Source organism: Bidens hawaiensis, unplaced genomic scaffold (assembly GCF_021521415.1).
Source record: "Bidens hawaiensis isolate Kalapana, Puna unplaced genomic scaffold, B.hawaiensis_p1.1 tig00024816_1, whole genome shotgun sequence".
NCBI lineage: Eukaryota > Viridiplantae > Streptophyta > Magnoliopsida > Asterales > Asteraceae > Bidens > Bidens hawaiensis.
Window position 1 is genome coordinate 117,474 of NW_027493927.1, and position 60,948 is coordinate 178,421.

The 60,948-nt window shown below is 42.1% G+C and overlaps 3 protein-coding genes across 3 annotated transcripts; 1 reads left to right on the forward strand and 2 right to left on the reverse strand.

Annotated features, from left to right (window-relative positions):
* Positions 1 to 24,380: 24,380 nt before the first annotated feature.
* Positions 24,381 to 26,674, reverse strand: LOC143570013 (uncharacterized). The gene is made up of 5 exons (XM_077055781.1): positions 26,525 to 26,674; positions 25,356 to 25,416; positions 25,085 to 25,189; positions 24,668 to 24,974; positions 24,381 to 24,573 (listed from the first exon to the last, which is right to left on the reverse strand). Exons 1-5 carry the CDS (start codon positions 26,663 to 26,665, stop codon positions 24,552 to 24,554), a joined length of 636 nt encoding a protein of 211 aa, XP_076911896.1. The 5' UTR covers positions 26,666 to 26,674; the 3' UTR covers positions 24,381 to 24,551.
* A 4,316-nt stretch (positions 26,675 to 30,990) lies between these two features.
* LOC143570016 (uncharacterized) lies at positions 30,991 to 32,085 on the forward strand. Its single transcript, XM_077055782.1, has 2 exons — positions 30,991 to 31,195; positions 31,712 to 32,085. Exons 1-2 carry the CDS (start codon positions 30,991 to 30,993, stop codon positions 32,083 to 32,085), a joined length of 579 nt encoding a protein of 192 aa, XP_076911897.1.
* A 400-nt stretch (positions 32,086 to 32,485) lies between these two features.
* On the reverse strand, positions 32,486 to 53,656 carry LOC143570018 (leucine aminopeptidase 1-like). The gene is made up of 9 exons (XM_077055784.1): positions 53,590 to 53,656; positions 37,978 to 38,401; positions 37,701 to 37,895; positions 37,391 to 37,616; positions 37,148 to 37,274; positions 33,366 to 33,461; positions 33,189 to 33,266; positions 33,030 to 33,090; positions 32,486 to 32,933 (listed from the first exon to the last, which is right to left on the reverse strand). Exons 1-9 carry the CDS (start codon positions 53,653 to 53,655, stop codon positions 32,614 to 32,616), a joined length of 1,593 nt encoding a protein of 530 aa, XP_076911899.1. The 5' UTR covers position 53,656; the 3' UTR covers positions 32,486 to 32,613.
* Between the last annotated feature and the right edge of the window lie 7,292 nt (positions 53,657 to 60,948).

Here is a 60,948-nt window from a genome sequence, read left to right on the forward strand (position 1 = left end):
ATATGCTGATGTTGACAGCTGCCAATGAAAGGTGGACAACTCATCAAAACCCATGTGCTACCACGTGATTGCACATGGGTCAGGTGAAATACCTGGGTCAGAGAATAATCAATGAAAAAGCACCAGGTGTCCTAAGGACACGTGGCGCAAAGCGATAGGAGGAGGCCAAAAAGGCCCTAATGGGATCTGAGCCCAATCATTGGAAACCCTAGCACTATAAATACCACACCACCTCTACAAGGGGAGGTAAGCAAGAAAATACATTCCAATTCCTTACTCACTCTCAGATTATTATTATCTTCTCCTACAATCTCTTATTCTCACACCGGAGGGTTACCCCAAAGAGGACCCCTCTGTCCCTTTCTGAGGGGTAAGTTCACGGTGCTGCTCGTTTTGTAGGTGGAAGAATTCATACTCCGGAGAACCATCGGTGAAATAGCATACTCATACCGGAGGAAAGTTGATCGTCTACCAGTGAGTCGATCCACGTTTCTTCATTGGCGCCATCACCTGTTACAACGGCAACAAAATCTCATCAGTTCTCTCTGAAAAACTTCACCATGGTTTCTGGTGTTCGAAACAGCGATCAAGTTCTGGAGGATATTGAGCGTGAGGATGTTAATGAGGGACAGCAGTTTCTGAGGGTGCCGCGTGATTCTGCGCGCACCACCAGTAACCATCCCTTCATCACAACTCCTCATAGCCAGACTGAAACTCCTCCAGACGATCTCACGTTCCAAAATCTTACTGGAGCGAAACAAAAAGGACCAATGGGTCCAGAAGATGAAACCAATGACCCTAAAGAATGGCTCATAAACGAACAACGACGTTTAATGGACAAATACAATGAGCTGGTCAAACACAAAAAGTTAGCCGACTTAACACAAAGGCTCGCGTTTGATAAGCAAACCATTCAAGGAATAAAAAAAAAGGGCGCGCGCGCCGGAAGATGGTCACTCTGTTCACACTGAACACGCTGATTTTAGTGATGAAGAAGTGCACAGCATGAGGAAGACGCGAGATACTCATGCAGGAGGCTCACAGCTCCGCGCGCACATGAACATGGCGCCTGGAGCCAAAGCCGATCTGGATCTGTACACACCGTACAACCCACCAGCGAGAGGGCAAGTGGACGTAACCACACCGTACAGGCCAGCCATCTTGGTGAAGCATTCAAAATTCACTGAGCGCATCGCGAAGGCTCTCATTCAACACAAAACCAAGATGCCAAGTGGGTTGGGCAAGTACGATGGCACAACAGATCCAGACGATTTCTTACAAGGTTTTTATAACACTGGAAACCTAGAAAGCTGGACGATGCCAACATGGTGTCACATGTTTGCTCGCTGCCTCACGGGGGCGGCGCGTGTCTGGTTCGAAAGCTTGCCGACTGGGCAAATCGATGGGTTCGAAGAGCTATTGAAAAAGTTCCAAGCTCACTTCGTACAGCAGCGCAGACACACGCGCGACCCTGATGACATCATGCACTGCGTGCGCAGGAATGATGAAACGATTGAAGACTACATAACTCGTTTCAATCAGGAATCTCTTGCAATTGGAGGTATCACTGAGCAACTCTTGCGCGTGGCATTTATACAAGGTGCGCGCAGTGATCAACTCCGCAGAGCTCTCGTGAGCAGAGATGGTGTGGACACCCGGTAATTTTTCACACTCTAATGTATATATTTGATTTAAATTACGTATTATTTATATAATTTATATGAGGTATAAACCATAGTATACTTGAAATGTGAACGAGAACAGTCGTTATGCCTATAGGATCGTATAAAGAGCCGATGAGAACGGCTATATGATAAAGACAGCCCAGTAATAGTCAGAGGTGACAAACATATCAAGCTAAATATATACCTATGATCCAATATAATGGGTAATGGTGAGACTTTGCCCAATAATGTCCTAATTCCATAATTAGGACCGAAACGTCAAAAACGTTTAAATAATGGAATATAGTCGCCGAACCGGCCAAATTAATGACACATTATACAGTGAGACGATCAAGATATGAAACTATGAAGTGTTTAAAGGTATACTAGTCGGAATAATATGAAGATAATAATTTAAACAATCCATGAAAGATTACAATATGGAGCACTATTTAACCGAATATAACTCCGGGCTAAATTTAAATATACATCGTACCGGGAGCCGAAATAAATACCGGGTTCCATACCATCTATAATACTTTATAGGTGACCAAATAAATTATGAGAAGCTCATAATACCCAAGTCCAATATAATTCCCATAACTCGTTCATTCGATAAACTACTCGTCCTAACGACTATCCATTTAAGACCCGAACCAAGATTGAACTTAGCACTACATTTGGACAATCAATATATTTATTAAATGACCATAATACCCTTCCTTTGCAGCCCAAAGCCGAACCCCAACTTTTCCCATTCGGTTATAACACAAGACAAAACACCATTACATACATCCATGTATTAACATATTCATCATCATCCATAGCATCATCCATCTAACTATCATCATCACCAACATTATCATGACCTTAGAAATTTGCAAGCCACCAAAAAGTCTCCAAAAAGCCTTCCAAGAGCCGGCCTCCCATTCCCCTCCCAAATAAACAACAATTTACACCATGCCTTGACTACTATTGCACTTGAATGAGTGATTTGCCACCCTTAATTCATGGGATTGTGATTCCCCAATTTAAGGGATTATGTTTCCATCCTCCACTCTATATATACTCTAGCTTTCTTGATCAAAAATCACCACCCAAACTCAAGAAACTTAACTCCAAAAACAACCCCTTCCTCTCTCGGCCGAAGGCAGCAGCAGTGCACCACCACAGCCGCCTCTTTGCAACCTGTTTTCTCTATAATTCTACTATTAACATCTTGAACCCTATATATCGTTGGAAAGCTAGAAGAAATCCTTAAACCGTGGTAGAAAGCCTTGAACGGATCTCTGCCCGGAAAACTCGGTAAGAAGCTTTGAACCTTCGAAGGTCACTACTGGAAACTGCATCTTCCAGCAGTACCCCCCTCTCTTCTTTTGTTCATATCTTACAAACCACTTGGTATTTTTGGGTGATTCTTGTTTAGGAATCCAAGGAAACTCGCAAGGATCACGAACCACCTTTTGAACATCCATTTCCGGCTTCATTTCAGCATTAGGTAAGCCAAAAACTCGAGTTGTAACAGTTTATGGTGGCTGGAAAAACACAGATTCTGTCCAGCCACGGTTTCATCATTTTACTTGACCCTAGTTCACCTATTTCATGTTATTTAAACATAATGTAGACCTTCAACATCGTGATTAACGTCAAGGAACTTGGATCTCGCCTTAAACCCGCTCAAGAACGCCTCAAAAACCGACATTCCCAAGGTACTAATGCCATGTAATGTTTAGTAGAAAAACATGGACTAAGCCTAAGATACATATACATAATGTGGTGATGAATCATGAACATAAACTTGAAGTGTGTTAAAATGACATATAATGAGGAGTAAATCATGTTGGGTAAAAATTACAAGTGTTAAAAGGGTGTTTAAGGAAGGTTAAGGTTAATAGAACACTTAGTTAAGATCTTGAGTAATAAAACCCACTTATAAATAAACAAGATAATATAAATGTAAAGACGGAATCTTGGTTATGTTAAACTTTAAAAAGGGTATATAACTAACGTATTAAAAACCGTATCGGGTGTAGTATGAGAATAAATATTTTTACTATCATAAAAGTAAAAATAATAATAGTAATAATAATAATAATAATAATAATAATAATAATAATAAAAGTAACAAAAATAATAAGAGAAACGACTACGGGAAATCGAATACTAAAATATATATAAAAGTGCAATCCTTTGCACGGAGGATACATGGATATAATGGCTTTAAAACAAAGAGATATATATATAAATACACTCGTATAATCCTATGAATACACGGGGAATACGTGTAAGATATATATAAGTAAATGTAAATATACAATATTGTATGGGTCAAGGATAATGGTAAAAGCATGTAATATAATTATAAGATTTAAAAAGAATATTAATAATACTTATAATATATACATAACAAAATAAGTATACAAGTCATACACATATATTCCTATATATGTGCAACAAATATAAAAATACGGGTTTTTGTGATGGACATTGCGAGTAACTGGAAGGGTGGAGGTGCCGGTAGTCGGGACGTCCTGTCTAGGCTGGTAAACGAATATATCATAGATGGGCCCATTACCTACCTGGGGACTACGATGAGAGCACCAAAACCTATTAGGCTAAAGCATGTCACGAACGTCATGATTACCGACGAATAATTTGTATCGAGCATTCCCTAATGCTCGGAGGATATATATATAAGGAGGATATAACGGATATACTTAACAAGTATAAGACGTTGTCTAACGTCCGTATCGCTAATGTATAAAAAGTATACATATATACCGTCACCTCATAAGTATGTATCGGGCTAAGTATTAATAGTTATATATTATGTACTGAAGTGCATACGTATACGATATAATACAGGAAACTCGCCAAGTATAACGGAACATTATTCCTCATTTAAGGTGAGTCTCACAGCCCCTATTTTCACTATGTTTTAAACTGTTTTCGGGGCGAGGGACACGTGTTTAAATATGTTTTATCATGGTGTATATCTTGATTTACAATGTGCGTGTACATGAGATATTTGGCGCGCTCATGGTACATAAAGTCCCCGGTATATATTGTAACCATAAACTATAGGCAACTATAGCCGAGGAACTCTACGGGTAGTACTACTGGTCTGACCAACCCACTCGTAAGTGGTCGCGCCACTTTATAAGACGGGTGCTTAGTTTTCCGATTTATTTATTCCCTCGTGGACTCGTGGGATGTTATGTGGGGCTTTATGGTGTATATATATAGTCAAGGAATGGTTACGAACTCATGTATTCACGTTACACTGCAAGTCATGGATACTGCATTCATGACGTTATGAGAATTATATTATAAAGCATTTTATCGAGTCACAAAACTTGTGAACTCACTCAGTTTATACTGATTAAATTATTTTACGTGTCTTTCAGGTATTTAGCTACGTGGAGAGGTCACGGTGTCTCACTACGGTTTTATGTTTAACTATGGAAATTTCATGTATGAGGATTTTATATCTTGGAGTTTTCACGGTTATATCTCCCTTCGGCAGGACATAACTGTGAAATCTCAATATGTTATATGTAAACTTTTTTATGGATATTTTTGTAAAACTTATATTATGAATGAAATCCTCATGTATTTTATCATATAGTTGTTGCTTAACCGCGCTCTTGAAAACCTTTCATGAGTCGCACACCGGTTGTTTCCGCCTATGGACCGGGTATGACAGACTGGTATCAGAGCCAAGGTTATAGCGAACTAGGATTCAATCCTGAGTCTAGGCTATAACCCCTTAGATTCCCTCATGAAAACGTTTTTCATGCATGACATGTCTTCAAAACTTGCATTACACGAGAGTGCACGTGTCTTCACGACACCTTTATCGCAACTAATGGTCTAGTATAGGAATGACCAAAATAAGGGATAGAAAAAAAAAAAAAAAAAAAAAAAAAAAACCGATATTATCACTAATTAAACCTTAATCCTTTCAGCGATGGCCTTCCCGAACAATGATCCATATCATGGCCTAGCCATCACTGACTCCGACTCCGGCTCTGACTCTAACACTGATAGCAGCAGTGTCCATATGAGCGACGTTGTTCCAATGCCTGATGATCCTATAGAGATCTCCGATGACGAGCCTACCGAGGTAATCAGGCTCGATGAGGACGACAAGGTAACTTATGACGACGACGACCTTGAGGAGATGGAGGAACTGGCTGCAGTGCCCTCCGAGGAGATACGAGCCGCCGGGCTGAAAAGGTATGCCACGGACTCCGACGATGAGGTGCCCCGGACTATACATGAGGTAGGCGAGTCCTCACACCCCCAAGGGCGCGCTACCCTCCGATGATACAGAGGTCCCCGTACCACCGACCACAGCAGCCGCCGAGGCTGAGAGAAAGGCCCTTGAGGAATGGCTCATGGATTGGGAGAAGAGGGTCGAGGTGTTTATGGAGAGCGTGAAAGGCAAGGCCTGTGAGACCAGTCTCCGCCTTGAAAATCACTATGACTTGATCTCGGACGCAAGGATGAGAGTGCTAAAGTTGGAGCATATGGTAAGAGATGCATTGCACTTAGCTGATGTGGGAACGAGTCGGGCCGCTGCCGCCGAACGAAGGGTGATGAAATTGGAGAATGAGGTTAAGACAATTCAAGCCTTTTTGGGAGACGTGTTTCCACCACCGCCACCACCGATGCCATGAAGCGACTATAGACTAGTATTAGCGGGTAGTAATCATATGTATGGGAAGTAATATATTACGGACTACGACCCGATCTTTTGGCAAAACGCTTGTATGTTGTAAGAGTTTGTAGTAGACTTAAACATAAACTTATGTAATCAAATCTTTTGATGTAATAAAGTTCTGTTTATGATATATGAGTATGAGTATACGATGTGGTATAATGAGATGTAATAATAAAATCTATGTATGCGAGTATATGATTAATAAGTATGACTATAAGCAAATATATGGGTGTGAATGTAATAAGTATCGAACCCTACAACTACTTACATACAAGCGTGATGCCAATACTAACCGATCCTTCTTATTCTCAACTTGAAGGAAAATGCAAAGGAGAAGGAACGACAGTTTACCTAATACACCTGCGCAATTACAAGAAGTCATAGCGCAAGCGATAGCCGCCTACGAAGCCAGTAGGGGCGACTCAAGTCAAGAACGAAGGAATTCCACAAACACTGAAAATGTAGCTCCAGAGACTGGCGGTGAGGAACGAGGATGTTCCTACAAAACTTTCATGACATGCAAACCGTGGTCCTTTAAGGGAACGGAAGGAGCCATAGGAGTTATCCATTGGATCGAGAAGACAGAATCTGTGATAGCAATCAGTGGATGCACAGAAAAACAGAAAGTGTTGTACGTGACATGTATGTTTCAAGATGAAGCCCTATCGTGGTGGAATTTACAAGTACAAACCCTAGGCCGAGACGTGGCCTATGGTAAGACCTGGAAAGAGTTAAAGGAGATGATGGAAAAGAAATATTGCCCAAGGACTGAGATGCAGAAGTTGGAAAATGAGTTCTGGACGCTCACCATGAAAGGAGCCGACATCACAGCATATAACACGCGATTTCACGGGCAATGCCGAATAGTTCCTCATATGGCCACCACTGAAGAAAAGAGAGTTGAAAGGTACATCTGGGGATTAGCAACAGTTATCAGGGGACCAATCACGGCCACTAGGCCTGCGACCATGGCCGAGGCTGTTGAACTAGGTCAGAGTCTGACAGAAGATGCAGTACGAGCTGGCACCCTAGGAAAGCCAACTCAGAAGGAAGCAAGCCAACCATTCTCCCAACGCGGCAACAGCCGCCATAACAATCACAAGAGGAGCTGGGCCTCTCGTAATCAAGGGTCAAGTTCCAAAGAACCCCCTGTCAAGAAACAAGAAACTGTGAAAGTGTATGCCGCCCAGACCACGGATCAACCACGGAAGACGTATAGCGGGTCAAACCCGTGGTGTGACAAATGCAAGTATTATCATGTTGGTGACTGCTCAAGTATTGTGTGTAAGCATTGTCACAAGAGAGGGCATGTGGAAGCTAAGTGTAGAATTAAGAATGGTGCAGTAGTTGTGAAGCAAGAACCGGGGAAAACGACACCACGAGCTTGTAATGGGTGCGGAAATACGGGTCATTTTATCAAGAACTGTCCGCAGATGAAGAATACAGCTCAAGCTAGGGCTTTTGTTATCGGGGCGGGTGAAGCTAAGGAAGACCCAAATGTCGTCAATGGTACGTTCCTACTTAACAACCACTATGCGTCTGTGTTATTTGATACTGGTGCGGATTTAAGTTTTATATCCACTGAATTTAAAGACCTACTTGGTTTAGCACCTAGTAAATTAGCAACGCCCTATACTATAGAATTAGCTAATGGCAAACAGTTACGATCAGACGATATAGTGGAAAGTTGCGTACTAGTGATGGGAGAACATGAATTTAACGTAGATCTGTTGCCGATAGATTTAGGAAGTTTTGATGTCGTTTTAGGCATGGATTGGTTAGCAAAGAACCATGCTGAAGTTAATTGTTATGACAAGCAAATCCGCATACCCTTGGCAAGTGGTGAAACGCTGACTATTCAAGGAGAAAGACGTGGCACTGTGATGAAGTTAATTTCGTGTATGAAAGCACGAAAGTGCTTGCGAAAGAAGTGTCAAGCTTTCTTAGCCCACGTGGTGGAGAAGAAGGATGAAGAAAGGAAGATAGAAAGTATACCTATAGTAAGAGATTTCCCCGATGTCTTTCCAGAAGATCTACCAGGGATACCACCTCAAAGACAAGTGGAGTTTCGAATCGATCTAGTACCAGGAGCTGCACCAGTAGCGCGAGCACCTTATCGATTAGCTCCCTCGGAAATGCGAGAACTATCGAATCAATTACAAGAGCTACTAGACAAGGGTTTCATACGCCCGAGCTACTCACCTTGGGGAGCCCCGGTACTATTTGGCAAGAAGAAAGACGGTTCGTTCCGTATGTGTATTGATTACAGGGAACTTAACAAACTGACCATCAAAAATCGGTACCCTTTACCGAGGATTGATGATTTGTTTGACCAATTACAGGGATCTAGTTTCTATTCCAAGATAGATCTACGATCCGGGTACCATCAGCTGAAGATACACGAGGACGATGTACCAAAGACTGCGTTCCGAACGAGGTATGGTCATTATGAATTTCTAGTCATGCCTTTTGGGCGTGTTCATGGACTTAATGAATCGAGTGTGCAAACCTTACCTTGACAAGTTCGTGATAGTGTTTATAGATGACATATTAATTTATTCCCGAACCGAAGAAGAGCACGAGCAACACCTTCGATTGATTTTAGAATTGTTGAGAAAGGAGAAGTTGTATGCAAAGTTTTCAAAGTGTGATTTTTGGCTAAGAGAAGTACACTTTTTAGGCCATGTCGTCAACGAGAAGGGAATTCATGTTGACCCTTCAAAAGTAGAGGCCATTAAAAACTGGGAAGTGTCGAAGACGCCAACGGAAATACGACAATTTTTAGGTCTGGCAGGCTACTATCGACGGTTTATTGAAAATTTCTCGAAGATAGCACAACCCCTTACTGCGCTCACACAGAAAGATAAGTCGTTTAATTGGGGATATAAACAAGAAAAGGCGTTCCAGTTGCTAAAACAGAAACTTTGCAGTGCACCTATTCTAGCCTTACCAGAAGGGATGGATGACTTCGTAGTTTATTGCGATGCTTCGCATCAAGGATTTGGTTGTGTCCTTATGCAAAGAAATCAAGTCATCGCGTATGCGTCACGACAACTCAAAGTGCACGAGAAAAATTACCCCACTCACGATTTGGAATTGGGAGCAGTGGTGTTTGCACTTAAGATATGGCGTCATTACTTATACGGCACCCATTGCACAATCTACACCGATCATAAAAGCCTATAACATATATTTTATCAAAAAGAATTAAACATGAGGCAACGACGGTGGGTTAAATTATTGAATGATTATGATTGTGTAATCAAGTACCACCCTGGAAAGGCGAACGTTGTAGCAGACGCTTTAAGCAGGAAAGAAAGGGTGAAGACATCACGTGTTAAAGTCTTAGGGCTAACTATAAGTACGAACCTCACCACCCTTATCCACGAAGCCCAACGAGAAGCTTTGAAACCTGATAATATCAAAGACGAGGGTCTCCGTGGTATGGTTGACAACTTAGAATCCAAAGAAGACGGTACCCTGTACTTTGTCAACCGAATATGGGTTCCTCTCAAGGGAGGATTACGTGAAAGAATACTTGATGAAGCCCACAAGACGAAGTATTCCGTGCACCCCGGTGCAGATAAAATGTATAAAGATGTAAAGGGATACTATTGGTGGCCTAATCTTAAGGGTGATATAGCAAATTATGTGGGAAAATGTTTAACTTGCGCAAAAGTCAAGGCGGAATATCAGAAACCATCCGGATTATTACAACAGCCCGAGATTCCCATGTGGAAATGGGAACAAATCTCGATGGATTTCATTACGAAGTTACCTAGGACTCTAGGTGGTTATGACACCATATGGGTGATAGTCGACCGGCTAACCAAATCCGCGCATTTCTTAGCTATCAAAGAAACGGATAAGATGGAGCGGTTAGCTAGATTATATATAAAAGAGATCGTGTCAAGACATGGAGTCCCAGTCTCGATTATTTCCGACCGCGACAGTCGATTTACGTCTCATTTTTGGAAGTCGTTACAAAAAGCTTTGGGCACGCGATTAGATATGAGTACCGCCTACCATCCCCAGACTGACGGCCAAAGCGAGCGAACTATACAAACATTGGAAGATATGCTAAGAGCGTGTGCAATTGATTTTGGTGGTAGCTGGGATGTTCACCTTCCTTTGGTGGAATTTTCATATAATAATAGCTACCACACGAGCATAAAGGCTGCACCGTTCGAAGCTTTGTATGGTCGTAAGTGTAGGTCGCCCTTGTGCTGGGCGGAAATAGGCGATAGACAAATGACGGGTCCCGAACTAATTCAAGAAACTACTGACAAGATATTTCAAATAAAAGAACGACTGAAAACGGCCCGCGATCGACAGAAAAGTTATGCGGATGTGAGACGCAAGCCTTTGGAATTCCAAGTGGGAGATAAAGTTCTTTTAAAGGTCTCGCCATGGAAAGGAGTTCCGAGGTTTGGAAAGCGGGGCAAGCTCAGCCCAAGATATACCGGACCATTTGAGATCCTGGAAAGGATAGGTCCCGTGGCCTATAAGTTGAAGCTACCTGAAGAACTTAACGGGGTACATGACACATTCCATGTGTCGAACCTTAAAAAGTGTCTATCCGATGAATCTTTAATCGTACCCCTAGACGAAGTACATATTGACGAACAATTACATTTTGTTGAAGAACCGATAGCCGTTACCGACTGGAAAGAACAAAAACTACGAAGAAGTCGGATTAAGTTAGTGAAGGTACAGTGGAAATCTAAAAGAGGACCCGAGTTTACCTGGGAAAGAGAAGATCAAATTCGAAAGAAGTACCCACACCTTTTCCCGGACCCAACTATAACGGATAACTAACAACAAATTTCGGGACGAAATTCTTCCAACAGGGGGAGAATGTGACACCCGGTAATTTTTCACACTCTAATGTATATATTTGATTTAAATTACGTATTATTTATATAATTTATATGAGGTATAAACCATAGTATACTTGAAATGTGAACGAGAACAGTCGTTATGCCTATAGGATCGTATAAAGAGCCGATGAGAACGGCTATATGATAAAGACAGCCCAGTAATAGTCAGAGGTGACAAACATATCAAGCTAAATATATACCTATGATCCAATATAATGGGTAATGGTAAGACTTTGCCCAATAATGTCCTAATTCCATAATTAGGACCGAAACGTCAAAAACGTTTAAATAATGGAATATAGTCGCCGAACCGGCCAAATTAATGACACATTATACAGTGAGACGATCAAGATATGAAACTATGAAGTGTTTAAAGGTATACTAGTCGGAATAATATGAAGATAATAATTTAAACAATCCATGAAAGATTACAATATGGAGCACTATTTAACCGAATATAACTCCGGGCTAAATTTAAATATACATCATACTGGGAACCGAAATAAATACCGGGTTCCATACCATCTATAATACTTTATAGGTGACCAAATAAATTAAGAGAAGCTCATAATACCCAAGTCCAATATAATTCCCATAACTCGTTCATTCGATAAACTACTCGTCCTAACAACTATCCATTTAAGACCCGAACCAAGATTGAACTTACCACTACATTTGGACAATCAATATATTTATTAAATGACCATAATACCCTCCCTTTGCAGCCCAAAGCCGAACCCCAACTTTTCCCATTCGGTTATAACACAAGACAAAACACCATTACATACATCCATGTATTAACATATTCATCATCATCCATAGCATCATCCATCTAACTATCATCATCACCAACATTATCATGACCTTGGAAATTTGCAAGCCACCAAAAAGTCTCCAAAAAGCCTTCCAAGAGCCGGCCTCCCATTCCCCTCCCAAATAAACAACAATTTACACCATGCCTTGACTACTATTGCACTTGAATGAGTGATTTGCCACCCTTAATTCATGGGATTGTGATTCCCCAATTTAAGGGATTATGTTTCCATTCTCCACTCTATAAATACTCTAGCTTTCTTGATCAAAAATCACCACCCAAACTCAAGAAACTTAACTCCAAAAACAACCACTTCCTCTCTCGGCCGAAGGCAGCAGCAGTGCACCACCACAGCCGCCTCTTTGCAACCTGTTTTCTCTATAATTATTCTATTAAAATCTTGAACCCTATATATCGTTGGAAAGCTAGAAGAAATCCTTAAACCGTGGTAGAAAGCCTTGAACGGATCTCTGCCCGGAAAACTCGGTAAGAAGCTTTGAACCTTCGAAGGTCACTACTAGAAACTGCATCTTCCAGCAGTACCCCCCTCTCTTCTTTTGTTCATATCTCACAAACCACTTGGTATTTTTGGGTGATTCTTGTTTAGGAATCCAAGGAAACTCGCAAGGATCACGAACCACCTTTTGAACATCCATTTCCGGCTTCATTTCAGCATTAGGTAAGCCGAAAACTCGAGTTGTAACAGTTTATGGTGGCTGGAAAAACACAGATTCTGCCCAGCCACGGTTTCATCATTTTACTTGACCCTAGTTCACCTATTTCATGTTATTTAAACATAATGTAGACCCTCAACATCGTGATTAACGTCAAGGAACTTGGATCTCGCCTTAAACCCGCTCAAGAACGCCTCAAAAACCGACATTCCCAAGGTACTAATGCCATGTAATGTTTAGTAGAAAAACATGGACTAAGCCTAAGATACATATACATAATGAGGTGATGAATCATGAACATAAACTTGAAGTGTGTTAAAATGACATATAATGAGGAGTAAATCATGTTGGGTAAAAATTACAAGTGTTAAAAGGGTGTTTAAGGAAGGTTAAGGTTAATAGAACACTTAGTTAAGATCTTGAGTAATAAAACCCACTTATAAATAAACAAGATAATATAAATGTAAAGACGGAATCTTGGTTATGTTAAACTTTAAAAAGGGTATATAACTAACGTATTAAAAACCGTATCGGGTGTAGTATGAGAATAAATATTTTTACTATCATAAAAGTAAAAATAATAATAGTAATAATAATAATAATAAAAGTAACAAAAATAATAAGAGAAACGACTACGGGAAATCGGATACTAAAATATATATAAAAGTGCAATCCTTTGCACGGAGGATACATGGATATAATGGCTTTAAAACAAAGAGATATATATATAAATACACTCGTATAATCCTATGAATACACGGGGAATACGTGTAAGATATATATAAGTAAATGTAAATATACAATATTGTATGGGTCAAGGATAATGGTAAAAGCATGTAATATAATTATAAGATTTAAAAAGAATATTAATAATACTTATAATATATACATAACAAAATAAGTATACAAGTCATACACATATATTCCTATATATGTGCAACAAATATAAAAATACGGGTTTTTGTGATGGACATTGCGAGTAACTGGAAGGGTGGAGGTGCCGGTAGTCGGGACGTCCTGTCTAGGCTGGTAAACGAATATATCATAGATGGGGCCCGTTACCTACCTGGGGACTACGATGAGAGCACCAAAACCTATTAGGCTAAAGCATGTCACGAACGTCATGATTACCGACGAATAATTTGTATCGAGCATTCCCTAATGCTCGAAGGATATATATATAAGGAGGATATAACGGATATACATAACAAGTATAACACGTTGTCTAACGTCCGTATCGCTAATGTATAAAAAGTATACATATATACCGTCACCTCATAAGTATGTATCGGGCTAAGTATTAATAGTTATATATTATGTACTGAAGTGCATACGTATACGATATAATACAGGAAACTCGCCAAGTATAACGGAACATTATTCCTCATTTAAGGTAAGTCTCACAGCCCCTATTTTCACTATTTTCACTATGTTTTAAACTGTTTTCGGGGCGAGGGACACGTGTTTAAATATGTTTTATCATGGTGTATATCTTGATTTACAATGTGCGTGTACATGAGATATTTGGCGCGCTCATGGTACATAAAGTCCCCGGTATATATTGTAACCATAAACTATAGGCAAACTATAGCTGAGGAACTCTACGGGTAGTACTACTGGTCTGACCAACCCACTCGTAAGTGGTCGCGCCACTTTATAAGACGGGTGCTTAGTTTTCCGATTTATTTATTCCCTCGTGGACTCGTGGGATGTTATGTGGGGCTTTATGGTGTATATATATAGTCAAGGAATGGTTACGAACTCATGTATTCACGTTACACTGCAAGTCATGGATACTGCATCATGACGTTATGAGAATTATATTATAAAGCATTTTATCGAGTCACAAAACTTGTGAACTCACTCAGTTTATACTGATTAAATTATTTTACGTGTCTTTCAGGTATTTAGCTACGTGGAGAGGTCACGGTGTCTCACTACGGTTTTATGTTTTAACTATGGAAATTTCATGTATGAGGATTTTATATCTTGGAGTTTTCACGGTTATATCTCCCTTCAGCAGGACATAACTGTGAAATCTCAATATGTTTATATGTAAACTTTTTTTTATGGATATTTTTGTAAAACTTATATTATGAATGAAATCCTCATGTATTTTATCATATAGTTGTTGCTTAACCGCGCTCTCGAAAAACCTTTCATGAGTCGCACACCGGTTGTTTCCGCCTATGGACCGGGTGTGACAGATGGCATGCCAACCACTTGGGCTAAGCTAATGGAAGCATCGCGAGTCTTCGCGCGAAATGAAAAACAAATTGCCCAAGATAGAGCAAGAGAAAGAGGGCATCAAGCAGAAGCACCGCGCAACAACGAAAGGAGGGGCAAACAAAACTCTGTATGGTCCAGGTTGCAACAAACCAGTTTTTTCTCCCGCAGAAAAGCAGGCGCAACCAAGCTCACCCCAGCCCCAAAAAGACATTCGTAATCGCGGAGAGGGTGACAAGAGGGAAGGCGGCAGAGAGCCTAACAGACCTCTACCAAGAATATGGACTCCCCTCACTAAAACGCCTTCACAAGTGTTAAGCACAGAGAATGTCCAGTTCAAAAGCCCCAAGCCACTACACTATAAGGGACCAACCAAACAGTGGCAAGTATTGTGAGTTTCACAAGTCCACAGGGCACAACACCGATGCATGCCACCATTAGAAGGATGCGATTGAAAGAGATGTGAAATCAGGCAAGTTAGCTCACCTGGTGAAAAACCCAAGACCAGAAAATGAACAACCAGATGGAGCCTCAGCCAGCAAAAAGTTCAAAAGAATCTGTGTAGCCGAGGGAGGAAGGCAAGGGCAAAGATCGAGAAAGAGAAGCGCGCAAGTCCAAGGAGATTGGCGCGAGCAACAAGTAATCTTCCCAAGAATCAGGGGAGGCCCTTCTATCAGCAGTCCTCTAGTCATCACTACACACATTGCTCATTATGAAGTGTCAAAAGTCCTGGTGGACACTGGCAGTGAATCAGACATCATGTATGAGCAATGTTTCAGGAAGTTGGATCCAGCAGACCAAGCAAGGCTCGAAATTGTGAATGCACCAATCTCTGGTGTTTCAAATGAAATCATTAACCCCTAGGTCAGATACAATTTGAACTAACTATGGGGGATGAGAAACACAAGCGAGCCGAATTGTCAACTTCTTGGTCTTGCCCACCACTTCATGCCACAATATGATATTGGGTAGAGGAACGATTGCCCAATTCAACGCCATAACCGTCGCCAGCGCACGGCGCGTTGGGGTTCCCAACACCAACAGGTGTAACATTTGTATACCGAGATCATTTGTGCGCAGTGACAAGTATACCGCGGGAAGGGAGAATGAAACTTCCAATGGCAGACAACGCGCCAGAGGAATGGATTCTCAACCCAAAATTCCAGAGCAAACAATCACAATTGGAGCTACGATATCAGACGACACGAGGTTGAGAATGAAAAGATTGCTCACAACATATATGTCGGTCTTCGCGTGGCAACATTCTGATATGACTGGGGTTCCGCGAGACCTGGCGCAACATTCTCTCAACACGTTCAAGTCTGTAGAGCCAATAATGAAGAAAATGTTTGGAGATTATTCACTGATGGAGCTTCAAACAACGAAGGGTCCGGCGCAGGCCTCAAACTGGTGGATCCAGAAAATCATGAGTATACTTATGCAATCAGGTTGGATTTCAAGAGCACCAACAACGAGGCTGAGTATGAAGCCCTGCTGGCTGGCCTGCGCATCGCGCACAAGTTCGGAGTTAAAAAGCTAGAGGCTCATGTTGATTCATACTTGGTAGCAGCACAAGTCAATGGCCTTTATGATGCCAAGGAGAACACCATGCCTCTGTATCTAGAGCAGGCGAAAAAGCTCATCGAGCAATTTGACTGCTTCAGAATCATACATATTCCGAGCAGTGAAAACAAATCTGCCGACGCGCTGAGCAAGATGGCATCAACCAGCTTCGATCACTTTGGCAAAGATGCCAGGGTAGAAGTAATGAGCAACCCGTCGGTGGGAGCGAAGTCTGTCCTTGTAATTCATACAACACCTTCATCATGGATAACTCCAATAATGGAATTCTTGAAGGAGGGAAAGGTACCGGACGATCGAGCACAGGCGAGGAAGATAAGACACAAGTCGCAGAACTATGAACTGCTTGATGGTACATTATATCGACGCTCTTATCTTGGACCACTCATGAAATGCCTAGATGCTGAGGAAGCAAGCTATGTGATCAGAGAGATACACGAAGGAATCTGTGGAATACATGCTGGCCCGCGCATGGTGGTTGCCAAGGCAATGAGCGCAGGTTACTATTGGCCAGGCATGTACTTGGACGCGTTTAAAGAGATCCAAAAATGCAAAGCGTGTCAGAGCTATGCGCCAAACACCATGCGGCCAAAGAACAACTTGATTCCGGTGACCTCCGCATGGCCTTTCCACAAATGGGCAATCGATATTGTGGGTCCCCTACCGCAAGCGCAAGGGCGAGTAAAATTTTTGGTAGTGGCAGTAGACTATTTCACAAAATGGGTTGAAGCCAAGCCACTAGCAAAAATCACAGCCGAGGCGATGAAGCAATTTATTTGGAGCCACATCATATGCCGTTTTGGCCTTCCCATGGAAATTGTGAGCGACAATGGCAAACAATTCACCGACAGGAAGATATCCAGTTGGCTCAAGGAATTGCGCATCAACCAAATCTTCACTTCAGTATACCACCCTCAGGGGAATGGCCAAGTGGAGCGCGCGAACCAAAGCTTGCTAAATGGGTTGAAGAAAAGGTTGGAGGGAGAATCCCATTCTTGGGTCGAAGAGCTACCTAATGTCCTGTGGGCGCACAGGACATTAAGCAAAACCAGCAATGGCGAATCCCCATTCAGCCTAACCTATGGAACGGAGGCTATGATTCCAGCAGAAATTGGATGCCCATCCCATAGAGTGCTCATGATGAGTAAGATTGATAACGAGCGCGAAAGGAGGTTGGATCTCAACTTACTTGAAGGGCGCAGAGAGGCGGCTATCATCAGTGAAGCCAAATACAAGAAAAAACTGGAAAAATATTACAATCAGCGCGTGAAAGAATGCCACTTCAAGAATAATGATTTTGTCCTTCGAAACAATGAAGCTAGCCGCGCGATACCCCCGGGAAAGATGTCCCCCAATTGGGAGGGACCTTATCAAGTCTCGGAAGAATTGGGAAAAGGCGCATACGCTTTAAAAGATTTGAATGGAAAGAAGATCCCGCGCGCATGGAACGCAGCACAGCTTAGAAAATGTTTCATGTAAAAATTGTCAAGTTTGTAATCAAGGCTTTTTAAGCCATTATGAATAATGATACGCGCTATCTTCTCTTAATGTGTGTTCTATTACCTTTTGCATACATGTTTCACACTTCCCTTTATTAATTTTGAGCAATATGACAACATTGTATTGACATCAAAACAAAAAATAAAACGAAGTAAAACATACATGCGCGAGCTTCAAGCTCAAACGCGTTAACGAGTTTTAACTCTAAAACGTCAGGGCCTTAGCCCAATAATATGAGCCTTAGCTCAGGGCCTTAGCCCAATAATATGAGCCTTAGCTCAAATCACTCACAACATCCATCCTACATGATGCGCAGCCTGACCATAAAAAATACCTAAGCACAACTAAGGCAAAGCACATGCCAAAACATAGTTGTTAAGGTCTCAGGTCGAGGTCGCGCATGGAATTGTAATGGATAGCAGAGTAACATACTGACACGTAAAGGCTAAAAACCTCATAATTCCCTATAATAAATGCGCGATAACGTCGCGCAAAAGAGGAATAATGAAACGCCAAGGCACGTGTCAACATAGTCAGGATATTGCAAAATCACTTAAAATATGACAAGGATTAAGTAAAATAATTTCCTTACAACCTTGTTCTTATTTCAACGTGCAAGCATATCTTATATTCAACAAGCAAACATGCAATATAAAGAGATGAATGGGGAATGCGCAAGATGCGAATAAGGGAAAAACAAAATTTCATTCCAAAACATAGAAGTTTACAAATTTACAATATGATGAGATACAAACTACAAATAAAAAAAAAACATGAAGGGCTTCTCAAGTTTCTATATCAACGTCAGCCTCTTCATCGCCCTCATCATTACCACCCTCAGCATCTGGCGCAGCCCGCTCCTCGTCATCTCCAAACTTCCCATAGTCAAGCTGTTCGGAGTCGTCTTCTATCACAATAGTGTCAGGAACGGGTCCTTTGGCCACGCTAGAGCCGCTAGCAGAGGCAGCATTGCCCGCGCCATCATCGCCGCCACCAGCCCCTTCACACTCGTCAAGTAATTTCTTTAGAGCGCCGAGATCGGGCTGATCAGCAAGCGAGGCTATCTGCAAAGCATAAGGAAAAGCGTGAGTACAAAAAGACTAGGAAAATAAGTCAAGGTAAACTCATTAAGGTTAAAATACCTGCTCAAGGATGGGAATGGGAGTATTCAAGTACTTCTCCCCCACCTCGGCCATGTCCGCGCAGACAACGTCGAGCTGATAAGGGTAGTCGGATGGGTTCTTCTTCAGCATGCTATATTCACAGCCATCCTTAAACCCTTCAGCTCGACCCACCAAGCGCGAGGCAGCGTTGCAATCCATCACAAGGGTCTGAAACTCGTCTGAGTATTTCATCGCATAAGCGCAACGAGTCATACCCTGTGAGACTAGCAATTGGAGATCATGCGCGAGGGAAGAAACAGACGTCTCAAGAGCAGGAATCTGAGAGTTTAACAACTCAACAGTTTCCTTGGTCTGTTTCAGTTCCTCTCTGTCGGACGCTGCTGCCAGCCAAGGCCTCTTTCCTTTCCACTCGCGCAGCATCGAGCGCTTCTTGGCTAGACGCTGCCGTCGCCAGGGCTTCATCCTTCTCTACCCGCGCGGCCTCAAGCTCTTTCTTCAGGCGCGCAACCTCACTCTATAATGAAGATTTATCAGTGATAGACTGCACAAGAGCTTGGTCACGCGCCTCTGCATCCAGCTCCAAGTCGCGCACTCGCCGCGCGTACTTGGCCGCGCCCGCCTCTGCTGCCTGCAGCTTCTCACGCAGCCTGCAGCTAATGCCCGCGCTTCACGAAGGCAGCGTTGGCACTTGCTCGGTTCTCGCTGAGTTCTGCTTGGAGTTTCTCAGCTCTCTCTCGAGTGTCAGAAAGATTCCAAGCAGATACCTTAGCCTCTTGCTTGGCCTCCGCAAGAGCATCACGCACCTTTACGTAATCATAGCGAAGCTCTTGGGAGGCAGCAAAGAACGCTGACCCAGCGAAAAGATGGTCATTGAGCAAGTCCACGCGAGCGCGGTCCTCCTGAAACCTCCTTTCAGCTGGAGGCACAGAATGAGCCCAGAAGTCTTCACACGCACCCATGGACTGAAATGAGCTATCCTCAGTAATATTCCATCTCGGGCGGTAAATGTGATCGTCTTCCTGCAAACACAAAGCAATGTTCTAGTCATCTAAACACAAATATGGAAGTCCGCGCAGCGGAGCAAAACGAACTTATACCTGCGGGGAGCAAGCAGAAAAGTCAGCGCCTGCCCCACGAGAAGGCTGCGCCACGAAATCTCGTGGCGCTACAGGGCTTGCGCGACCGCCATCGGAGTCTTCAAAATGCACCTCCTCATCTTCCTCTGTAACAGGCCTTTTCTCCTGCGACCTGGAAAAATCAAAACCAGTCTCGCGAGGAGGGCTGCGCGCAGGTGGAGGTGAGGGAGGTCTCGACGCCGCTAGATCAGCGCGTAAAACAGCCTCCTGCTCCTTAGTAATCCCAATGAGGGGAGATTCAGTGCTTGCAGGAGCAGGAGCAGAACCAACGGCGCTGGCGCCGGCGCCAGCAGTGCCGCCAGCAGCTTGTGTGCCAGCTATAATTCCTATGAAAAAACCAACAAAGAGATGATTCAGGACTTGATTTAAAAGAAAAAAGTCAGAAAATAAAAGCGCAATATATACCTTGGCGCACCGCCGTTCGCGAGTTAAACATCGCCATGAAGTCCATTTTCCCCCTTTTTGAGGATAAAACAGGGGAATTCGAAGCAACCTTCGGCGCAGCCTCGGTACCTTGTTGCGCCTGAGGTTGATCCACCAAGGTCGCCGGCTCTACAAACATTTGAGTGAGCAAAGATTCATTAATAACTCTATCGGAATCACGCTCATAAAACCATAAAGTAAAAACAAAGTATACCTGTTGAAGAGGAAACAGCAGGCGCAGCACCGCTTCCCTTTTCCGCCGCGCGAAGAGAGGAGGTGGCGGCACCATACCTCGTGTGGACAGGAGGACTGCCCACACCTAGAGGCAAAGAAGACAAGGAAAACTTGGAGGTAAACCCCTTGGTTTTCTCAAGTCCCTTCGCTTGAGCAGGAGGATCCTGAGCAACAAGGGCATCATTTTTCTTCTGTTTTTTACTGGCCCCTGCGCCAGTTTTCCCTTTAGCTTTACGCTTGAGTTGTGGCACCTCAGCTTCCTCCTCCACCTCTTCTTCCGCGAGTTCCAGCTCGTAGTTCTCGAGCGCATCTACAATACGTGCAACAGAAATGTTAACCAAATTTGGTATTTTAAAGGCATAAGCATAAGTACAAAGGCTTACCAGGCGCCTCGCTGTCAAAGCAAAATCCCAAATCAACAGGGATGAACATATCGTCAAAGCGATCGGGGAAAGCAACTTCCCCAGCGCCCAGCGCGACAGAGCCACCCTCCATATGCTCATCATAGGCGGCGTGGACGTACTCCTTGCTTACTGCATAAAACAAGACAAATGATATCAGCAAAACGAATTATATCCGCGCAGAAATAATGCAATGAGCTAGTAACTACATAAGCCATCAACTTGGATAACAGGCTCAGTCGCGCTGTCGGTCCACCTCCTGCTCATACCAACCCCCACCAGCGCCTCCTCGCAAATATTCTTGGCGGGGGATGGTTCAGCGGTCAACTTATTAACCCATGCGCCAATTGGGTTTTTAAGAACATTCTCATCCGCGGGCGCAGAAGTGATCGCGCGCATGGGCATGCGGATGTGAATCACACTAGCCTTAATATAAAAAAATTTCTCAGACCAGTCATGAAGGCTCTTGAAGGAAACAGTGCAGCACTTGACCTTCTGACTGCGAGGAACGAATGAGAACCAAGAATCTTGGATTTTTGGCTTATAGAAATATTGAAAGCGCCGAGGGGTGGGCTCCTCGCGCTGTGCTTTACACATGAACTCAAAATGAGTCATGCGCACAAGTCCAAAAGGATGGACTTGGGATATGTGAATCCCATGAAATTGAAGCAGCGCACCCACAAACCTTGTCATCGGGAGACGAAGGTTGCAGTGAGTGAAAAAATGGCAATATAAGGAGATATAGCCGGTGGGCGGGTCCGCCGCCGTTTGCCCGGCCGCCGGGAGCATACAGCCGTACTCAGGGAGAAAACCCTGAGAGGCGATGAGACTGTCAAAATCAGACTGTCTCAATTTACAGGGAATCTCATCCCACCTCTTCACTGTCTTGCCCTTCCCCACCTTCTCCGACGAGGCCTCGGCAGCCCGTTTCCCCTTGCCGGTCTTCTTCAAAGTGGACATGACTAATGATTTTACACGGCGTTTGCTGGGGGAGATTGTGGTGTCTGGGTTATCAGACATACAACTGTGAATCAAACTGAGGTTACTTCAAGAACGGAAATCTGGAAGCAAAAGACAGGCCCTTAATCGGAATAAAAATGGAAGGAAAGAAAAAGCTCTGAAATAACAATGAAGATGAAGAATAATAACTCAAAAGGCTTGCTTTTATAGGCCCAGGAGAGAGAGAAACAGGTACTGATCAAAGTTCACGAGCCCCCACTCGCAGGTGCTGGCCAACGCGAGCGCGACACGTGTTCCTGACACTGTGTGAGGGGACATGAAAGGGAACGAAACAGGTACTGATCAGAGTTCACGCGCCCCCACTCGCAGGTGCAGGCCAACACGAGCGCGACACGTGTTCCTGACACGGTGTGAGGGGACATGAAAGGCAACTGTAGCACCTCGAGCACGCGAAAAGTCTGACACATGTCTCCATCTCTGACGCATGTCAGCACCAACCAACCACGTACATGGACGATTCATTTCAACCAAAGGATAGAATTTCGCGCAACGATGAGAAATAAAAAAGGAAAAGACAAACCCTATTAAAAGAGAACTATTAAGTCTAATATCTATCTTACCTCGCTCGCGCGAGACAAGACACACATTAGACTGGGGGGGCTTGAAGAGGTATGTACCCGCCTTAACATCGAGCGGGGCGGGTCAACCCACAAGATATGGACAAGAGGCTTGAAATCAAGATATCATGAAGGCACAATGCCAAAACCTATGCGCATGGCGCATATCACATATGCTCACGCATATCACATATGCTCACGCATCACATATGCTCACGCATATCACATATGCTCACGCATCACATATGCCCACACGTATCACATGCTCACGCACCATATATGCTCACGCATATCACATCTGCGCGTGGCGCATCTGCGCGTGGCGCATATCACATGCTCACGCATCATACATGCTCACGCATATCACATCTGCGCGTGGCGCATATTACATATGCTTGCCCATATCACATCTGCGCATGAAACATCTGCGCGTGAGAATAAAGAGAAGACCTCGCGCATCCTCAGGATAGGCGCATATCACACATGCACATAATCAACCTCGTCCTTATCCAAATCAGGATAAGGACAACCTTGATTGTGCTCGTCAGACAACCTTCCAGAAGGTATCCTTTAAGGAATAAGAATATGCTGATGTTGACAGCTGCCAATGAAAGGTGGACAACTCATCAAAACCCATGTGCTACCACGTGATTGCACATGGGTCAGGTGAAATATCTGGGTCAGAGAATAATCAATGAAAAAGCACCAGGTGTCCTAAGGACACGTGGCGCAAAGCGATAGGAGGAGGCCAAAAAGGCCCTAATGGGATCTGAGCCCAATCATTGGAAACCCTAGCACTATAAATACCACACCACCTCTACAAGGGGAGGTAAGCAAGAAAATACATTCCAATTCCTTACTCACTCTCAGATTATTATTATCTTCTCCTACAATCTCTTATTCTCACACCGGAGGGTTACCCCAAAGAGGACCCCTCTGTCCCTTTCTGAGGGGTAAGTTCACGGTGCTGCTCGTTTTGTAGGTGGAAGAATTCATACTCCGGAGAACCATCGGTGAAATAGCATACTCATACCCGAGGAAAGTTGATCGTCTACCAGTGAGTCGATCCACGTTTCTTCAGTGGCCTTTAACCTCGAAACCCTTTTTAATATGTTGCTTGATTTTTTCAATAATACTGCATAGGAAATTCACTTGCCTTGTGTTATTATGTTGTTAGGGTGTAGATTTTCGACACGATAATAAAAACACGGTTAAAGATAACTACAAACACGTTTAGTATAAGATTCTTAAAATGTGACATCATCTGAAAACTAGTAACTGAACAATATAGTGCACATAATAGAAAATATAACAAGTTCTTCAAAGTTTGATAGCACCTAAACCTGAATAAGTATAAACATAAAGCACCTGCCAAAAGAGTGAGATATGTAAACTCTTTTCAGGAATTAATTTAAGAAACTAAAATTATAAAACCTTTTTAGGAACTGAATTCTATTCAAGAAATGGGAAATTTGAACTAGATACTGTAGCGAACAATGATATTGCAGCAAGCAAATTAATGCACTAGAGGCAATAAAGTCTAGAAACACTTTAACATCCATTATGTCTTTAACAAGATTGTAAGAACACGTCACAGGATACGGAAGTTACATCTGCAAACACAAGTATATGAATTAGTGAACTGGTCAAATGAATCAAAAGTAACCTAAAGTTTATTAAAATGCTCATATGGATAAAAAAAAATACCCGAGCAAGCCACGGCCTCGCCATGCTCTAGGCGTGACAGCAAGGTTAATCAAAGCCCCCTGCCTCATAACTACCATAGGAACAGGAAGCCCTTGATTCATTTGCGCTTCGGAAGCAAGCTTTGGTAGCAAATTATCACCATATTCAACTTTCCCAAATTTCACGATTTGATCTCCAAGTTGTAAACCATCTTCTGCTGCTGGTGACTCCTCACTTATTTCATCCACCATTGCAAATGGCCTGCTCACATTCACATCCATCACACTCATTGATGAGCTTATACCCACCATACCTTGGCTATTGGAACCTGAAACATCACCCTGTAACAATGAAACTGTAATCCAATTCAAGCTCGAGCGAGTGGCTCGGCTCGGCTCGGCTCGGCTCATTTACACTACTGTGTTTAAAGATGCTAACCTGAGTCCAAAGTGGTTGAAGATCTAGAAGGAAGCTTTTGTGAATGAAGAAGTTCAATATTGTGGCTTATTTTCTCTGTGATATCCTTGTGATCATTCCTCAGTGCTGTATTGAAGTTCAATGAAATTAAAAACGTCTCATTTAATGAAAATTAGGTATCAATGAAAAATGAAAATGTAAATTAACTTTTTGAAAATGGAACTAGATAAGAGAAACTCAAAAGCATGTGAAATAGGTTTAATGCAAGAGATAAGGATTATGTTTATTAAACCTGCAAGTCTGTGTCGGTCAGCTCGAACGACTGGAATGTCAATGTCAGACCTCGGAAACCCCTGCAAAAAAAAAAAAAAAAAAAAAAAAAAAAAAACTTTTCAGAAATGTACTTTGTCGTTGGGATCATGGAGAGATGTACCGGTCAGATTTAGTTTGATATTAAAAGGTTAGCATAAGATGGCATTTAACACGGTAAATTGAATTAAACTCAGAGTTTAGTTCCAAGCTATCTGCAATAGATAGAGAGAGGTACAAACAGATTAATGGACCTTAAAGTGATACTGATTCTATAATTTGGACTAAAACAAAAGAAACTGGTTGATACACACAGGCACAATCATGAGATGTATTAATGTAATATACTTTTAGACATACTATTTAGAATGCTTGGGTATAAGTTAGAAGATCCATAAAAATAGTCATAGCAACTCAAGCAGCCCCTGCAAGTCCATGAAAAAGTACGCCCAGTTTGAAGACTTAGTAGTGATAACTTACCTGAAGCTTTTCTAGTTGAATGCCATAGTATTAATTATCACTAAAATAGGTCAGGGTGTGTGGGATGACGGAATACTATTACCTTGCCGATCTCATAAGATGTATAAAACAACCTAAACATGCATCGTGATACGATACGTAGCTGGGCAATTTTCTATATTCCTAGTAACAGAAATCACCGCACTCTTGTTTTATTAGGTTTATAAATGCACACATGTAGCATAAATGGCACTGTGAGCATAAACTGATCATATAAGCAAGATTTGCCCAGGCAATGCAATAATCATGGATTCATGATGCGGCTGTTTAGTGTTTTCCACATTCCAGATTAAAACAAGCAAGATACAAAACAAAGAGTGAAGTAAAATACCAAAAGAATGGTTACAATTTCATGGCAGCAACCTATAACCTTGGTAAATTTCCTTAATTATCAACAAGTTATGTGCAAACTTCCAGTAGTCAGTCCTACACCTACTCACTCGTTTGTATCAGAAAGAACATATTCATTTCTACATCCATAAGATAAAAGGTAAAATAGATTCAATTTCAAACTGGATTGTATTAATAATAATTGTGATATAATTATTCTGTAAATCAAATATAATATCGCCAATAATCAAATAAAAAAGTATACTAGAGAAACATTGAATAATAAAATTAAGAAATTATTGCCTCGGAGTCGAGGAGATTGCCGGAGAGTCCAGGGCCTCCTGGTTGAGAAAGACGGTCGATGATAGCGTTCATCTCCACCTCCAAAGCCGTCCGTTTCTCCATCAATTTCTTCACCTCCGTCTTTAAATCTGTCGCCACCATTTTTATTTTATTTTATTTTAGTTTGATGTCCTCCGATTGCAATTGCAATTAGGGATTTAAGAGAACAACGATCAGCACACAACCAAACCAAGCACTCTCTCGTTCGTTTACCACTTACCTTATTTATTCATCATTCCTGCAGGCCCCATACGCAACGTATAGAATAATAACTTAAGTTAGTCAAATCAAGGAAGCCATACGAGTCATATGGAAAACCATACGAGTCATATGCTTCAGAAACTATACGAGTCATATGCTTTTGTATACAGTTCGTATTATATGGAAGGCGAGACGTATAAGATTTCATACGAAGCATGTAATCTAACATAAACATATGAACCGTATATGAAAGAATACAAATCGTATGCATGTAGGTGTTTGAAAACTCATGAGAAGTAATCTATACTAACTGTATAGGAAATAATACGAAACGTATGACGAAGAATCTTTAAAATTGTACAATTACTTTTGCAAGAAGCGTGAAACGTATTTAATCCATCAATCTCTCACATATATTTAGGCCTTATTGATTCTTTGACCATATTGTAAGACTGTAAGACGAATATTAGGAATAAAAGGAATCTCTCAACCATATAGATTGTGTGATCTCATAGGGTTTTTTACCCACTTAACGATATACATCTAACAATGAAGTGTGTGTATATTTTACTCACTTCTTTCTCCCCCTTCATCCCGTCTAATGATTTGCATTATAATAAAGCAGTTTGTTTTAGAATGAACAAGGTCCAGCAAGAGTTGTCATTAGCAGAATTTGGCATGCTTATGGGGTTATACACGGCGGAAGAGGTTGAGACAACAATGTTTACCGATGGGTTGAGAGACATAACTCGCCAACAAATGATAGAGTTTTGGCCTAATATAGGTTATCGTGAGTTTGTAGGAGTTGGAGGTATGAAGCAACGAGTAACGATGATCAGAATACCATTTCATAGGTACCTACAGAGGGTGATTGCATCTACGGTTTGTGCTCGTTACAGGGGTCAAGAGTGGTGCACTAAACGTGATTTATTCCATCTTTATTGTTTGCTGACCCCAGCTAACTGCAATCTGGCGTAAGCATGGCAATGTATTTCAATTCTTATAAAGTAAGGAAAGGCACCGGCAGCATCTGTGGCGGGCCATACATTACAAAGATTGCAAAATCTTTGGGTTATACAAAAGATATAATGTGGCTGTCCTCCATGACTGTGTTCCCTCCGAAGGAACTCGACAAGAACACAATTACACTCATGGGTATTGCCGATGTTTTTCCCAATATTGGTCTGCAGTGGTCCTTGCGGCTAGGACTTTTGTGGTTTCTGGGACAGATGCTAGAGGTGGAAGAGGGGGATATAATAGCTGCAGAGCTGTTGGCGGCTGAAAATCAGGGGTTGGGGAGCGGTCAGGTATATCGTGAGGCAGTATTTAATTATATTTTAATACTAACGGTTGAAAATAAACATTTTTTATGTACAGGTTCATGGGTCAAATGCCGGTTAGGAGTAGTCGCTTGTGCAGGGGCATATGCAGGGACATGGACAGGTATATGATCAAACATAAATTGTTAAAATTTAGATGCAAACCAAATAAAACCAAACCAAGTTACTATTTAAGGTTTACTTTAAATTTTATAAAGCTAATTTATAATATTGTTCAAATTGTTGTTCAAAACTTTCTTACATTTAAATAAAAAGATTATTTATCTGTTTTACATTTAAATATGTGTGTGATATAATATTGTTCAAAGGTTATTTGTCGGGTTCCGGGTTTTCCCATCCGGTTCGAGTTTCACTGCCATCCCTACTTACATTTCCATCCTAACGTTTATGTACTTGTTCAGGGGCCACGTGTCGATGAGGGTCAGTCGCATGGCAATGCCGGGACGGTGAATCAGGATATGCGATTAATTAATATGGAGCAGCGTATGATAAGGATGGAGAGGATGATAGAGTGGTTGGTTAGAGACAGGAACGGTCCCACTGATGATGTGCCACTACCAAAGGAGTCGCGGCCGCAGGAGGAGTCAGGCTTTCATGATGTTGGTGATGATGCTAGTGATGACGATTGTGATGATGCAGGTGATGATGATGCTAGTGGTGTTGGTGATGATGATGATAGAGGTGACGGTGATGATGATGATTTAGGTGATAGTAGTGACGAGGATCATGGTTTATGATGATGCCTAGTATGATAAATGCACAATTTAGCTATTATGGTTTTATCTTTTATTGTTGACGCACGTAAACGTTATCTTTTTTTGTTGTATGTGTGGATTCTAGTAATTTGGATGGATGTAGTAGTAATTTTTTTTTCAAACTATGTTGGGGTTTGATGAATGTTAATGCTTTTATTTTTATGTATTTGTTATACAACTATGTGAGTTTAGAATTTAGAAATGTTCATGGTTTCGTCTTTTTAGGTCAAACCCAAAACCGACCCAAAGTCTTCACAACTGAATGAACATGGCCTATGTTCGTGTTCATTCATTTAGTTAATGGAACGAAATTCCTTGCTCGTGTTCGTCATATATTAAAAGAGCAGACATCATCGAATGGCCCGCCAAACAGTTCTTCAAACATTTGGTTCATTTACAGCCCTAGTTAGGTTACACTTTGTTCTCCAGTAGAAGCAGGCTGCAAAATTCATTGACATGAAAGTAATTATTTAAAGGGATCATTGAATTAGTGTTCTACTGTTCTTCAATTCAAGCTAAATCATTATCAAATTCATTTAAACCATAATTATTGTCGGGTTTATTCATCTTTAGATGTTAGTTATGTCAATAATTGATCACTGGTTCATGATTTCTGATTTTACCAAATAAACCATATTTACTAACTGCAAATATTATTATTTGCAGTTGAACCAAAAAGGATGTCCTGGTGCAAGAAGCTCACATGCAATCACTATTGTTGGAGACAAAGCTTACGCCTTTGTTTTAGATGGTTACAAGTAAAACTTATTTTGTTCCACATTCAAATACGAACGGTATACATTTTAGATGATTCGTATTTAAGTTATACGAAATATATCCTTTTTATACGAAGCGTTTATTAATTTTACTTAAAAGTTGTTCATATGAATCGTATGTTTTTTCATATTATTCGTATTATTTATACAAAAGCCATATGAACCGGATAACATTACATACGAAGCGTTCATTAATTTTACTTAAAAGTTGTTCATATGAATCGTATGCTTTTCATATTATTCGTATTGTTTATACAAAAGCCATATGAACCGTATAACATTACATACGAATCGTATGATATCTGAAAAAGTATTACAGCATACGCAACGTATGCTGAATGGTGTGCAAATATGCCTACTTAATAGGTGTAGATGGTGTACCTTTAGAATTTGCCTTTAAGAAATGGCCCCACCTCCCCTCCAGACTTGATTGGTTGGCTGGGATAATAATTATTAAAATTTTCTATCGACCCAAGTTCAAATCCCGACATGTACATTTCATTTTGAATTTAATGAAAAAGTGGGTTTTAACGGTTCACCCGCCGAGTCAACCGGTCCAGGCCGACCATCACCCACAAAACCCGGTCGGGTTTTTAAAAACAGGTTTCAAAACACTGGTTTTGAGTACGGTTGGAAAGTAGTTATACATCAACCCCTTGTACTATTGCCATTAGCCACTTTTCACCTTCTACTTTTCTGGTACCAATATATATCACAGATTTATGTCTTGATAAATATATGTATGGGCCCATTCAATTTGGTTTATTTGTTAACAGAACTGAACTACTTAGGCTAAGGGTAATGGGGTGAACGGGGGGCGCGGCTGTTGATGTGACTCGCGAACACCGCTACACCCCTCAAGTGAGCCGGGGCGCGGTTGACCCCTGTGGCTGAGACCGCGGGGCTTATATAGCCGTTGGAGAAGGGTTGACTGGTCAACCTATCCGTTGGCCAGTCAATATATATATATATATATATATATATATATATATATATATATATATATATATATATATATATATATTACCTATAAATACAAATTCACACTTTCTATAAAAACTCAAACCACACTTTCCCTCCACCAAAACTTCTAGTTCTCTCCATATTTATAAATGGCATCGTCGTCGTCGTCTTCCTATTCTACCGAAGAAGAAGAACTCATTTGTCAAGCGGTTCAAACGACGGTAAGCTTTTTGAGAAATCAAAAACGCCCCCGACCCCATTATTCCGGCAACCACGTATTCGTGATCAAAAGACCGCTAACGAAACTTTGATACGTCACTATTTTTAGTCCCAATCCCACATACGGTGAGGATAGTTTTAGAACCCGTTTTCAAATGAGTAGACGATTATTCATGCGTTTAGCAAATGACTTGCCGGAGCACTTTAAGTATTTTCAACAAAGGGATGACACTAGAGGTAAGCCCGGGTTCACGGCTACTCAAAAAATTACTGCCGCTCTTCGGCAACTAGCGTATGGTGTTGGATCAGACATGTTGGACGAGTATCTACAAATGGCTAAAAAGACCGGACGCGATGCGCTTAACCACTTTTATAGTGGTATATAGTTTTAATATAATTTTATTATTTACGTTTGTTTATATATTTTTTAAATATTTACATAACTTATATAATTTTAATAATTATATTTAGGGGTCACATCGCTATACAAGCGGAGATACTTACGTAGACCAACAATGTATGATATCCAACGCATATACGAGGTGCACAGTGAAAAGCATGGTTTCCCCGGGATGCTCGGTAGCCTTGATTGTATGCATGTTGGTTGGGCTATGTGTCCTACTGCTTGGCGAGGTCAATTCCATCAAGGTGATCACCCCGGCCCTACTATTGTACTTGAGGCGGTGGCGTCACAGGATCTTTGGTTTTGGCATGCGTTCTTCGGGGTTGCCGGGTCTAATAATGACCTCAATGTTATCGATCAGTCACCGATAATCGATGACCTTATCAACGGGGTTGAACCTCCTCAGGCTTTTTTTGTAAATGGAGAACATTTCAAGTACGGGTACTACCTCGTTGATGGTATTTACAACGAATGGGGGATACTTGTTCAAGCTTACGCGTGTCCAGTTTACGACAAACGAAAGTACTTCACGAAGAAACAAGAATCGGCAAGGAAAGATATTGAAAGGGCGTTTGGAGTCCTAAAGAAAAGATGTGCAATGTTGGCGAATCCAATAAGATTTTGGACAAGGGAGAAGATAACGGAAGTCGTCATCACGTGTATAATCCTACATAACATGATACTAGAAGACGAGGGTCAAACTATTTGTCAAAACTACCAAGGTGATATTCCAAGACAAGGATCGACGATCACCAATGTACAACGACTCGACAACATATTATCATCAAGAGCCGTGAGTTACACGACAACGTTCGGCATGAGTTGGTCGAGCATTTGTGGGATAGGAGACCTAGTATCAATGTAATGTTTTATATTATTATTAATGTAATGTTTTATTTAATGTATTATTTAAAATAATTAAATAAATAAATAAATAAGTAGATCAAACCCCTGATCACCTGACCACTACACCCTCCGAGGCTTGGTTGAAAGGCTTGATCCATGACCATGTCATTGCCTACGTGTCATATTTTGATTGGATCACTTGGGGCTCAACCAAACCTCATTACCCTTAACCTTATGAGATGACCGACTTAAATTGTACTGTATTAGATTCAATATCATTATTACTAGTTACTAGTTTTAAATCCCTTGAGACCACTTGTTACCCCAAAGAACCATACGCAATAAAATCTATTTGGGTATTGCAACAATATTTAAACTTTCTTCAAATAGATTTAAGACATCAAAAAACTTATAAATATAGCATCCATCACAAACTACCTGCATATACCAAATCTTTCTCAAGTGAGAAAAACACAAATAAACGCGTTTTATTTCCTACACTGACACTTCTTATTTCCTAAACCTTGAAAATCCCATTTCACAAGCATCAACACGAAGAGTTGGCTACCACCCATTCGACCAAAGTAGGAACAGCAAACCCTGTAGCAGATTTCTTTTTATCGTTCCACACGGGACCCGCCATATCGATATGCAACCACTGTACTTTCTCATCAACAAACTGTTGTAAGAAAAGAGCTGCAAGAATAGAACCGCCCTGCCTACCACCACTATTCGCCATATCCGCCACGCCTGATTTCATCTTCTCCCAGTAACTCTCCTCCATTGGCATCCTCCAAAGCTTTTCTCCAGCAGATTCCGAGGCTGCAACCACCTCCTTTGCCAGCTCATCGCTCGGTGTGAACACCCCTGTTTTAGAGCGTTCATCATCAATATTACACTTTTACCATCAACAAATAATAATAATAATAACAATAACAATAATAATTTCTTTATGGTACATACCTGCAATTGACGGCCCAAGAGCAATTATGCATGCCCCAGTCAGCGTCGCCAAATCAACTATCTGCAAAAAAATGTCAACGTGACAAGTTAATGTAAATATCAAAAACATATACGAATAATGAATAAAATTAATTAAAAAAACAAAGTAAAAAATTATACCTTGTCCACACCTTGGTTACAAGCATATACTAATGCATCCGCAAGTGTAAGCCTTCCTTCAGCATCAGTGTTGTTTACCTAAAACAAATATTAACATTGATTATATAAAGTTCTTCATTTATAAATATTTAATGGAACAACCTGCCACAATAAAATGAATATTAGCAAGGGAAGTACCTCAATCGTCTTTCCATTTGAGGCTGTCACTATATCCCCAGGCCTCATTCCTGTTCCACTTATCATGTTTTCACAAGCTGCCACGATAAAATGAACCTGCAATCGAGTACATGTATGCTATAGGTATAAAATATAAATCACTCTTCAGCTTCAATAAATTTTCAAACTTTCATATATTAGTGTAAACCCTCAATGTTGAGGAGAAGAGGAGTAGAGACACACCCAAACTCACTTGGGATGAGTGGATTGGGCAAGATTTGAGAAACTTGCATATATCTTAGAATCTTGTTAGGATTAAACGCACACACGAAACCGAACACACACACGAAAGCAATAAACGAACACGAGGATTTAACGTGGTTCGGTCTAAACTGACCTACGTCCACGGGTGGCAACTAGGTATTTCTTTATTGAGTGACCAATATTACAAGTACATAATGTTGTTTATATAGAGACTGAACTAGGGTTAGTAAATTATTATGCAAGAAATCTAAACCGGGCCGGGCTTGGGCCCGACCGCCCACACCCGTCTCCTCTTTTGACTTCATATAATAAACCGGGCCAACAAGGCCTACGAACCCAACAATCTCCCACTCGGAGGCCTTGAGTACTCTCGTCTGCACTCCTGATTGTACTTCTGTAATCTGAACATTAAACTTCTTCTAGTTGCCACCGCCTTCTCATCAATTAACCTGAAGGCCCGTTGAAGCTCCCCGGAGCTCCAACACGTCAGTCACAGCTGAAACTGCCCCTGACCCATTCTCTGTCCCTACCGGCTCCCACTGTAACGAACTACCGGATCCTGAGATAACCTGAGAACAAACACTCTCCATATTCAGCAAGTAATTCATTGGAGAGACTTTTACAGCTGGAATACTGGTTTTCTTAATCCACTGTCGACCTGGGACTGTAACTGAAACACGACCTGTGCTCCCACTGTCACGATGTCCCCCAACTGATTTAACCTTCCTAGCTCGTTCATCCTGAATCTTCACTTTGGCTCTGGGTTTGTTACTTGCAAAACGAACCTTCTTCTGCCCACGAGATTCTGTGAACCGGATTTTGTCTTTCACCAAAACTGGATCCACTCCTTTCGATGACATATCGACCATATACAACGAACCCATTTTCTTGCCACGAGCAACAACGAGATTCCCTTTGACTACTTTCCACTGCCCATTCCCGAACCTAACATCGTGCCCTTGGTCATCCAACTGCCCAACTGATATCAAACGTTTCTTCAAACTTGGAATAACCCTCACGTCTTTCAAAGTCCAAGAAGTACCGGCTGAAGTTATCAAATCAACGTCTCCCATACCCGTAACCTCTAAAATATCATCATTCGCTAGTCGAACCTTTCCAAAATCCCCAAATTTAAGATTCTTCATCGTTTCACTACAGTGAGTGGCATGAAACGATGCACCAGAATCCATCACCCAAGCATCAACGCTACTCTCAACACTACAAACCAAAGCCTCATCACTACTGACCCCGTCATCTGTGTCGTCTTCTGTAACGTTCACCTCTTTCTTACCATTCGGACACTGATTCCTGAAGTGTCCTTTCTCTTTACAACCCCAACATTCAATATCCTTACGAGTCTTAGACTGACTCCTCTTCCTGCTCCCACTGCCTCGCTGTTTTCCCCTACCTCTACCTTCTGTGACTAGCATATTGCCTGATGATTCACCTGAACTTCTGCGTCTTGAATCTTCTCCCAGAATCAGATCTCGAATCCCATCGAAAGTAATATTTGTAGACGAACTACAAACTGCAGTCACTGTTTGCGACCAACTGTCGGGCAAAGAGGATAATAACAAGAGGCCTTGAACTTCATCATCAAACTTAATGTCAACTGACACTAAGCGGGACAAGATCGAATTAAGATTATTGATATGAGTTGTAACTGACCCACCCTCTTTCATTCTTGTTGTCACTAGCTCTCGGATAAGATAGACTTTATTCACTGCCGAAGGCTTCTCATACATGTTGGATAGCGCCTCCATCATACCACGTGCTGTGGTTTCTTTCATGACGTTAAACGCCACATCTTCCGACAACAACAATGTAATACAAGCCCTAGCTTTCTTGTCTAACTTCTTCCAATCTGCTTCTGACAACTTTTCTGGTTTTTCATCCTCAAACACTACATCCAAGTCTTTCTGACAAAGTAGTGCCTCAATCTGCATCTTCCACCAACCGAACTTCTGTCCGTCAAACTTCTGTATCGAAACCTTTCCGTCTTCTGCCATAACAATGACTAAAACGAAAAACTGGATAAAAACAGAGACAGACACAGCAACACGAGCCTGAACTTAACGACTGTTCTACTGAACTCTGTTAAAAAATCAACCTATTTTAAACGTGCAGCGGAATAACGAACTAAAAATCAGAAAACTGAAACTTTAAACTGAAACGATAAAACCTGACAAACGCGGTTGGTACTGGTTCTAAGTTTCTTTAACGCTTCTTCTGACTTAACAACTGTTCTTCAAAAATAGGATCTTGATTCAATTGCTCTTGACTGCCTTTTGTTTCCACGAGACCAAAAAAGTTGACAGGTCCAATTTTCTTTTAATATCAAGGCCCACAAATTTTAGTCAAAGGCACATGGACTATTGGTTACCCTCTCGGGAAAAAAAACAATCATCCACTAATTATTCACTTTTTTCAACAACCAATCACTGTTGTTTCAAGCGGGCTGTACACCGTGGTGATGCCAAAGTTAATTGCTTTTACACAGAACCAAAACAAACCTGATCGACAGGTGATGACGGCGAACGGCAACAACAAAACTAGGATGGCGGTGTCCGGCGGATCTCTAACCTGATCTGATGCAGCGACGACTATCGAAACGGAACCTCAACGCAGATCTGCGGCGACGGCGGCGGAACCCTAGCGCAGTAGGGTGGCGGCGGCGGAAGGTTCGGCGGCGACTCGGCTGGTTCCCGTGTTCTTCGTGTGATCCGAACCTAAGCTTTGATACCACTTGTTAGGATTAAACGCACACACGAAACCGAACACACACACGAAAGCAATAAACGAACACGAGGATTTAACGTGGTTCGGTCTAAACTGACCTACGTCCACGGGTGGCAACTAGGTATTTCTTTATTGAGTGACAAATATTACAAGTACATAATGTTGTTTATATAGAGACTGAACTAGGGTTAGTAAATTATTATGCAAGAAATCTAAACCGGGCCGGGCTTGGGCCCGACCGCCCACACCCGTCTCCTCTTTTGACTTCATATAATAAACCGGGCCAACAAGGCCTACGAACCCAACAATGGTCGAGAATAGGAGTTCGTGGAGGTGTAGGATTAAGGTTAACAACAAATGACGTTTAGGGGAGGATGCAGTTTGGACCAAGCTTTCTCTTAGGGGCTTAATTTTCCCTTCAAATTTTGGCGGCCCTTGCATTTTACCTTAGGTCTCTGATGTCTTTATCTGTTAGACCGTTGCTATTATATTGTTTCACCATTTTCCCCATTTTTTGTTATTAGTAGGCAATAGCTCACTATAACTGTTTTTTAGTACTCACTTTTTTCCTGCTTTATAGATACCTCCACTAGCCCTATATGTTTCTATTATAGTTTTATGACCGGATATGGTTTTCGAGTCGCGGATATCATAGGAAGCAACTTCTCTATCCGATGCGATATAGGTATGGTTTGCCTACATTTCACCCTCTGAAGACCCAGCCAATTGTTTAGTTGTACATTAGTAAATAACTAGAAAATCATGTGAAAACAGAAAAGTTATTTAAAAAAAATTCTTACCTCTACACCAGGCGGTTTAATTTGACCAAGAGCTTTTGCAGCACCCAAAACTGCAGCTGAGCCTCCCATATCAAATTTCATAAGCTCTATTGAGCAACCTGGTCCTGTTTTAATATTGTAGCCACCACTGCAAGCAAAGAAGATAAATAATTAAATATTGCACGCCAAAAACAATTTCTCTTACTAATTAATTCAACGATAACACCGAGGGTATTGGCTTACTAAAAAAAATAGAATTACTACCTGTCAAAAGTGAGTCCCTTCCCTACCAAAGCCAACTTCTTTTTAACGGTCCCACTTGTCGGTTTATAACATAAATGAATAAATTTAGGAGGATTTGCAGAAGCAGCAGCCACACCAAGATAAGAACCCATTTTCAATTCTTTACATTGTTCGGTGTCCAATATTTTCACACTGAAAACATCACAATAAGTCGAAGCAATCTTTTCCGCCTCTTGTGCTAGTGCCGCTGAAGTTTATTATGTTCAACCACAAATAAATTGTTTGCAAAATGCTTATAACAAATTATTTGTGAGAAGAAAGGATGACTAACCGGGGGTGAGAACATTGGCCGGTGAATTTACAAGCTCTTTTCCCAAAACTACCCCTGTGAAAACCTGCTCGGTGTACTTAAGTTTCTTTTCTAGCTCGGGTCCGCCTCCAAGTCCAAGAAAGTCAATGGATATCAAACTAGGCTTCTTGGATTCTGATCTAAATCTGTTATCTTCATAAATTCCATGTAATACCCCTAACACCATCACATAACACAACAATCAAATTCCAAAAGCACTGAACTTCATAAGGGCAAAACAGTAAAAAACCAAAAATACCAGTCGCTATTGCTGATGCAGCAGTGAGCTTCAATACCGAACTTAAGTCATCAGAATTAGCAACAACAATGGCGACATTGTTCGCTTGATAAGCCTTTGCTGACGTGGCAACAGACTCGCCAAGAGCCCGGTAAGCTGACATGGATGACCCGGTAGCGCATTTCCCAAGCCCAAATAAACCAACCCGTTTGGGGCCATTACCTGAAAGCCTAAGAACAACGGATTGCCCGGGTTTTCCTGTGAAATCTTCTTCGGTGGATACTTGGAATAGTAATCCACCGTGTTTTGAATCGATCTTATTCAAGATGGGATTTTGAAACTTTGAGGTTTTGTCTTTGGTTAAGTCTTTTTCGGTGACAGCAAGTGCAAGCATATCCCCCTTCCATTCAGTTGTTATATTGATCTCTTTTGCAGCAAATGAGATCTTCATATTTAAAAAAAAAAAAACAAGATGATAAATATAAAAGCTTAGTTTTTGAATGTATCAATGAACTTATACTAACACAATGTAATCTGATTTAGCATGCATCTTATATTAAACTAGTGTTTTCCCGGCGCAAGTCGGTAAAACACAGGTGGTGGTAAAACACAAGCATTGATACGGTAAGTCGATGCGAATTCGGTTGGTTTCACTTACGTGCGTTATTGTATCGGAACTAAGACAAAAATAAAACAAAAAAAAATTATAAAAATTTGGGTAGACCAATGGCGTGGCGTCGTCGGTAAAACTCGATCATTTGTAATACCCGTCCGTTAACGATCCCGGGCGTTGAGGCAATTGAGTCTACGTGAATTCAGTCGGTTTTCGTCATGTTCGTTACGGTACCAGAGCTAAAAAACGAAAATCAGCATTTGGTCGTTTTTCGTTACGGTACCGGAACTAACAAAACAAAAATCAGCATTTGGTCGGTTTCCGTTACGGTACTGGAACAAAAACAAGACGCGGTGAGTCTACGCAAATTCAGTCAGTTTCCGTCGCGTTCGGGACGGTACGTGACTAAAACAAAATTCACATTCGGTAGGTTTTCATTACGTTCATTACAGCCGAAACTAAACAAAGCAAAAACAAAAAAATACTACCAATATGGTGCCGCAAAGTGGCCCAATCGGGGCTTTGCGGCACCAAACTTGTTAATTATATTATATAATAATGTATTAATAATACATTATTATTATACATATAAAGGATTTGCATAACTAGAAATCCAAAAATAAGGTGATCTAGTTTCAGGGCAGGCCTAAGAGGTGTGTGAGCCGCACCCTCAGCGGGGCACCTTATTTCGGGGGCACGAAATTTTATATATGTATACATTTTTCTTAAAAAAAATGTAATATAATCAATTCTGATCATTTACAAATTATCGGGCTGAAAATGTTTTTTGATTTGTAGTCCATTTGGTAAATTTTAGGTTATTGGGCCCAAACCATTAAATCAAAATCAACAAGTAAGGAGTAAACAAAATGATGAGAGTTAAAGTAGTTAAGAAGCTTCATTTACTCCTCACCTGAAGATAACTTTAGATTTACTCCTCAAGAGAATTTTAGCGTAAATTATTTTTTATATATTATTGATCAAGCTACTGAGACAAGATTTGATCAATAAAAAATTATGAGAAATTATTTGGTTTTTTGTTTTCATATAATTTTAGGGGAATATGAAGATCTTAAGTTGTCTTGTAATTTTCTTGAAAATGGACAAGATCAGATATTGATGGTGAGGAACTTTATATGGAGTTGAGCTCATTACACTTATTGTATACCATGGAATTTATAAGCCCTATTGAAGTTTTGAAGCATTTGAACGAGACCCAAGAAAATTTTCTAAATGCAAGGATTGCGTATCGAATATTGTTAACTATTCGAGTCACCGTGGCATTTGCAGAAAAAAGTTTTCCGAATTTGAAGTTATTAATTACTTACGATCCACAATGTGACAAGAAAGACTTAATGGATTGGCGATGATAGCTATTGCGAGCGAAATCTTAGATAATATAACTGCGAAGAGTCAAATAATTTAACGTCAAGAATGCTAGGATGCGAAGAGGCGATCAAACAATTTACCGTCAAGAATACCTTCACGAATCAACGGTTAGCATTAGGGGTGTGCATGGGTCGGTTTGGGGCGGTTTTTTGCCAAACCCATAACCGTAACCTATATAGCGGTAATAGATAACTATAACCATAACCGATCCGTCATGGCGGTTGCGGTTAATCGGTTTAACAGTTATAGATAATCGGTTATGGGTCGGTTAACCGTGACCAAAATAAACAATCCTTCCATATGATTGCGAACACTGAATAGTCTAACTATATTATGGAGTTCAAATACATGTTCTTTTTTTACTGCAATTTATGGAATATACATATCTAATTGACATATTAAATATTTGAAATGACAATTTGGATGGAAATTCAGAACGACATTTATGAAACATTGGAATGTATACCAATATTATCAATATTATTGGCCTAAATCCTAGTTGGTGTGGAGAATTTTTAATATGTAACGGCAATAAATGTAAAAATATCCTATTCATGCACTAATTCTAATTTCCAAACCCTTATTTCTCTATTACTAGTTAGATAAACGGGGCGGTTCGGTTATGGCGGGGTTGGAATTAACATTAACCAAAACCGACCCACATATGGCGGTTTTCACAAATTCATTAAACCGACCCACTGGTTATATCGGTTATCGGTTAAAATCGGTTCGGTTATGTGGTTCGGTTTGCGGTTATGACGGTTAATTTTGCTCACCCCTAGTTAGCATATACTATCGTAATATGTTTTATTACTATATTTGTATTCTTTTATTGTTATAACTGAAGAAACACTAAGTGACCCGGTGCAGATTATAGATAATCTGGGGGTTAAGTAATGTTTCCCACGAGAATGAGGTCCAACAGAGACGGTTGTTCTTCAGGGGACCTGCAAAACAAACACCGTAAGCTCGTCACTGAGAAGGGGGGGGTTCCTCCTTGTGACCACCCTCCGGCGTGAGAATCAGACTAGATTGCTCTGAATATAAGTGTATATTAAGAGATTGCTAGATAACAGGATAGCAGATGATCTTACCATTCCAAGATGTTGGAGTATTTATAGCCGAAGGTAGGTTTCCTAGAAGGTACAGCCGGCTGAATAGTATTCCTGTTCTACCAACAGTGGACTGTGCACAGGCCATACTGGTTGGTGGATAGGTTACGGCCAACAGTAACAAAGTCGGCTGCACTATTCCACCAACTGTAGATTATGCACGTCCCACCTACTGTGGATTATACGCCGGCCATGCTGGTTGGTGAATAGGTTACGGCCAACAGTAATACTATTCCACCAACTGTAGGCTGCGCACGCCCCGAAGTAAGGGTTGGTGAGTAGGCAGCGGCTAATAGTGACAAACAGTACTAGAGGGTGCTCCTCCTCGTACTGTTGTCGGTGAGCTGTCACCCTGTGATAGGCTCATGGGCTGTTCTGGTCAGATTGTCTGTCCTATCCATACCTTGGTAGGTATAGTACAGAAGATCTTTCAGAATCATACGGACTGGCTCATTTTGGCGGGATTGTTCCCGCCTTGCTCATTCCTTCATGTGACTACTGAAGTATCTATTGTCTTGTGCGTGTAGCCCTGCTGTCTGCGGGTAGCCTTCCCTGATGGCTTGTATCCGCAACTGCGGGAACAGGCGGGGTTCTTCACCATTGGGAGGCTTTCCCTGCGTGTACAGCTTGCGTACTGCGCGTAAGGTTCTCTGAGCATGGTGGGTCCTGCGGGAGCAGATGGCCTTTGCGCAGACGTCCCTGTTCAAGGTGAGTCTTGCGGGACCAACTGGGCTCTGCTGGGACCTACCTCTTCAAGTCCCCCGAGTCCAATGTTCTTCTCATGAATGTTTAATAAAGTGAGGTGAACTTTTGGACTTTACGCAAGGGGTTTTGAAAAGGGTTTTTAGTTTTAAGGTTCTCCGTGGGGATTCTTCCCGCGGGTTTCCTAATGTCACTTTCAAAAATTCCCGATTTTTTTGCTTGGTCTTTGGGTATGATGCGGGTAGGTATGTAACCTTCTCGCAAGTCAGGAGCGTTGAGTCTTACTTGTATATAGTCTCCATGGGGTTCTGGTGGTTTTCAACATAGTGATCAATTATGCTAAGACCACCAATTCCATCACGGAGTTTCAAACAATATAATTCTCGACGTTCCCGTTATGCGGGGATGTTATTCCTCTATCCGCAAGCATTGCCCAGAAGATCCTTCTTGGTTTCAATTCTCTGCGGGGCGCTAGGTATGTGAAGGGTTTTGCCTTAACACTGTACCTGCGCTCGTCTTACGGTTACTTCCAAGGTACTGGGGTCCATTCCCTGCGGGTGCTAGGTATGTGAAGGGTTTTGCCTTAACACTCTACCCGCATCCGTCTTACGGTTACTTGGTTACCAAGGTATTCTTGGCTTCAATTCCCTGCGGGTGCTAGGTATGTGAAGGGTTTTGCCTTAACACTGTACCCGCATCCGTCTTACGGTTACTTGTTTGCCAAGGTAAGGGGTGTTTTCCCGCTTACTTTTGAATCTTTTTTGAATTTTGAATTTTGAATTTCGAAATTCGAAGAGTTGGTGGAAAGATAGGAACAGTCCAAACATCTGAAACGTCGTGCGACGGTTTCTTCTGACTGTGTCAGGACGTGCAGGAAGTTATGGTGACGTGACAGTACATGGTCATTCCAGACGCTTTTTCAGGCGCGTGGGCGCGATTTTTCGGGCGCGTGGCCGCGAAATTAATGGTACGCGTCCTGTCAACAGCTGTTGCCAGCCTGTTTTTTGCCACGTGTCATAGTTTCATTGCACCTTCGATTTCTCTCTCCTCCGCATTAAATTCATCGCATTAATTGCGATTAGTATATAAAGGGGGAGAGGGTCCTTTGTAATTCACATCTTCACTTCTTCTCTTCATCTCTAAGGCGATTTCTGGTGAATACTCTCTTATTTAATTGAGCATTCCTCCGAAATCGTTTCTTCTTCCTCTGCAATATGTCTTCTCATGATGCTGAAGCTGTAGCCGACGATAGGAGTACTGCTGGCGAGTGCCAGTGTGCTCTACCTATCGATCTGTACCAGTATGTTGTCAGGAAATTCATGCTTGAGTCTCTTGAGCCTGAGTTTCCTGAACCTCATCAGACTGTGTACGATGCCCCCAGTGGCAAGATCGGGGTATATGCTGCATTCTTTGTTTATGGGAACCTTAGGTTCCCATTGACAAAGTTTGTGTACCGTGTCCTGGAGAGGCACGGTGTACACCTGACCGAGGTGCATCCGATGGCGATTGCCAAGGTTCGGCACTTCGAGTGGGTGTGCCGAATTCTGGGCATTGAGCCCTATGTGGACCGCCTGATGACCTTCTATACTTGGAGGTGCATCCAGGGGTGGTACACCCTGACAACCCGGATCAAGGGTTTGAAGATTTGCGCGACCGAGCGCAGTCTCCGATCGTGGAAGCGGGAGTTCTTCTACATTTCTGCCCGCGCCATCCCCATTGCCATGAAGTTTAAGAAGGGGCAAGCGCTTCCGAGCCTTCACGCTTCCAGCTACCAGGAGGCGGAATGGTTCGCGAAGATATCTCTTGTCCAATCTCTGGTTTACCGGTTTCCGGAGTCCGGGATGGTAATGCTGGGGATGAGCCGGGTATGGAAGGAGGCGTCTCGGTTTCCCATCCTTCTCGAATACGGTTTGAATTCTATTCCTTATGGTATGTCTTGTCTTTTTTGCTGATTTGAGTTTGTCTTCTAACTGTTTCTTTTCTTCCAGAGGGGAACAATTTGGAGTCGCTCCTGTACCCGCGGGAAGCTGACGGTCCCGTGCGGGTGGGTACTCGTGCTCTAGACGAGAACGAGTTGCCCATCCTGGAACAAACAGCGGATCGGTTTGTGGAGGTCTATCCGCTGGGCCACGAGATCCTGAGCCACCGGCGGCCAGGTAAGGCGTTATTCTATCCTCCCCCTCTCAATGCTGTACCCGCTGCTGGAATTCCTGACATCCTGTCTTCTTCTGAGGAATCCGCAGATGGTCCTCCGTTGGTGCGGAAGAAGAGGGCTGCCGGCGGGAAAGGAAAGGAGAAGGTGGCCTCGACAGCCGATCCAGTGGTTCTATCTGACAGTGAGTCAGATAATGAAGAGGTGGCGGGGAACCCCGGTGGTGAGAAGACCACTGTTCCGGAGGCTACGACTGCTACCTCCGGAGTACCAATGGCGACGACGGTGGCCGGCGTCAAGAGACCGGCTCCACCGGATTCGTCCCCGCCCGTCCGTACGTTCAAGCTCAAGAAAACCCGTAAGTACAAACATCCTTATCTTTGTAGATTTCACTTCATAAATTTATTGACACTTATCTTCTTGTGCAGGCGTGGATGTTGACGCATTCCAGGGTGGAGCGCAGAGGAGTACCTCTCCGCCGATGACGGTAGGCTCGGTCAGCCTACCTGAGGCGACGACCCAGGCGCCTGCGCCTGCTTCCGCTGGATCAGTTGCTCACTCCTTTGAGCCGACTGTTCCAGCCGAGATGACGTCACCGCCGGTGGTAAGTGCGATTTTTACAGCATCTTTCACCGAGCCGGCGGTTACGATTGCTACAGATTCTACGGCGGCGACCCCGACGGCGACCACGGCGGCCGCTACTATGCCTCCGCCACCGGCAACGACGGCCGGCCCATCAGGTACGCGCAGGGCTTCTCGCCAATCTTTGCCACCTTCCCATCTGCCCGACCTTTTGGATGGATTTCCCTTAGGTTCAGGCGATGGGTTCGGTGGCTATCGGCCTGTGATCGACCCTACAGGTGCGTAGGGTTCTTTTGGCTTTTATATTTTTTTCTTCATCTTTTCCTAACTGCTTTGTTTCTTTTGCAGTGTCGGATTCCAATGAAGTGTATGTTCCGCGATGGAACATCAGCCGAGGAACAACCCTTCGTACCCCTGTGGAGTGCGTGGAATGGGCTCGCCACGCTGCTCCCCATGGTGCGTTGGGGGAAGCCATGGCTAGCTACCAGGAGGGTAGGCTAACCAATGAGCTTCGGGTTCTCCAGGCCCGGATGCAGCCGCTCGTCGAGCTGCTTTGTCGTGAAAACGACAAGTTGAAAGCAGCTCGCGCCAAGGAAGTATCTCAAGCGCGGGCTCTTCGGGAGGAGAACCAACAGTTAGCCGCAGCTGCTGCGGAGAAGGAGAAGGCCTTCAAGGCCCTCGAGGTTGAGGTTCAAGCGCGACTCGAGGCCCGCTCCAAGGCTGCCCAAGCTGTTAACGAACAGCTTCGGCTAGCTAAGGAGACTGCGAGGAACGCGACCGAGAGGGCCACCAAGGCTGAAGCCGTTGCTGAGCCTTTGCGCATGGAGAACGAGGAGCTCAAGGCCAAATTAGAGGCTCTCCAACGCGCTCGTGATGCCTTGGCGATGGAAGATGCCAAGAAGCTCCAGGAGATCTTGGACCAGAGGGGCGTGCTTGACCATACCGAGCGGAAGCTTAAGGGCGTCGAAGAGGCTGCCGCAAAGGAAGTGCTACTTGCCAACCTTAACAAAAGCGAAGCCGAACGCGCCTGCACCCAAGCTCAAGCCGCCCTTAAAGAAGCTCTGGTTGCCAAGGAATGGCTTCTTAGAGAAGCGTTGTCTCAGGTATGTTTATCTTTACGTCTTCACGCTTTCCTTTGTTCATAGAAAAGGTGTTTTGACACTTGTATCTTTTTATTGTAGGTTGTGCATCGGGTCTTCTCAGAGACTACCTACGATGATGCCATGAGCGCAGCCCTCAACGCTTCTCATGAGGATGGGGAAAAGGCCGGCTTCCTGCTTGGTCTAGGGTTCGTTGAGAGAGGCTTCCCGCCTTCCAACTTCCCTTTGTTCGATGTGGACACCGAAGCTGCGTATGACCAAGCGGTGAACCAATATGCCGCCTTTCCGCATCCGGTGGTGGAGAAGGTGAAGGAAGTCGCTGCTGCTGATGATGGACTTGCTATCCTCAAGGCTTTCCTTGAGCCGCCACGCTCTACTGATGGGGCGGGTCCAAGTGGAAGTGGTCCTGAAGCTTGATTCTGAAGATCCCTTCCCGCTGCTAGGATAGACTTTGTATAGATTTACTTTGTAGGCGGGTAGTTACCCGGCCATTCTTGTAACGAACAATTGTGAAATATAAATCTTTGTGCGGCTAAGACCGCTTCTTTCATTGGATTCCTTGTTTTATATGACTTGTATTCTTTAGTTTAAATTAGCAATTTTCCAAGTGTTTTAGAATAAGTTAACCTTTGAACGTGGTAGATGATAGGTTGAAGTTTTGCTTCCTTGTTCGTGATTGTGCGGGTAAGACCGTCACTTGCACTTACAAGGATGGCTAAACTTTTACTTACATCTGACCTGCGTGTAGGTTTTCCTCATCCTTTTTTAGTATAAGTTAACCTTTGGACGTGGTAGATAAGTTGAAGTTTTGCTTCCTTGTTCGTGATTGTGCGGGTAAGACCGTCACTTGCACTTACAAGGATGGCTAAACTTTACTTACATCTGACCTGCGTGTAGGTTTTCCTTACCCTTTTTTAGTATAAGTTAACCTTTGAACGTGGTAGATAAGTTGAAGTTTTGCTTCCTTGTTCGTGATTGTGCGGGTAAGACCGTCACTTGCACTTACAAGGATGGCTAAACTTTACTTACATCTGACCTGCGTGTAGGTTTTCCTTACCCTTTTTTAGTATAAGTTAACCTTTGAACGTGGTAGATAAGTTGAAGTTTTGCTTCCTTGTTCGTGATTGTGCGGGTAAGACCGTCACTTGCACTTACAAGGATGGCTAAACTTTACTTACATCTGACCTGCGTGTAGGTTTTCCTTATTTTTAGCGTTGTTTATGCGGGTTTTGCCGCCTTCCACGCGTAACGACTTACTTCTTCCCCCATTTATGCGGTGAATACCGGCACTAATGTGGGAAGTTCATAAGTATAAAGGTAAAGTTATCAACACATTGTGAAAGGAGAATCATTTCCATTAGAAGTGGCTCTAGGCCTTTTCTTTACAAGTTTGGAATTGATCTACATATAACTTTTGCGTAATTGAGCTCCATTCCATGTTCTTGGGATGGGAGTACCATCGAGCCTTTCGAGCCGGTATGCGCCCTTTCCCAGGACTTCTTTGATAATGTATGGCCCTTCCCAGACCGGGGCCAGCTTTCCTGGGCGCTCTTGGTTTGAAGCCTCGTTGTTACGCAGTATGTAGTCTCCTATACTGAAGTTGCAGAGTTTTACCCGCGTGTTGTAGTACTTTTGCATTTGTCGTTTGTAATTCTCTTCACGCACTGCGGCTAAGTCTCTGCGTTCCTCGGTTAGCATAAGGTCTAACCGTCTTTCCGCATCATTGTCTTCTGGCTGGATCAAGACCCTTGGTGAGGGTAAACCAATTTCGACCGGGACCATGGCTTCAGTGCCATAAGTGAGGCTGAACGGGGTTTCCCCCGTACTGGCCTTTTTCAGCGTTCTGTTTGCCCATAGGACGTGCGGAAGCTCGTCCACCCAGCCGGATCTGTGTTCCAAGAGTCTTTTCTTTATGCCATCGACGATGCTCTTGTTTGCTCTTTCCACCTCACCATTACCCTGCGGGTGTGCCACTGAGGTAAAGGTGTGGGTGATTTGAAGTTCCTTTAGCCACTGTTGTAGCTTCTTGTCAGCAAAGTTGGTGCCGTTATCGCTCACCAAATTCTGTGGAAGTCCAAAACGACAAATAATAAATTCCCAAATAAATTTTTTGATATGTTTCGCGGTTGTTTGGGCTAAAGGTTTTGCTTCTATCCACTTGGTGAAGTAGTCGATGGCTACCACTAGGAACTGAACATTTCCTGCTGCTGTAGGAAATGGGCCTGTCACATCGATGGCCCACTTCTGAAATGGCCATGAAGAAGTGACTGGAACAAGTTCATTCCTCGGGCGGTGCGTGTTGGGTGCGTAAAGCTGGCAAGACCTGCATTTTCTGATGTATGCCAGTGCATCCGTATGCATCCCCGGCCAAAAGTATCCCGCGTTGTTTAGCTTGGCTACAACAGCGCGGGGACCTGCGTGTACTCCACAGATGCCTTCGTGTACTTCCCTTAGGAGGTAGTCAGCGTCTTGGTTGTCCACGCATCTTAAGAGTGGGCCAAGAAAGTTACGTCTGTAAAGGATGTCATTGACGTGTTGATAATTCAGTGCTTTACAGCGTAGTTTTCTTGCCTGTGTTTTTGACTCTGGTAGTGTTCCTGCTGCAAGGTAATTTATTATTGGTGTCATCCACGTTTCTGTACCGGTTTGGATGACACAAATTTCCTTGTGCGGGACTGATGGTGCTTCGAGGAGTTCAATGCGGATGTCCTTTCCCAAGTGGGTGAAGGCTAGTGATGCAAGCTTGCTTAACGCATCCGCAGATTTGTTTTCGCTGCGCTTGACATGTATGACTTTACAATCGTTAAAATCACGCATAAGGGTTTTTGCCTGGGCGAGGTACAGGGCCATTGTGTCGTTCACAGCCGTGTACGTCCCATTTATTTGGTTGGCCACCAGCATGGAATCCACGTGGGCTTCCAAATTTTTCACTCCCATCTTACGCGCAATTCTCAATCCGGCCAAGAATGCTTCATATTCGGCTTCGTTATTCGTACTTGGAAAATCCAACCGAATAGCGTAAGTATATTCTTGGCCTGCTGGGTTGGTTAATTTTAACCCTGCGCCTGAACCCTCGTTATTGGCTGCTCCATCAGTGTAGAGTCGCCAGACATCATTGATGTCCTGTGCTGGGGAGGGTTGAGCCTCCTCCTGGCACTCTTTCTCCCGCGAAGCGGGGACTTCTGCAATAAAATCGGCCAGGACCTGGCCTTTTATGGCTGGTCTTGGCTTGTACTTAATTGCATATTCTCCCAATTCAATTGCCCATTTGGCTAGACGTCCCGATAATTCGGGTTTGCCTAGAACGTTTGAGAGTTTGAAGTTGGTGAGAATGGTGATTGGATGGCCCTGGAAATATCGTCTTAACCTGCGTGAAGAGTGTATAAGTGCTAAGACTAATTTTTCGAGGGTAGAGTACCGGGTTTCTACGTCTGTTAGTACACGGCTAACATAATAGATTGGCATCTGGATGCCTTTTCGTTCTATTAGCAGGACCGCCCCGGTTGCTCTATCTGTTGCGGAAAGGTATAGGATTAACTCCTCTCCCGCTTGTGGTGCTGTAAGTGTTGGGAGTTCGATCAGGCGTGACCGAATCTCCTGAAAAGCTGCTTCCGCTTCTGGTGTCCAGCGGAAGTGCGTTTTCTTTAAGCAGTTTCTCAATGTTGACACGAAAGGAAACGACTTATCCGCATGGTTTGCCAAAAAGCGATTAAGTGCGACTAGTCGTCCATTCAGTGTCTGAGCCTGTTTGATGGTGGTAGGTGATTCCATTTTAACAATGGCTTCGACCTTTTCAGGGTTCGCTCTGAAGCCATCTTTAGTAACAATGACTCCCAAGAACTTCCCTTCTTCCATCCCAAATGAACACTTGCTCGGGTTGAGCTTCATGTTTATCTTTCTGAGCGTGTTGAAAGTTTCTTCAATGTCTTTCAACATCGCTTCTGGCTCGGGGCTTTTGATGACCAAATCATCCATATAGACTTCCAAGTTTCTCCCGATTTGGGCATGAAACTCTTTGTCCATCAGTCGTTGGTACGTGGACCCTGCATTCTTAAGTCCGAATGGCATCATTTTATAACAAAATGTACCATCGGGCGTCCGAAATGCGGTTTTGTCCTGGTCATCTACGGCCATGTGGATTTGATGGTACCCCTTATACGCATCCAAGAAGCATTTAAGACGAAATGGTGCCAACGAATCCACCTTGAGATCAATTTCTGGTAACGGATAACAATCTTTGGGGCATGCTTTGTTCAAATCTTTGAAATCTATGCACATGCGCCATTGTTTGTCATTCTTCGGTACCATTACGGGATTTGCAACCCATGTTTGATATCTACTAACGCGTATGATGCCTGCGTCAAGGAGTTCCTTGACTTGGGTTCTACACGCGTTAGTTTGTTCAGGCCCCATTACTCTGCGCTTTTGTACGACCGGCGTAACAGCCGGATCGCACTTGAGCTTATGCTCCGCCTTACTTCGGGGTACACCAGTCATGTCAGCTGGTGCCCACGCAAAGATGTCAGCGTTTTTCTGCAGTAAGCGTTTGAGTAAGGTGCGGGTGGGATCAACGATTGTTGGTCCAATGGTAACGGCCTGGTCGGGGTATTTGCCATTGAAGGCCCATTTTTCCGGTTCGGTGATGGTTGGTTTAGCCATTTTTGGTTTGGGTTTAGATGAGACAGATGCGATGCATACCTGGGGAATGCCAGTGATCATCGCTACATCCTCAGCTGTTGGCCATCCCATCATGCCGTGGACTGAAGATACCACGGCGTTGAATCTTGCCATCCCGTCTCTTCCGAATAGGATGTCGTACGTGTGGTGTGGCTTTCTCATTACGACAAAATCCACGTCCTCTGTGCGTGAATGATTCCCATCGGTAAGAGTAACGGGGAAAGATAGGATACCCAGGGGGGTTTCTGTGCTGCCGTCAAACCCTTCCATTGAAGCGTAGACCGTTTCCAAGCGTTCTTTGTCTTCATCATCCAGCTTGTCAAAGAACTGCCTGTACATCACTGTCGACGAAGCGCCGTTGTCAACAAGAGTGCGGGAAGTGATGTAATGCCCCAGCTGGCTTTTGATGACGATGGGGCCTTCTTTGCTGGGGCCTCCTGGCACTCGCGGGAAGCGCACCTCAGCTTCCTTCCACGCGCATGGTTCTGTCACTCGTCTTTTTCTTCCTTCGACCTTGCCATGAACCATGTTGATGCTGATGTCGACGGGCTTTTGTCCGTTACCTCTGTACCGGTTGTCATTCCTTCCTCCCTTCCTGATTGATGCCACGAGATGTGCAAGTCTTCCATCCTTGACAAATGCTTCAACAATGTCTTTCAAGGATGTGCACTCTTCAGTACCATGACCCTTTGTCCCGTGGAAATCACAGGACTTGCATTGATCCGCATTAGGTTTCTGCCGGATCAATGGGGCTTTTGGCCATGGCAATTTTTCCGTGGCAAATATCTCCGTGACGCTCTTGGTGAGTGGCGTCCACCGGTGTTTTCGGTTTGAAGGGTGTGTGTTGTCCCTTCCGCCAACAAGAGGGCGAGAGCTGGATGAGGTGTCAAAGTTTACCCTTGACTGCCAAATACCTAGCCGCCTCTTTTTGTTCTGCCGGGCGGTCCTAACGTTGTTCTCCCTTGTCCTCTGCGTGTAGAGGTGTGTACTCTGGGGAAGATCTCTTCCCAGCTGCTTCTCCGTCTCGGCAAAGCGCTTGGCTGCCGTCATGATGGCATCCCATGTGGATGGCATGCCGTCCTTACCCGTCAATGTGCGGATAAGCTCTGGGTACTCGGCGCCCTGGATGAAAGCGGCGCGAACAAGATCTTCACTTACGTTGCCCAGACTCAGCTTCTTGGAGTTGAAGCGGGTGATGAAGTCTAGTAAAGATTCATCCTCCTCTCTAACGCAGTTGAGGATCGTCCACTGCTCTTCAGTATACTTCCTCTGCTGGCTGAAGTGCTGGCTGAACTTGTTCTGAAAGTCCGCCCAGTCATATATGTGGTGGACCGGTAAACGATCGAACCATGCCCTGGCTGCTCCGACCAGAGTCATCTGGAACATGTAACACCACGTGGGTTCCGTCCAGTTACTGACGGTAGCCCCTGCAATGAACCTGTTCAAATGGTCGTCTGGGTCGGATAGACCATCATAAGTGCCAATGTTGGACATTTGTTTGGCACTTCTCGGGGCAATTGCTTCCGCAATGTCCCTTGCAAATTTTGACTTTCCTGCATTCGTAGCAGTTGGTCTAAAGGTTTTGGAGAAGTCACGCGGGTTTCTCTCCGCATTTGTTGGTTTAAAGGCTTCCCCAAAATTCCTTTTTGGCTGGGAGTCCGTTTCCTTACGCTTCCCTTTCGCCTTATGGCGAGGGTTTGCGTCGGTATCGGACTCCTCCCTCTCGTCGTCCGAGTACTCGCCCTCGCTGTTCATAATGAGGTGTTGGCGAGTACTGCCTAATTCGTCAGCCTGTTGAACTGAACGCAAGCGTTCGTCCAATTCAGCTTGGAACTCTTTCTGACGTGCTTCGGCCCACGCCTTCACTTGATCTAGTGTTTGGCGAGGGACCCTCTTTCGTTTTTCCAGCTGGGTATCGGTGAACCCCAGTGGAATATTTACTGCACTTGCCCCGGCTTGGGTAGTCGGGGTAGTGTTCGTAAGGATTGTATAACCGCCGGTGTTCCCCCCAGTTGCTGGGGTTGTTACCGGGGTTTCTTGGTCGGTTACTGGCCTTTGGACCGGATTAACGTTAACCATTTCTTCAGAAAATTTGAAAAAACTAAATTAGTTCTAGCTTTTATGCACGGATGGCGCCAATGAAGAAACACTAAGTGACCCGGTGCAGATTATAGATAATCTGGGGGTTAAGTAATGTTTCCCACGAGAATGAGGTCCAACAGAGACGGTTGTTCTTCAGGGGACCTGCAAAACAAACACCGTAAGCTCGTCACTGAGAAGGGGGGGGGTTCCTCCTTGTGACCACCCTCCGGCGTGAGAATCAGACTAGATTGCTCTGAATATAAGTGTATATTAAGAGATTGCTAGATAACAGGATAGCAGATGATCTTACCATTCCAAGATGTTGGAGTATTTATAGCCGAAGGTAGGTTTCCTAGAAGGTACAGCCGGCTGAATAGTATTCCTGTTCTACCAACAGTTGACTGTGCACAGGCCATACTGGTTGGTGGATAGGTTACGGCCAACAGTAACAAAGTCGGCTGCACTATTCCACCAACTGTAGATTATGCACGTCCCACCTACTGTGGATTATACGCCGGCCATGCTGGTTGGTGAATAGGTTACGGCCAACAGTAATACTATTCCACCAACTGTAGGCTGCGCACGCCCCGAAGTAAGGGTTGGTGAGTAGGCAGCGGCTAATAGTGACAAACAGTACTAGAGGGTGCTCCTCCTCGTACTGTTGTCGGTGAGCTGTCACCCTGTGATAGGCTCATGGGCTGTTCTGGTCAGATTGTCTGTCCTATCCATACCTTGGTAGGTATAGTACAGAAGATCTTTCAGAATCATACGGACTGGCTCATTTTGGCGGGATTGTTCCCGCCTTGCTCATTCCTTCATGTGACTACTGAAGTATATATTATCTTGTGCGTGTAGCCCTGCTGTCTGCGGGTAGCCTTCCCTGATGGCTTGTATCCGCAACTGCGGGAACAGGCGGGGTTCTTCACCATTGGGAGGCTTTCCCTGCGTGTACAGCTTGCGTACTGCGCGTAAGGTTCTCTGAGCATGGTGGGTCCTGCGGGAGCAGATGGCCTTTGCACAGACGTCCCTGTTCAAGGTGAGTCTTGCGGGACCAACTGGGCTCTGCTGGGACCTACTTCTTCAATAACTCAATTCCGGGAGACCCCCTGTCTAGGTTTAATTAATAAAACAAATATCTGAATTCGGAATTGAGAAGGAGATGAGATTTATTTATGTGTTAAAGGATTTGAATTCAAAGTAACAACAGAAAGATGAGAGAGAGACCTTGGGTGGATCGATTTGAAGAGGAAGAGTGAGACCGAGGGTGGCCTTAGCAACATCAGGCGCCATGCGTTCAATCGAGTGAAGAATATGATCGATGGATGAGGTGGTTTTGAATAGGTGGGAAGAAACAGGGGCTTGTGATGGTGTCACTCAGTGTCAGTTTCAGTTCAGGGGTGCCCTCTGTTGTGTTGTGTGTTACAATATTTGTAGATGTCGATGTAACTTCTATTTTATTTATTACTGTTCAGCTGCCCACGCGATGCTGCGGTGTATGCGCAAACGCAACCGATGTTAGTACGTTTGTAACCTCGCAACGGTATGTGCGTAACCCGAAGGTGATATGCATTTAACGTGGCTTCGGACGTGTAACCAGTGCCAATAAGCACGCGACACAATGCCTATACGCGAGCAACCCGGTATGTATAAACAATGTCATCCACGTAACTGATGCTTGAACGCGTGTAACTGGTGGCGACAAACAAGAAGCAAAGATGAAATGCACAATAATTTCAAAACCCAATCCGCTTTGACGGACATGTTCCGACCCGAAAATGTTTTAACCCGAAGCCCGTTTTGACATGAACCCTTTCGATCTAAACTCATCCCGACATGAACTAAGTTAACCCTTTTTGCATTAACCTGTTCCAGCCCTAACCCTTTCCAACACCATTAGCCGAACCAGCCCGAACCGTTGTCGGTAATAACCCACGTAACATGTTAGTTTTTTTAAAAATTAACAAACTATAACAATACTATACTCAAATTAAAGAGAATAAAATGCTTGTTTTTATGATGAATTTTTTTAGAAAAAATATTAACGTGTCAAAAAGTTACGACTGTTAAAAAGTCGCGGGGCTGGTGGTTTATAGTTAGGGTGTAAATGTGTAACTATTTAATATATTTACAAAACTTGATTAAAGTTAAAGGACCATTATTGTATATTATTTTGAAATATGTAAAGACTATTATACCCCTACTTTCTTAAAATTATATGCATTGTGACTTGTACTATATGCAACAAGAGTGGTACCTCTTAAAATTTAAGAGGTCCCGCACTCCTATATTATATATAGTATAGATATAGATATATTCCTTCTACCGATCAAATTTATTGTTCATAATCCGATAAAATACAAATTAAATTAACGAACTAATTGTGAAAATCAAGTACTGTAACCATATTGAGATGGCAATCTTGACTCAAACAATTTTAAATGAGTCGATTTGGTTTGTTTTAAAAATCATATGGTTGGTTTGGGTCATAGATTCTAACTAAATTGGACAAAATATGTCACTTGAAATTTCATCATCTTATTTTTGGGTCAAAATGGGTCGACAAGTTTAAATAAATGGGTCGATGCGGGCTAGTGTTTTGAGGAAAAGTGGCAGGTTCGGGTTGAAACGGATTTTGGATTGTAACGAATTCGGTTTAGGTTTTGGCTCGGGTCAGGTTTCGATCCGACAAGATTTTTCGCACTGGACGGGTTGGGTTTCGGTTTCTTTTGTTTTGTTTTGATCGATTTTTCGGTTTCGATCAATTTGGTTCAGTTTTGGTTTTTTGTTTCGTTTTCGTCAACTTTCCGATTTTGGTTCATTTCTCGGGATTTTTTTTCTTAAACGAGGACAACGGATGAAATGTTTTAGTTTTCTAACCTTTTTTCGTTTTTTATTTATATTTTGAGTTATGATTTTTTATTAATAAAAACCCCTCAAAAAAATTAATAAAAAAATCATAACTCAAAATATAAATCAAAAACAGAAAAAGTAAAAAAAAAAAAAAACTAAAAAGTTTCATTCGTTGTCCTCGATAAAAAAACGACCCGAAACTCGTTCCGACCTTGACCCATTACGACTCGGACCCGTTCTGACACTAACGTGTTCCGACCCGAACCAAAACAACCATTTTTTTAACTAACCCATTCCGACCCTAATGTAAGGCCCCGTTCCCGGTGCCTCACCGTAACGTTGGATTTACTCATAAACACAGTTCTAAATATCATAGTTAATTAAAACTTTACGCGGAATATAAAACTTTCATAACATTACAGTAATAATTAATATCATGTCTTAACATTCATCTTGTCTTTCAGATACAAAACATTAATTATAAAACATAATAAGTCTTCAGATGCCAAACTCTTATTCTTCTGCCATGTGTCCCCACTCAAGCCAGCTGTCTCAATCTACTCACCTGCGTGCATACTAAAAGTCAGCTACGCTGAGTGAGTTCTAGTTAATCATTCATCATACAATACATATACTTACCTTCCATTATGCATCCGAAGATACATAATAATTACTTACTAATTTACTTTCATTACATAATTTCGTACATACATTCATACTTTATTACTTTCATACTATGTAATTACTGTCCATGCTATCTCAGATATTATTAGGGTCTGATCCTTTTTTTACTTCTCTATCTCATATATTATTAGGGTCTGATCCCTCTTTCCTTTGTTTATCTCAGATATTATTAAGGTCTGATTCCTTTCTTGTCTATCTCAGATATAATTAAGGTCTGATCCCTTTCTTCTCTATCTCAGATATTATTAAGGTCTGATCTCTTGCTTATTCATCTTCATACATACTGTCTTTACATACCCGTAATATACATATATTTTCTTTTATCATTCATACATACCCATATGTTGCACATATAACTACCATTCATTCTTTTTATCTTTCATATACATACCTCCCTTGTCAATACGTGCAATATCCGAAGATCGTTCACGTACCGACAAGCTTCATTCACATTCATAACACAATAACTATCACATAAATCATACATGGCATACACTTACCATTTAAGGTAAGTGTGCACACAGCCCCGAAAACATAACAATGAATGGGGCTAGAAACTCAACTGAACACGGTTGCGTTCACCGTTAATTGTTATTCCTTTCCTTAGCTGTGCACGACTAACTGTTTAACAACACAATATTAAATAATGCTCTAGCTCTTCTTATTGCTCACTTCATTAATCTAAAGCGTCTAAGCCGGTTTTACTTCATTGATTCGTTATTCGGTTAGTTACTCGTTACTCGTTAACCTTTAAAGGTGTCTTTCATAAATTATCAAAGTCCAAGGGCTATTATGTAATTATATCATTCCTTTCTAAGTCCAGGGACTGATTTGTCATTTTATTAAAATTCCAGTTCATTACCCATTTCTTAACGAATTGGGTATCATAACGAACTGGTTCTTGTAACGAATTGGACCTCATTCGTACGGTCTGGCTAACGAATTGAACCTTATAGCGAACTAAACCCTTATAACGAACTGGAACTTTAACAAACTGAACCCTTAACGAACCGGGGGTTCATTAGTCAGTTCTCCCTTAACGAACTACTTAACGAATTGGGGTTAGTTCGTCATTCATTCCCTAACGAATTAACATAACGAATTTTCTTAACGAATTAGTTAGCGAATGAAGCTAGTTCGTTATTCTTCCATAGCGAATTGGCTTAACGAATTAGGGGTTAATTCGTTAGGTTCCCGTAACGAATTAGGGTTAGGTCAGAGAATGTCATAAACATTCTCTGACAAGTTAACCTCGTACCCGCCACCACCTTTCTGGCGCCGTCGTCGCCGGAAAACCGCGGGTTCGCCGGAAAAACGTGTTTTTGCACCATTTTTGCTGTTTTTCGTCCCGTTCGATCCAGATCTGAGCTAGGGTGACCCCTAGGCTCATCTTATGCTTGGTTCATACCCGATTCCACCCGGATCTCGTGACTTTAACGGTTTAAAGGTGTCGGCTCGTCGTTTCGCGACTAAATCTAACGGGTTTGAGTTGACACCATAACATACTATCATTACCTTGGATCAGGATCGGTTTTCCTTCTTAGTTCAGCTAGAGAAAAGAGAGAAACTAGAGAGAGAGCTTAAGTGTGTGTTTTGGGTGGTGTATGGAATATGTGTAAATGAATGAATTAATTAGTAATTAAGGTTTATATATTATGGATCATGGGCTTAAGCCCATGGGTCTTTCCTTCTTTCCTTCTTAATCCAAGTCCATAACCCATATCCATTTAACCCAACACTAGCCCAACTCATAATAGCTCATGCTTTCATTTTATTAACCGAAACGAGAAAACAGGATGTTACACCTAACCCGTTTCGATCCTAACCAGATCCGACTCATGACCCCGTTCGACCCAACCCATTTTCCACCCCTGATAGAACATATTGTAATTATAGTGTACTTCTATGTAGTTAATGAAGAAAAATATCGGATATCGGTCTTTGATATCGGTTTTTACAGTGATATATCGGTGAGATATCGACAATTTATATATGTATATATATATATATGTATGTATATAATGTTATTTTTATACCTTTTTATATATATAACTTATAAGTTTAAGGACTAAGTAAACTAGTAAGAATAAAGAGGGTTAATAGTTAAAAATATGCAAATTATTACACTTTTGATGTAAAAGATTATAAGTTTTAGGTGTTATATGTAAACTAGTGAAAGAGAGAGGTTTAAATAAAATAAATAAACATTATTTAACCTAAAAAGTACAAAATGTGTACATCTTCTTCCTCGCTTTCAATTTTCGCCGCTATCTTCCTTCTTTCTCGTTTCTGGCATAAAAGTCGTCGGAGTTCTCTAGTTGATCGATAAGAGGTCGCCAAGTATGTTTGAAACAACCAGGTAATTGGATATTGAAAGTTTTTCAAGTTCTGAATATAAAAAATGGCCAAATTGAGAAAATCGGTGATATAACCGATATTCTGAAGCAAAATATCGGCGATATACCGGTCATTATAGCCAATAATATCGGGACCGATCGGGACCGATTTACGACCGATATTTTTCCAGATAACCGATATATCGGCGGTATATCGCCAAAATTAACTGCATCGGTGTAATGCAATTACAACATAGTGTAATTACACTACGACGTAATTACATAATTACACTACTTGTATATATAATTACGCTATTTGATTCTTACAATTAACACATTAATTTAATTTGTAGGTTAACTTTCCCCCATATCCCTAAACTTCAAAAAACATACTTTAAGATCGTGTTGCAAGACTGAGCGTTATAGCGAGAACGCTAGTGTCATTCACCCTCTATTAGGGGTGTTCAAAATCGGTGTAACATTCGTTATTTTTCAAGCCCGAAATTCGACTCGTTTGAATTGGTTGGTCATTGATCATTTATTTAAATTACACCACTCGTAAATGTTTCGTTTATTTAATAAAATATTAGGACTATCTAATTTATGTATTTTCACCTTCATAGTTTAACATATCTAACTTTTAAATAATAGCCATAAGTCAGGGACCAGTTATGCCAACTTACCAAACCCATCTTCTTCTTCTCTGTTACCATCGAGCTATACCCCCCCCCCTTTTGCTTGTTCCTCAATCTTCGGTGTAATTGACCTTTCCAAATCTTTCCTTGACCCATAAACGCGTTAACCGACAACCTAATTATAGTAAACGGTAGTAATTTGACAGCTAATTCAAATTAAAATGAACCGCGGCTAACAAACTCCTAAACCACTATAAATACGTCGCCATTATTCGATTAAACTCGTTCACACATCCCTCTCTACCCTACGACACTAATCCTAACTTAATTTCAGTTTACAAGGCTGTCAAGTACCTGTTCGATATCAAATCCTAGCCGCAACCCTTTTGATCAATTCCACCCTCTTAGCAAACACTCTAATCCAATTAAAAGGTATGGTTTAGATCGCGATTTCATAAGGATCAAAACCCCTAACCTCGCTTTGATTAATTGTAGCAGATTTAATCAAATCAGATTTAGGTTTCATATAAATAATTATGGATAAACAGTTTGTGTTTATTAAGTTTTGAATATGGGTTAAGATGCACTTCGCCATCTGGGCCAGCTGGGTAACTCATGAACATTTGGGGGCAGAGGTCGCGAGTTCGATCCTCTGCCACCCCGTTTTACCTTTATTTTTTTTTTTGTATTTTGTTAAACAAATTATTTCCAATGATTTAAAACCTAAATAAATGGTAAATAATTTATATTTTATTAAAACCATCATATTAACTCGTTGTTTTTCCAAATCTCGGTAAAAACTAGATATATATATATACATATATCTATGTATATATAAATATATATACATATGTATAATAGTTATTAATAGTTTATAAGGGTTTTTGTAATGAATACTTAAAAAGATTTTGTTTAATTAGAATACGGAAATTAAGGTATATAATATTATTTTGGCTAAGTAATTTATAAACGAATGACTTTTTATACATATATGGTTGTCGCTTTAATAATATAAGTACGAATATTTTATAAAAAATTATATTTTATACAATTGTAATCTTTATTAATCATAAACTTTAAATAAAAACGATATACTCTCTATACCCGTTCATATCTCGTTTCTCTCTTAGTCCAATTGTTAACTTGTAGTTTTTTTTCCCGTTGTTACACTTGTTAGGATTTGACCTTGCTATCTCTCGAGCGTGACGCTTATTCTCCTACAAAGCTTAATGTATTTATTAATTTGCTTATTCTCTAAGGTGAGTTTACATACCCCTTTTTCCATCTTTTATATTTTGGGGGTAGCATGTATACCATATTCAAGTTCACTTATATCTTATACCCACATCTATTCAAAACACATTCAAAATATGTCTATGTGTGATTATTGCATGCTCTATGATAATGCTCTATGTGCTTAATTGTTTATGCTATGTTTGGTGGTTGGTATCTCATCCTCATCTAGTATGATCATACACTTACCCAAGTACTTTGATTTCGTATCAATAAGAACGGGTCCACATCTATTTAGTTGTTTACATCTTCATAAGAATTGCAATACTCATCATTTACATATGAATTGTGATTTATCTCTCTCTCTCTATATATAACTAAAACTTATGTATTCTCACCAACATTCGTGTTGACAAATTCTATTTTTATACATGCTACAGGTACAAGTAATTTACATTGATCAAGATTGAAGATATTAGTTTTTACCTTAGGATATTTATCCAAAACAATAAATATGATGTAATTGTTTTATTTATTATACTTGTGTACTTGTTTTGATATTAATGAATTAAATAATTATTATCACTTTAATTAGTGTCTTTTGAGCTACTGTCCAATCAATACGTTACGCCCCGGCATGTTCCGCCTTTGGTCGGGGTGTGACAGATTGGTATCAGAGCCGAATGCTATAAGATAGGTGGTTAGATATAACAACCTAGTAGCATGCTTAGGGTCCCTATACGTGATATGCCTTTACGTGTTTGCATCCTGAATTATATTATTGATTGTAGTAGCTTAAATACTATTTAATGATTTAATATTATTCTTGTACACAAAATCACACA

What these genes read in the sequence shown, in the direction of transcription:
- LOC143570013 (XM_077055781.1), bottom strand. Translation starts at nt 26,665, where the DNA reads ATGGTGGCGACAGATTTAAAGACGGAGGTGAAGAAATTGATGGAGAAA. An exon ending in TGACCGACACAGACTTGCAG is followed by an intron (nt 25,190 to 25,355) that starts GTTTAATAAACA and finishes ACTTCAATACAG; the next exon opens with CACTGAGGAATGATCACAAG. An exon ending in CGAGGCCGTGGCTTGCTCGG is followed by an intron (nt 24,574 to 24,667) that starts GTATTTTTTTTT and finishes TTGTGTTTGCAG; the next exon opens with ATGTAACTTCCGTATCCTGT.
- LOC143570016 (XM_077055782.1), top strand. Translation starts at nt 30,991, where the DNA reads ATGCGTTTAGCAAATGACTTGCCGGAGCACTTTAAGTATTTTCAACAA. An exon ending in GCTTAACCACTTTTATAGTG is followed by an intron (nt 31,196 to 31,711) that starts GTATATAGTTTT and finishes TACTTGTTCAAG; the next exon opens with CTTACGCGTGTCCAGTTTAC.
- LOC143570018 (XM_077055784.1), bottom strand. Translation starts at nt 53,655, where the DNA reads ATGGCGCCTGATGTTGCTAAGGCCACCCTCGGTCTCACTCTTCCTCTT. An exon ending in TTCAAATCGATCCACCCAAG is followed by an intron (nt 38,402 to 53,589) that starts GTCTCTCTCTCA and finishes TTAAATATGAAG; the next exon opens with ATCTCATTTGCTGCAAAAGA. An exon ending in CAAATGGAAAGACGATTGAG is followed by an intron (nt 33,267 to 33,365) that starts GTACTTCCCTTG and finishes TATTTGTTTTAG; the next exon opens with GTAAACAACACTGATGCTGA.